This window comes from Cebidichthys violaceus, unplaced genomic scaffold (genome assembly GCF_023349555.1).
Source record: "Cebidichthys violaceus isolate CVI_PGR_0920_01 unplaced genomic scaffold, fCebVio1.0.p SCAF_44, whole genome shotgun sequence".
In the NCBI taxonomy this organism is placed as follows: domain Eukaryota; kingdom Metazoa; phylum Chordata; class Actinopteri; order Perciformes; family Stichaeidae; genus Cebidichthys; species Cebidichthys violaceus.
This window is the reverse complement of record NW_027176639.1, coordinates 177,947-229,648: the sequence shown is the minus strand read 5'-3', so window position 1 is coordinate 229,648 and position 51,702 is coordinate 177,947. Positions and strand designations below refer to the sequence as shown.

Genomic DNA, 51,702 nt, shown 5'->3' with positions numbered 1-51,702 from the left:
AAATGTGTATTATTTTCATATAAGTCCTCCCGTCGTACCTGAGGATCCGTAAAGAGAAACACCACATCCTTGCCCTCTTGTAGAGCCTCCTCAAGTCTTCATGGAAACTGTCATAGCTGTAGCCTCGGCTCAGTTGGACCAGTTAAGATTCCTTCAATGTAAGGAATGGACTGAATCTAATTGAATGGATAATTATTCAGTTTAATTCATCTTAAATGCATAATACACAGGAGCTTAGTGGAAAACACAAACGTACTGTATTGTCTTACGAGCTCAGAGATATACTGGCTTCTTCTTAATCACGCCTTCATGTAGACAACTGGCTCTGCCGTGAAGGTTAATCGTTCAAGTACTTGCCTCCGTACAGTGAGTTTTACTGGAGAATTCTACCAGAGGCCACACCGGAGAACTCAGACCGTATACAAGGCAGCTTAATTAAATGTCACTGTGCAGATGTGGATGATATTCGCTTGTCTTCAAAAACGTTACGCCCTTTGTTGAAGCTACCGATGTGCCCGCCGACCCCTGATCCCGTCACACATTGCCACACTGCCACTCCAATGCCCCCGCATTCATGCATCTTGCCGATGCGCAGCTTTAATTTCTGAGAACATCCACAACCATCGCTCCAAAAGAACGCAGGATTCGCAAACGAAAAATCTCTGAATTAAGTGTTTCTGAAAAAAATCTGCAGTATATGTCTTTACTTGTGGTTCATAAAGAACGTGTAAAATACCGTTAAACTATCTTGAAATAAAAACAAATGGGAGGAGTGGGTGTCAGCAAGCATCGCTAAGGGGGAAACTGTGTGTTCGAGTAATTCACACGAGCAAATGTTGAACAAGCGGCGCACAGAAAGCAGTCACAGAAGTCACTTCGGCTCGTCTTTGAGCCGTAATGATGCCTGCTGGGCGAAGGAAGAGGGGGAGGGATGGAGGAGAGAAGGCAGAGGGAGGGCGATGGTGCAGACGATTCGGGAGCACGGGGCTGAGACAGAGCTTATAAATGTTGCTAACGTGGCTCGAAGAGACAAATCATAGTAATGCCCTCGAGCTGTGGAGGTGCAAAGACTTAAAAAAAAAAACTCTCCGTATCTGTCGCTCTCTTTCAGCAACGCTCAGTTTGTGCAGTTGAGGAAAAGAGAGGTGTGAGCATACCTAATATTAAAATGCACCTTTGGTGATCGCTAATCGCTTGACGCCTTATAACTCTTCCTTACCTATTTCTTAAGTAGGTGCGGTAATAGATTTGGCTGTATCCCGTTATTTTAAGAACCAAATATCAAAAGAACACAACGCATATGCAGAGAGCTTTCCTCCACATCATTTATTTGTGTTAAATCCAACACCACTCATACTGCGCTACTGGCAGTGACACTGCCTTCACCGGAACAATTACCAGAAGCACTACGGCTGGGAAGTGAGCCCAGGTTTGATCTGGCAGCAGGCCAGTGGGTTTTCATACGCAGCCCAGATGCCCCTCAGTGCCGTCTAAATCACTATCAACAGCAGCACCGCGTCTGGGCTCTGGTGTGAACCCTTTGTGCCTCACTAGGATAGGATTGCCGGTGTTGCTCCATGAATCCTTACCTTCCCTGCTGCCAGTGAAGAGCACAGGACGTTTCTCCGTCTGTGGTGGGGGACCAGCATCTCTCAAGAAGGGGGCTGCTTATGTTGTCCTATGGCTCCAGACGCTTGTGGTTGAAGTTCATATACGCACTCCACAGGGTGTCACGCTTCGGGAGCTACGCGGCACACATAAATGCAGATTAATTGAAACACAAATTATCGTGTAATGACTCTACAACCTCCATTTAAGCACCTTGTTCTACTGTGTCTCTGTTATGTGCCGTTTTGGACGTAGCCCTGCGGCATGTGAACTAGTGTTTGTCTGCTCCATTTGTTTCCCTGAATGCTGCCGTCACTGACGTGTGAGCATGTGTGTGTGTGCGTGCGCGCCTTTTTAGTTTTACACCAAGCTGACAGCTGGGAGTTCATCTCACGGTAAACACACAAAACAGTTCTCTGACACACCACCGCAAAAAACATCATCATCATCATCGGCTCCTTATGCACAGAGAGGTGAGCAGGACGTGGAAGCGTGTGAGATGTTCCAGATGATACTCAGCAGCCTTCACAAATCGTTCACTTACATGCTAACCCCACCTTCAGCTAAGTGAGTCATGGTCCTCCTACCCTCAATCATCTGCCACTACTACCAACCAAGACAAACCTCTCAAACAATTAACTTTCCATTTCCTGTTAGGCTAAAGAACTCATAACATCAGCCCCCCCCCCCCACCTTCCTCCATTACGTTATAATAAAGTGCCTGGAGAAGATGCCGCTGAACATTTTGTTAGGATCCTCTTTATGGATTTTTAGCAGCATTCAAAGGCATCTTATGATCCGTCTCAAGTGTAAGCTCTCTGCTCTGGACTACCGCAACACAGCTGCACACTTCAGCCAGTGGTGCGGAGACGACCGTCTTCACCTCAACGTCAGCGAGACAAAGACAATCACAGCGGGTCCCTCCTCAACTCGGCGTTCCATCGTCGTCGTCACCATCAATAACCAGACAGTGGAAATGATTGACAGTTTCAAAATGCCTCGGAGTGACACTCAACAGACTGAGCTTCGACCAGCACACTGACATCCAAAAAAAAGGGATGTTTGTCAGTCATTTGTTAACTATGTTGCCACCTCCACCTGTTGTTGTATCAGACCGTCGTTCATTCCAATGGACCGTACCGTTCCCCCTACTGGTCGACCTCAGGTCCTAAAACCAGCTCTGTTTAGCAGGGCCTGAATGGAACTGAGTGCGAACCGTTGTATGTATTGTTGACTGACATTTACGGTGCTGTGGAGATTAATTACCCCATGGGGACGATAAAGCTCGAAGCCTATTCTATATATACATAACGATCAATCCATAATTCTACAAAGCAAGGTAAGATACGCAACGGCCTTTTATAACCTAGCACCAGATGACAGTATGATGAGGTTTACCTTTCAGTACATTCCTTGTAAATCACTCAAGGCATCACTAAAATGTACAATATGGATGATTTTTCTCTGCTGATTGCATTATGTAATTATATGTATAAGCACTCATACACATCCACAATGCTTTATAACAACGATGATAACACATTTCATAATGGCTTATAAGATCAAGTATCATAATACTCACTAGCGTATTGTATTTCACACAGTTAAAATACATTATAATTATGCATTAAATGGGATTTTAAGTTACTGTAAGTGGCCATTGTTTGCTTTGAGTGAAGTAAAAATGAATTTGACGACGTTTTCAATGTCTTAACTTAAAGCAACTACGATCACTTAGGGCAACTTATAATCACATTATGAAAAGATTATAATGTATTATAACTATGGGAATTATAATACACTATGATCCTGGAAAGAAATGTCAGTGAGTGACCGGCATTTATGAAGCATTATGATACTTGACCTTATAAATTGCTTTATTATGAATATACCTGAACACACACACACACACACACACACACACACACACACACACAAATAGAAGAAGGGAAGAAGCTGTATGGTCATAAGTAGTCGTAACGGTATGGTTCTAATTATGTATACGCTTTATTTACTGTATTATTTGTGTGGTCCACTCTATGAAGTATTAGCGTGGTGTGGTTTGAGCAGATGCTGATTTTATCATCTGACCTTGCCCACAGCTTATTAAAGCGCAGAAATGTCCTCATTTGCACTAATAGCCCAGGTCCTGAGTGGCACCATGGACAGAAATGAAACAGACTACAGTGACAGTTAAATCTAGTGTTTAATGTACCGTTTGAAGGTCTGGCCCCATCTCTTGCCCCGCAGCAGTGCCTCCAACAGGGAGCACAGAGCGGTCACTTTACTGACGTCCGCCCGGCGAATTGCCGGGGGTACAATACTTCAGAAGGAACCGAAGGAACCCGTCTCCACGTACTGCTCACACAGCTCCAGCAGGTACGTTCTCACTGGGCCTGGGAGCTATAGAGACAGCATGGAGTGAAGAGAAGTTGGGAAAACGTTTGCTCACTTCCTTGCCAAAAGTTGGATGAGAAAACCATTACCACTGTCATATCTGTCTGCTAAATAAAGCCAGGACACAGTTAGCTGAGCTTAGAATAAAAGACTGTAAGCAAAGGGGGGGGGGGCACATCCCGCCTTCCGGCACCTCTAAAGCTCACTGGCCTTCCTTACCTCCGAGCAGAGTGAGGCTAGCGTTTACGCAAAGCTAAACTAAATGTCTGGCAGTGGATTGAAATGTAAAGGCCAGACATGAGAGCGGTAATAATCTCCTCATCTATCAGCAAGAAATGGGATGAGCTGACTTCAACGATGTGTCGGACTATTCCTTGAGCAGGTGCTGAATAAAAGTGTTAGACAGAGAAGACAGCCAATGTCCTCCCTGTCCCCCAAGAGACACAGACTCCCTCTGGTAGAATATCTAAGAGGAAATCAATACGAAACTAATTAAAAACTCTAATAAACTCTAACAAATCCACAAATGTGTTTGTGTAATCAAAGCTAATCGCAAAATGCACAAACACAAAAGAAAGGTCACTTCCACCAAAATATGTTGCTTTTTAAAAAACAACGACTGAAACATCTTAATGAAGAGGTTTAAATACTGAAAGGTGGGAGATACATGTGGAGAGAGAATAGGAAAAGGCAGAATGACAGATTTTCAGATAAATCCAGTGTCAACAAACAGACTTAGTCTCAGTCAATTACACATTGGAACACACAGAGAGAGAGAGAGAGAGAGAGCGAGAAAGAGAGAGAGAGAGAGAGAGAGAGAGAGAGAGAGAGAGAGAGAGAGAGAGAGAGAGAGAGAGAGAGAGAGAGAGAGAGAGATGCACAACGAGAACGAGAGTGAGAGCTCCAGGTTCAGGGAGAGATGATCCGCTCTCACTGTGGTGTTAAGTCATCCTGAAAGGCTCAGGGCTGAATGTTGCAAGTTATTAACTTTGATGCGATGCGCCGTCGTGAACTTTAACGCCGGAGCTTAAGTTCGTCTCCTTGTAATTCCCGATGAAGCGCTTCACCATTCATATACCAGCGTCAGGGACACACAGTCACGGTCTCACAACACAACATTACAATAAGCATGCTTTTAGCCACTACCAAAAGACATTTTGCAATTTCAAATAGCTATAAAGATGACAGAGATACAACATGTACAACCTTGACTCCTAGACCGCTGATCCGTGAGGAAATCCACTTGAGCTCATTTGGGTCCATATATACCATCCCACAGCGGCTGACAGTGGCTGGAGATGCTACGGCTAAAGTCCTGGACCTGAAAAACACAGTTAAAGAAAGATAATAATAATAAGATAATCCAGGACCACAACATTCTGTGGAAGCATGTATGTATTCACTAAAGCAGAAAGCGTCAAAGCTGTTTATTCTTGGACCTGTCTTTGACACTATAACAATAGAAAAGTGCTTATTGAATGGACAGAACGGATGAATAATGGATGAACGTAGAGAGAGAAGTAAAGAAGCTGTTATCTTCTTTAGGGCATAACGGCTGTTTACTCGTTTGTTTCGACATCTCGATCACAAGGCAGAACGATCCTCAGTTCACATGTTGTTCCGTTACAAACTACAGTGATTAACTAGTCAGTTTCAGTAAAAAAAAAAAATGCTTTTTTATTATTCAAACAAATGATCTTATAGTCATTAATGGATATAGACTCATCACAAATATACAAGGGAACAGAATTAGAAGCATTAGAGTAGGAGGTGAATGAATGTGTGCCGAGTGAGGAACACGTACGCTCACTGAAGTAATATGGAAGCAAAGACACACAATGAATCACAAGCTAATTACAGTTCCCTGAGCTCCAGCTAATAACCAACCGGCGGATTTAGAACGACTTCTTTCACTACAAGTGGTCGAGAACATCCATTCAAATCTAGTGGAAACGAGGTTCTTTGTGCATCTTGCAGCCGAATCGGGAGCTCCTCAGTTCTACGACAGCAAACCTGGAGTGCACCGGTTGATTTGCAGCCTTTAATTGTGCAAACAGACAAACATTTTGACGCTACCGAGTCAAAAAGAGTCGTTTTCACTCTGAGTAATCGCCACTACAGTATCTGATCATTTAAGGCTTTTGCATTTGATGAAATATGTTCTGAATATATGACAGCAAAAAGCATGCCCACTCGCTGAGGACGACTGTCCAAGGTTCCCACTTTTGTTCTAGAGATCATGTTTCCGGGACATTTTCGGTGATGATCTAGCTTGTATGACAGACATACAATGATATGTTCCTCTCTGCGGGAGTCAGATTGAAAAGACGTGCAGTCTATGTGCTTTAACATGTCTATGAAATCAACTGTCAAATGCTTTTTAAAACCATTTTCCAGGACATTTGAGGTATTTCTCTCGTTTTTTTCAATGTGTTTTCTATGACTGATGCGTGGACTCCCTGACTTTGTCTCTGCAGTGGACTAAAATACGACGTGTGTTGTTCAGCAACATGTCCATCTGACCTCAACAATCTCTGCATAGAGCGCATCTAAGCACGAGCGTCAAAGTCACGGTGGTCCTTCTGGGACGAGCCTGAAAAGGTGAACGCTTTGTGTTTGTGTCTATGTGAGTGCACATGTGTGTCAGCGTGATGCTCTCTGACCCAGCCATGACCGGGACGGACTCGACGGCTCTCACGCCAAAGTCGTAGTGGTCCTGCTGGGACAGCTGCTCCGAGCGCAGACTTGTACATCTGGGGGTCATTTTTTCCTCGCTTAGGATCGTACTGGACTCAAATCCCTCTGAGACCAGAACCACCTGGAGGGAGGGACAGAAACGAGGGAATGATAAACGATACGACGTGAAAACAAGCAAGCGAATACAATGACGCACACGCAGAGAGACCGTTACCTCAGCACTGAGGGCGCTTTGAATAATTACTTTACTGTATTTCTAAGAAGAGATTATATTTTTCGTCTTCTTTACGTTAAGCTTTTATGACCAGAAGGCAGCGATGGGAACACAATGTATGTTTACAGGCGTCAGTAAATTCCACGACACTTGTAACGTTGTGTTACTTGCACCGCACTTCCACGGGTGACACAAGAAACACTATTCAAAGTTATTAATATCTGATGAACAGCAGAATTAAATGTTAAAGTTAAATGTCCCTCAGCCTCAGAGGAGCAGAGCTGAAACAAAGCACGAACACATGAAACCCGGCTGATCCTAGCCCGGCTAAATCAAAGCCCTCTCCAGCGCCAACGTGTTATTAGCTCACAAATAACAAAGTGCAGCAGACACACACACACACACACACACACACAGAGAGAGAGAACGGCTCTCCGGCCGTCTTGACACCGTGTGCTTTTAGCTGCACTGCAAGACAGAGTACTGTTTAATATTAGACTGAAATGTACAATGTGTCTCACGGTCCTAATCTGAAGTCTGGGGGTTTATAAAAATACAGATATAGTTGTATATGTAATTAAAGGTTATTACTAATATATGCAATACCCTTTTTTATACATATGAAACACTGAATGTGCCTTTTACCAGGTTGTTAATGCAATAAAAACACACCTTAATAACACATGTTAGGTTGTAATCAGCCAGATGCAGTACGATACATGCAACTGTCACCCACTGTTGGGGCAGGCAGACATTAGAGAATCATTTTAAGAACATAAGAGGAAAGGGTTGAATCTGGCTTTACACACAAGGCTCTGTACAGAGTGTCTGCAATTTAACTGGCGCTGGCACTCTACTGCTTTTGCAATAGTGCCATCTAATGGCACCACTTAGCAGGTACAGTCAGAGTGAGATTAAGCCTTCCTGAGCTAATTTAAGACGTAAAGGAACAAATAAATTCAGAACTAAAGACGGGAAACAGAGCGAGTAATAGAAAGGATGTGGGTTACAGATGAACACGGTTCATGGCTGACCTTGTAGTCAAGTCCATCAGATCAGTTGAAGACCACGCACTGTATCGCCGGGGTCTTAGCCAAGTCCTTGGTGGTCTCCGTTTTGCCCCGTACCTGCTGGTCCGGCTGCTGCTCCTCCAAGGTCTAATTGCCCTGCGGCTGGTGGAGGCTTGTGTAACTGAGGATAAGATATGTGTTCCCAGTTTGACCTCCCTGCAGCAGCATTCAACAACAATGCATGAAAAAGGTTTCTGTGATATGCAGCCGTTAAATGAATGTTGGGACAGAATAAGTCACGTGTGTCTCAGTGTCAAAGTGTATTAATGTGTTACCGTGAGTGCTGTGAGTCTAGGACAGGGTTATAAGTAAGTTACAGGAAAAAAATCATAACAATTCTAATGGTTAGGAAAAGAAAATATCTGTAAAAGTGAAGTTTATTGGTAACTCTGCGTCACAATGATTTCATATTTTTGCAACACAAACCTAAGGAGAGCTATACTCTAAGAACTACAGCACATAAATGTCTATTACTTAAAAGCACTGATCCATTTCATGTGTGCGTGTGCGTCTGCGTGTGTGTACCTGCGATGGATGTCCAGCCACCAGCCACTCCTGGTCGTCAGCAACGGCAGCCTTGCTGTGAATCCTGTGTCAATTAGCACAGCCTTTCATTTGCCTACTGTGATCGTTGGACCGCAACGCTGACGACTAATAACCCCGAGTGGTCGTGACTGACAAGCCGTAAGTCCATGGATGGACAGGGGGCCCAAAGTGCAAAAACTCACTCAAAGAGCAACGTACCAACCAAGAAGAGAATCAAAATGACCACAAAGAAAACACAAAAGACTACAAGGAGACTGACAACAACTACAAAGAGAGGCCAAACAGCTGCAAAGAGACACTCCTAATCAGCCGATGAGGACGTCTGATATAGCGGGCAGCTCTGCAATCAGAGCAAGCTAAATTTCTACTGCACTTAAAGAATTATTCAACATCCTTCCTACAGAATCCAACCCAATTATATCACGACCACTGCTGTGGTATAATTTGCAAGGTAAGCTGGTCTTCATCTGGGTACTAAGAAAAATGTGCAGAGTGCAGAGCAGAGAAAAAGGGACTGAAACAAGATAATAACTGATTATAGAACAGCACATGATGACCAAAGGTGTTAAGGTTGCTCAAAACCTGACCTTCTCTCCCTCAGGGGAAACCATGCTCACGATGTCTTTGCTGTAGTCTGTTCTCCTGTTTCCCAACATCCAGCACGGTTCCTGTATTGGTCCCAGAAGATTCGGGGCAGCAAAGCAAACTCTAGTCGCGCAACGGCATCAAAAACACCTCCTAAAGGTGGGGGCTGCACTGCCTGGGGGTTTTCTTTGTTTGGCCAAGATCTTTAGCAGCTCGTCCAAAGATAAGAAGTAGAACCTGCGAGGGTAGAGAGGCTTATCGGAGCATTTAACACGACACACACCAGGATCCAGATCATAGTGTTTATCCCAGGTAACCTGAGAGAACATGCAGAGAATCACACTATATATATATATATATATATTATAGTCATGTTTAAAATTGGTCTGTTTGGTTTGTTCACAGGGAACCATAAGCAGGAAAGGGAAGCAAAAACATAGGATGATAAAAAAGAAAGAATATGGAGTATGATGTAAAAGCGGCGTTCTAGTATGTAACAAACCAAGTATGTGTGTATACCTGTGGACGATTACTCTCTTGGACTCCAGGTAGTCTTCCAGACTTCTTCTGTATCTCATCCAAAAGAGTGCTGTTGTGTTGAAAAGTCTCCAACAGATCTGCATGGCATAAAACAGAGTGAACATGCAATTCTGTGAATCAGTCTGCCCTACCGCATATCCATGTCTTCTTGTCTTGTTTTTCCATCGCTGCTTTATGGAAACCTACCAGGCTGTATGGAGGCTTGAAGGGCATTCGGCCTCAGTTTGAGGTTTGTTGCCATGATCTCCTTCCAAGATTTGTCCACCTTGAAAAAAAACCCATCATGGACTGAGCAGGCAGCTGCCTCTTGATGTCTGGGGCCAAGAAGATGCTCTCCAGATAAAGCCAGTTCCTTTGGCATGTGAGCCGCTCATCCTGGCAAAGACGGGAGGAGAGGAGAGGAGAGCGAGAAGAAAGAACTAGAGGGGCAGAGGGCCGTTAAAACAATGTGAGCAGAAGAGTTTAAGAGCTAAAGGCCAATTATGATATGTAGTAGTAATACTGTCAGCATTGCCTTACATAAACCAGAATATAGCACTCATTAAATATTATCAAAGCAAAATATATTTTTGCAAGAAACTTTGTCTTCTCGTTTGCAGCCACTAGGGAGCGCTGCTGTGTAACATTTGAGACCAAAGAGAAGCCGAGAGAAGAGTCACCTGGAGCCAAACGAAAGATCACTACGTTCCATTCTTTTAAAAAAAAAACGTTACCAGCGTTTGGTTGAAGAGGGTCAGCTTTCTCAGCAAAATGATGGGAGCTACGTAGCGAGAAGATGCCAACCCAGCCTAGATCGATGATGCTGTCATCCAGGAGTTACCTTCACAGTAAAACAGCCATGAAGACTTTAGAGTCCCCGTGAGACAGCACAGTGTCCCACCACACGTCCTTCACCTACAGGGCTCATTGAGAGGGCAGAGGGCACAAGTTAAGAGTATCACATCTGAATAGTGGACCAGTCCAGACCACAGCTGCACGGTAGCAGCAAGGATCAATAGAAAACAAAAGCTGGTGATTGATTTTAATTGGATATTATGAATGGCAGCTTCTCCCATATCCACTTACTCCAAATCGCACCAGGTTGCAACCAACAGCTCATAACATGCCACCAGGCACTAGCCATAAAACCCTCAAAAGTTACGATAACACACCACACTGCACTTAGTGTCACGAGCGTTAATTATAAAAAAAAAAATAAAAAATATGGATTGAGCTTTAGATCACAGGTGTCAAACTCAAGGCCGCGACGTCATTTTGTGTGGCCCGCGGATCCGCCAGCAGAAGAGACGAGCAGGTACTCGTCTTCTTCATTAGGTTGCCGGGAAGGCGGAGCCTTATACTGGAGCACCAGGCCCAGGTGCTGTGTGGGCATCAAACTCTCATGCTTAAAAGCAAATGATATTCAGCAGACAGGACACTTCTATTGCGTATACATATTCATGTAGTTGGAAGGTAGTTTCCTTTCCACTCACCTTTTGTAGAATTGGTCTTCACTGATGCTCCTCCTGAAGCCTGACCTGACACCTACAAGTCAAGGGTTGAGTTAGTCCTGTTTATCCAGGCCAGATAAGATACACAGACAAGATGTCAAGTACAAGCATAGTATATTAACCCTTTTACCAACAAAGTTACTACAAGGAACTTTTAACTGGTTATTAAATCAATTTAATACGGATGCCTCTACATGACGATACAAGCAAACGAGACCATCAGCAAGACTACTGGCTATTTCTGTACAGTTATTCTTGATGCCCGTCATCGGGTCTGATTCCTCGCAAAAATCAAACAAACTGATTTGCGCCACGCAGATCCACCACAAAGTCCTTCAGCAAAGCCTCCAGCTGGACCTCTGGCAGCGACCAGCCCGCCGCAGACAGACCCAGACCCAGCAGCGGCTCCGCCTCCGACGCCACGCCGCTGCAAATCCAGTGCGGGACGGGAGAACCACAACCAGGACTGTGCGGACCCCTTCTAAAAAAAGGAGTCTCAGAAACACTACCGCTTTTTTTTTTCCCCACGGGAAACCGCCAAAGTGAACAAGAAATGAAAGTTCCTTGTAATAGTTTTAATAGTCAGCAACAGCTGTGGTCCCAAAACTAAAGCAAGAGGAGGTCACTGTGCGGCCTTTAAGCACGCGTTACGTCCGGTAGCTTCAGGTCATCGGGGAAGACGTTGAGCTTCTCCAAAGCGGCCACGGTGAGCTCCTTCCTATTCGGGGAGATCCCCAGAGTCCTCCAGCGCTCCGGCTTCATGCTTGGGTTACATAGATCAGAGATCACAGGCAGCTGAAGGAAAACATGTGCATGTTATTTAGATAGAGTCAAGAACCAATTCAATTACTGCAGCATATATATGATTTACTATGACATCATTTCTAAAAGATTAGTGTGATAACATTTTTGTTATTTATGCCACACACACACACACACACACACACACACACACACACACACACACACACACACACACACACACACACACACACACACACACACACACACACCGGTCACAACAAAACACTTTGTCCGACCCACCCTCTGTTTCATGACTTCCACCTTCTCCTTAACAATCGGCACTACGTTGTTGCTTGACAGGCCCTTTTCCAGCTGGTTGATGCGTTTGCTGTATTCTGTGACCTGTGAGCTAATCTGCTCCAGGTCCAGCTGCTCAAGTGTGCTCTGTGGATGGGTGAATACGGAAGGACACGGTCAAACTTTGAAAGCGAGGCAGAGCTGTGAGATACGGCGCGTTGAGTGGAAACTCACCCGCCTCCATCCATCTGACAAAGAGTCCCACTTCTCTAGCGAGTCCCACAGCAGCTGTTTCAGCCTAAACTCTGCAATTAGCTGCTCCAGGGTGTCAAAGTTGGCGACCTCCGCCTTTATTCACCAGAAGGTAGAGGGTGGAAGCCGGGTAAAGTGGCTTGTTTGTCGGTAAAGTTAAAATAAAATCACCGTTTCTGCTTTGGACCCAGTTTTTTAAAAACAAAATAAAATAGTTTCGACTTGACTTGGGACATGTTTTTCTTGCTAGAATAATTTTGAATGAAGGATCTTGAAAATTACAGCACCTTCAATATCTTCTGGTAGGAGATGTAGGCGTGGGCCTGGGCCTGCAGTTCGTCTATGGACATTTGGATGCCTTCCAGCAGCAGATGCACTCGGGAGGAATCTGCATTGATGTCAAGAAGTTGTGGATCCTACGCATGAGAAACCACAAGGCAAAATAAATCAACAACAATATTGACGCACCGTGAGTAAACCAAACTATGGTTAACAGAAAAATGGTTCAAACGTATCCACGTACCAGTGACGTGTGCCTGACTCCTATGACCTCACGCTTCAGCTCCTTAATGTCCTTCTGCAGGGATCTGCGCAGCCTGTCAACGACGGAGCCCCTCTCTGCCAACGCATCACTGATGCTGAAGTACAAGTCGATAATGGAGGGTTGCAAGGTGGCAAAAAGAAGCCGATCCTCAGTCGGCACGGTGACGGAGTACGTGTCAATCAGACCGTACATCTGACATAATGTCGCCTCCTCAGCTTCAATCGCCGGAAGCTGGTGAACGGGAGAAAAAGAAATAATAGGAGAATAACGGTAGAATAAAGTCAAATAGGAGAAGAGGTGACAAGAGGGGACAGAAGAGGAGACAGGATACTTGGTTGAAGAGTACATAATGTAGAATGGACTTTCTTGATTTTGCTAAAAACACTAGAAGCTGCTTTTAATGTTAAATGCGTGTCTTACCCTCTCCCGAATCTCATCCAGGAATGTGAGGGAGTTGGCTAACTCTGCTGTGGTGGAGGGACCGGACTCCAGTTCAAACATAGCTTCACAAACCTCGGCAACGACAGCATCTAGCTTCATCCTAGCCTGCCGAGTAAGCGTCTCGTGGATGACCTGGAGCGGGGATTCAGAGCAGAACAGCGATTCCTACACGCCTTCGAGGTTTCTGCAGTAGCGCTATTTGAATATCCCTGGACCGCGATTACGTCTTCATTGATTTCATCGACACAGAACGGCCTCACCGCCCCTCTGTTTCAATCACGTGTTCATCACATTCGTCGTATGCGTTTGCACGTTGCTAGTCCTCACCTGCCGACAGCGGAGCGAGGAAGACGCTAGCCTTTCTTTGAGCAGTGTTTTGTCCACAAGCAACAGGCCCAGCTGTCTTTTCTGCTGGATGGCTGCGGCCTCCTTAAGCTGGCGTTGGTACAACTCCAGTGCGTTTCCCAAAAAGGACACATCTGTGAGACAAAGCAGTCAACATCCAACGCTTTAAAAGAACTGTGCTATTTCGCATGCATACAATTTGTGTATGTTTGCTTGCTGAATGCTTGTAGTTTTTTTTTTTTATTGCTGTGACCAAGTCACGTCTGATTTAGAAGATACACATCGACATAAATGTGTCCACGTTCACATCACATGGGAAATGTGTAACACATTTGTCCTTTGCTGGGACAGATTAGACACCGTGACAATAATTTATAATCTAGAGTAAATCTTTGGAAACTACTTCCTGCCTCCATCACAAAACTCCTCTGCCATCATCCTCTCTTCCTTTTTTTAAACAGTCTCTGCAGAAATACGACACTCTGTATCACCGAATAAGATGGACGTATACCATAGAAACACTTCTATCTTTAGACATACAGTGACCAACGTGTTATCTGTCAATATGTTACGCTATAACAAGAACAGTTTTCCATATAGATCACCATTTACATAATGGAAAAAGGAAAGATTTGAAACATGCACAACTAAAAGATGCAAGGTCCCTAAATGAAAGAAAGCCAACTGCAATGGACTGGTACAGTAGGGTTTCCTCTTCTAAAAGCACTGCTTATGAATGCAATACGCGTTTGTAATCTTGCTTCTGCAAGTTGGCAAAAATATGCACAACACATTTTCTTGTGCATATTTATTTACTTGTATTTAGACTTCACCACAGGCACAGACCCGAGACGTTTAGTGCGGGTCCTACGCTCTGCTTCATGAAGGAGGACCCAGCTCTTTGTGTTGGATGTGGGATCTGTAACAAAAACAATGTTTGTGTGGATGTAAAGTGCATCACCGTGATCCTTTTGCCGCTTTGCATCCAGACTCTCGTTCTCTTTGTAGAACAGACGGAAACGCTCGAATGTGTGGAAGTACACTTTTGCTGTGTCGAAGGCAAATTGGAATGTTTCCTGAGGGGAAAAAAAAACAAGTCAGGCCTGTACACACACACACACACACACACACACACACACACACACACACACAGTACTGTACAGACAAAGTGCAACCGCAAGAGATAGAAACCTACGCAAAGTATAAACTGACCTTGATTTTATGGATGATACTCGGAAGTTGGTCATCATTCTCTACGACTGATTCCAGCCAGGACCTATCTTCATATTTGTATTCAACGTTCTAAAAGGTAACAATCGCGATTACAAGGGTAAAATCTAGCAATACCTATGTTTTTGACATATTAACCACATATATATATATCCAGAACAACGCTGAATATACACATCAGGGCTGTCAGGTTGAGATTCAGATTTTTTTTTTTTACTACCTCATAGTCTCCAGGGTCTATCAATGAAATTAAATCAGGATCTGCTTGAAGTGAATTCACTGACATCACTGTTTTCACAAACGACCCAACGATCTCTGCAAAAGCCTCCTGCAGGAAGTCAAAGAGATACTGTAGTAGGGTATCAAATGGGTAATAAATGGGTAATAAATGGCGTAAAACGTAACAGTTCGGAAAACTAACCTGAAAGTTCTCCTCAGAGGGTTTGTAGGTCAAAGCATTCAGGTCCAGCGTCAGCTCAGAGATGAACATAGGTGGACCGCAGCACGTTTCTGACTGAGACACACACACACACACACCAACCAACACCAAAACTGAACACTGGTCCGTACGTGCTTGAAAACCCATTTGATGGATATAGTAATGACCACGGTTTCACTGTCAACAATCCAATAATAACACTGAAACAACACCCTACCTTCTGCCTCGTCTCTTCTTCAGGGGGGTCGACCTCAGCGCTCAGGCTCCAGCTCTGAATGATGGCACGGCTGGGCGTTCCAGAAACCTGCTCTTGGAGCACAGCCAGTAGTTTGGCCACTGCATTTGCAACTACGACGCGCAAAGTGTTTGCAACCAGATAGTCAACCAGGCGGATGAAGCTGGGCAGGTGGGGGGCAGAGAAGGGTTTAACTGGGGGGTTAATGTGAATGGATGTGTCACAGGCCTTTTTCACAGCAAAGAATAGAGAATAACCGGTGTTACTAATAACATTACCAACTGCTCTGTTTGATGGATTTAGTGCCTGAGTAACTGGAATTCAGCCATTATTCATTTAATTTTATGTCTGGTGCACAAATAGATACAGAAAACAAAGAGATTAAAGATAATGACTTACTTTTTGGTCCGTGCAACAAGCATCCCTTCCTTATAACACGCTGTGAAACACAAAAGCACACCATCACCCGATGAACATTATGGTCTAGACATGCACTCTCCAGTGTCTCCAAATGCTCAGAGAACACGCACTCGTCTCAGCTCGAAGTTCCGTCAAGTAGTTTCGGCTTGCACAAACCGTCACCTCCTTCACCAGGTCTCGAAACTTCCTCAAGTCGTTCGACACCTGATGATGATGATGATGATGATGAACAAATGCGGGCCAATGAGCGGCTGAGGGAGCGCACTTCAAAACGTCTGTACCAATGTATGTGTAGATGTAGAACGTCACCTCTTGAAGGTGTCTTAACTGGATGTCCTGGAACTCCCGCAGCGTGTAAGTGTGTTCTTTCTCCATGTGACACAAGTCGGCGTCACTGATTTGACAACACATTTTCCTGATGTCCATCAGTGCAGGATTTAGAGACTGTATTACAAATACAAATGTTAATTAAGCAATACAATGTAAAGCTGTGCTCAGTGAACATATTTACATATTCAAGATCATAAACACAGATTAAGAGAAAATCCAGACCTCACTTGAAACACACTGTCCTATACCTGATTCACAATAAACAGGCTGCTTTGGAGGGACCTCCTGGCCGTGTGAAACTTCTTGGCGCGAATGTTGGTGCGCCAGACATAGAACGGTTTCAGCTTTTTGAAGTTTGCAAAGAAGCGGATGCGGATCAGCTTGGAGTGGTAGCGTTCCTCCTCTTTCAATCGCTCGCTGGTTATGGAGTCAACCTCCTCCATGTTCACCAGTAACAAGCATCTCTTGAGAGAAGCGGGCACATTGGGGGGAATAGGGGTTGACACCACATTCTGGGACATCTGAGAAGAGACACGATGAAATATTAATTTTCTTCCCGCACAGAGTTTACTCAAAGTCAATGAGCAATTAATTGGGGCTTAAACAAAGGCTTTGTCAAGCTTCTGCCTGAAGAGCCTCATTTATGCGAGACCGTTTTGACATAACGCTACATTTTGTCACCAGTTATTGAGACCGATAGGTGGAAAGTTGAATTGTTCAAGCAAAGCTTACTCTCTTTTTTAAACATGCCCGTCACTGACCTTGGTCCTGGATTTCAGAGATGGTAGGTGGACAGGCAATTTGTTACACGACCTGTGTGGCTGCTCTGTTTGTGGGGATGAAGGCAGCGGAGTGTCCCAGCCTGGAAAACACATCCGCTCACGCTCTTTTAACTGGTGGATGCCGAGTTGTTTCCATCTTCTTTTCGGCACAGCCTAGACAAAGGAGAAGAAAGTGACATCTGCAAAAGTCCAATATCTACATACTGTGAATACTTCTTTGACTGAGCTAAGGATGATAGACTCTCTATTAATAAATGGGGAGTAATACATTGAGTGTGCAGGAGACCATATTGTCAGCTTGATCGTATTTTGCCACGTCTCACCTGTGTGTCTTGAACAACTGGGGGTCTTGGTAAGACGGCGGTGGAGCTCGGTGGTTCAGGGAGCTGCAGCCGTTCTGGGACAATATGTCAATCGCAAATTTAAGTTTACCACCGACACTGAATGTGGCAGCGGCCGCTAGCAGTGGCTCTTCCTGTGGCAATAAACTCAGCTGCCATGACTTGCCACTGCAGTTGCCACGGTTTGGGGAGGGGGGGGTGGGCGCCATGGCAGTTTTAAGCCTTCATTTTTGATATCTTGACAATATGTGACAACATATTAGGATCACTGAGAGTTTAAATGTTGGTAGTTGTAATTGGTTTAACCGTATTGATTAAACTAAGCTAATATAAGCTAACGTCAGTTGGCACTTGTTGAAGCAGACTGCTTGACAGTTTGTCGTTGCCATGGCAATAAGTGCCAACTGACGTTAGCTTAGTATTATATTAGCTTATTAGCTTAAACTAAGCTAATATAAGCTAACGTCAGTTGGCACTTGAGTGCTTCAACAAGTGCCAACTGACGTTAGCCTGTATTAGCTTAGTATTATATTAGCTTAAACTAAGCTAATATAAGCTACCGTCAATTGGCACTTGTGTGCTTCAACAAGTGCCAACTCACGTTAGCCTATATTTACTTAGTTTAATCAAAATAATTTGCTATCATAGTAACATTCGGCATTTTTTTTTTTTTAACTAAAACAGTTACAACTAAGAACCGTCATACTCTCAAGGACCTTAATGTATTGTCGAATATTGTCAAATAACAAAAACATAAAGGCTTAAAACCGGAAACTGCCGGGGCGCCTCTCCCAACGGCCGTGGGAAAGTCGTTTCAGCTGAGCTTGCCACAGGAAGTGTCAGTGCTATAGCTTGCTGCCGCTGCCACAGTTTACACAATAAAACACGTAAGACATAACGAACACATTTTCATAAAACCTAAAGCGTCCTGTATATTAGGTGGTTCCTACCTCTGGAGCCCCGTCTTTCACCAGACCTCGGAGGCGTGGGGTCTGAGGCCATGGCATGTGTCCTCACAGGCCCTGAGACGGTGGAGGGACAGCAGGACGGAAGAGTAAAACGTTATTTTATCAGACAACTTGTTTTATTTTCACAACTAACTTCATATGTAACGTTAAGTTAGTTAACGTCATATTTTGTCTTATACTTAACCAGCCCTAGAAATAAAGAGTCGTTTGTCACCGATCTAAAATAACTTGAAAACTCAATAAAAACAGCGTATTCTAGTAAAAGGCCTTGGAATTTTTAACTGTTGTTAAAGATAACGTTAACTAACCTAACGTTAAAAAGGTAACGTTAAGTTAGTCAAACATGCCTAAAAATAGTAAAAACAAACACATGCCTACCGTATCAAATAGTATTCAGCTCTGACGAAATGTTGTTATGGCTTCTATAAGTAATCTGGATAAAACTAACGTTATGTAAGTTGTAACGTTAACTAATGCTACGTAACGTTTTGCTGACCTGGAGCTGATGTTTACCATATCCTAGCAACGTAATTAACTTCCGTTAAGCAATGCATGTATGCAGCTTGACACGTGCGAAGAAGCATTTAACTCTCAGACAACAAACACATGTTATGATTGATATGATCAGGGACCCCGGACATGGGGTGTAATATGTTTAACCCCTCAAAATAAAAAGTCATGTCATAGAGGGACCCTAAGCATTGGATTTCCATTTCACCATATTTCTGTGAACACAACAAAGACCAGGGTGTATTTGGAGGTATTTATTTGTTTGTTTTACATACTACACATCGGACACATTCAATCCATGGCACGTAACACCAGAACACAAATAACCAGATCACGGACAACACCATCGTTGTCTCATGTCTTTGGCCACATGTTGATATCATATTAACAAAAACAACACTGTGCTCTGAACACACATTCTGTTGTTCCTATAGCACAGTGACAGTCGCTGTTATAAAGTCTCTGGATCAACCATGGCTGCTTTCCTTCGCTGTGACGCCAACAGCTGTTAAAATAAAACAAAAAAAATAAATAAAAACATAAAGCATAATAAATGAATGATGTCAGTATTAAATGAGGTAAGAAACTGGAAAAATACACAACTCTCCATGTCAGAGTCAAGCGCACCTGTTGTGTAGCAGTAGTTGCCTTTTGTTCCGCTTGTGTCAGTCGTCTCTGAAGACGACTCGTCTTCTCTTGATACTCTACTAGCTGCCTCTCATACTGCACACACGCACGCGCACACACACACACACACACACACACACACACACACACACACACACACACACACACACACACATTAGTTACATGGAATCAAACCATAATTATTTCTGTGAGTCAAACAAATAAAATGCACTACGTTAAAGGTTATTGTTTCTTTGTGCAATGAAGTGTCAAGGAACATATGGTGTGATTATCTCTAACCATTATCATAGAATACTGTCTTTAGACCATTTCATCTCCCTTTCACACCAGCAACTCTTGTACTGAAAATCAAGCTGCATGTTTTTGTGTGTGTGTGTGTGTGTGTGTGTGTGTGTGTGTGTGTGTGTGCGTTACACAAACCTCAGCCACAGTGTTGTGGTACGTTTCGAGCTGCATCTCCAGCTCGTGTGAACGATGCTTCTGCCGATTCAGCTCTGCTCTGAAACGGACGTAAAAAGAGTTTTATCACAGGAGATGAAACATTAATAACGCTTTTTAGAAAGCATTTATAATTTTTTTTGTTTGTTTGTTTAATGTTTTAACATGTACAATATCTCCAATACATCTCAGTGTCGTACAAACTACGGACATCTTTGTTGCTTTGTCTTTTGTCCAGTGCTACCCTTAGGCGGTATCAGAAGAAAGTATTGAATTGCACTTTTTGTAGAAAATATTGATGCACATTTAAACATATTTGGATCAGAACAGTGTTGTCTGTCAGAAATCCACTAGTTTCCATTCGACTGGCTATCGTTGCTTTTATTTGACCAGAAATCTTTCGCTCAGCCTGCCAGCTGCTTCTGTGCACCACACCGCTTCACATTCGTCTACACAAGGAGAACACACCGGGCTGACAGGTATATTCTTAGAGCAGGCCTATTATATTCCCTTTCTCTTTTTTTTTTAGGGATTTTACGGGCAACATTTTAGTCCCGAAGCACATTTCTCAGTGCATGTTTTGTATCCTTCTTTCCCTTCTTTAGTAACGTTAAATCTACCTTCACAGGTTCTTACTTGAGGCCGGCGATTTTGCTCTCGAAGGCCTGCACCAGGTTCTTAGCCTCGTCTTTCCAGCGCTGGCTGCTTTTTTGCTGTGCCGTGAGGAGGCGCGTCAGATCAGCTCTGGAGCTTTGGCTGCTTTCCTCCAGCTCCTGCACGCGTGCGTCTAGCCCCTGCTCCTTCAGGTTGTACTCCTGCTCCATCTGCGAGAGCTAGAGGGAGCGCAGCACAGTCAAAGTGGTGGTGGTGGTGGTGGTGTGTGTGTGTGTGTGTGTGTGTGTGTGTGTGTGTGTGTGTGTGTGTGTGTGTGTGTGTGTGTGTGTGTGTGTGTGTGTGTGTGTGTGTGTGTGGGGGGGGGGGGGGGGTGCATAAGCTCGCCTGGCTGGTCCGACATCGCCCGTGTAAGTAAGCATGACTTGTTATATTGCAACATTTATTATATCATCAGTGTTTTAATCATAGTATACATCTAAACTGATGTTTTTAGGTGGACTGGTACGCCTGTCTGTTTCTGAGTGCTGATGGCCGTCTACTGTAGGTAGTAATACACTGACCGAGTACAAATACCACATACAGCCTCACTTCAAAACACCCAAACTATCTCTTTTTAAAAAGGGCACTCCACTGATCCCACACTAAACAATTAGTTTAATTGTGGCGAGTACTGCTGTAATGGTCGTTTGATGTCATCGGGGGAGTTTTACGCGTCTTCGGCGTTATCTCAGCTCGCTGCTTTGAGACGACAAATTCCCACCAGAAAGGCTGATTACAAACTGAAAGGTGGGGAGTTATGGAAGATGTGGGCATTGACGGGCAGGTATGGTCCAACTGAAGACGTTAATACAAGTTAATGAGTTGAATTAATGGGATTGTAGGATCCAGGGGCTTCGTGGTTTATGCTCAAATACCAGCAACGTTTATGCTAAAAGTGTAAGATTGATAGTTATCGGTGTGAACGTTGAACCCTGCGTAGTATTTACAGATTGTGTGGTAATCCTCGTGAATACCATGCTTTTAAATACAGACTTGTGTAGATGTAGAACGTCAGCACCTCGTTGAACTGCTTGATTACAGTGCAGTGTGTGTGTGTGTGTGTGTGTGTGTGTGTGTGTCTGGCTCAAGCGGCTGCTTTGCACTACCCCCGCTCCGCTACATGCGAGCGCTCCATTTCCTTCCCCTTTCCATCCATCGTCAGGTTACCTGTTGTTTGGCCTTCTTTTGGACCAGCGAGGTCGCCTTGCGCAGCTCATCCATCTCCCTGCGGAGCTGGTGGTTCTCCTGCTGCAGCTGGAGCCGCTCCTCGCTCACGCCGACGCAGTCGTCCCGGGCCGCGGCCAGAGAGCCCTGCAGCCGCCGCACCTCCTCCTGGCACCGCAACAGCTCCTCGCTGTAGCTACGCGAGCACGGACGGATGGAGAAAAAGGAAAAAGTGAGAGAGAGGGGGAGATATCCATCACTATTGGCAGTCACGTAGGGAACCTCCCCCTGCTGTTGTGAGGATGTGAGAAGGAATGGAGTAAAGGTGGGAGTGCTGACAAGAAATATGTTGAGTTTGAACTGAAGAGCAAACATACAATGCAAAGCTACACTTACTCCATCTCCATCTTTTTCAGTTTGCTCTGTGTGCTTTGCAGAGTGAGGCTCATGTCTTCCTTCATCCTGTCTGCATTTAGACACCTCTGGTGGAGGACATCCATCTTCCTGAACTCTGGCTCCGCCCTGCCCTCCTTATAAACCTAAAACACGCAATCAAAACACCGTCAGAACCCGGGAGTTTAGTTTGGCGTTCCTCGTTTCCTCGTGGTTTCACCGATACCTTCTCCAGCTCCTCCTCTACAGCTTTCCTCTCTCGCAGGGACTTTGCAATCCGAGACTCTTTATCTGCACACTCCTACAGAGAGAGGAGAGAACAACGAGCAGACAGCTGGAGTCTGAAACAAAGGACTGAATGTAACGTGGATGTAAAGGGATTTGTCTTTAACGAGCCAAGTTCTTACCAGCTGCAGCGCAGACAGCTCCTCGGCCATACGGTGGATTTGAACGTTGCACTGCTTACGCACATTATCCACCTGTTAAAGATAGAGTCACACAGTTCCAAAAATGGGCATGACTACTGGGATCGCTTTGCAAATTATATCCGATAAGACAGTAACTTTTATTAGATGAAAAAAAAAAAAAAAAAGGTACTTGAGTTGGGGACTTAACTCATAAAGTTAAGTCAAAACAGAAGCGTGGAAAGTTACCATATTCAGACCTTCTCATTGACGTTCAAACGATTAAAATCACCTGAACCAGTCAAACGCACCGAGGCTGTGAGGATTCTCTTGTGTGAACCAGAATATTTAGGAATGAGCTTTTCCGTCGCGTCAACCAAGCGTTTGCCTTTAGCGCCAAAAATCTTCGGGCGCTGAAAATCGATCTCGTGGCTTGCTTGTTCAATCTGAATAAAAAAAATAAATAAATAAATAAAAAAAAAGGTGCAGTGTGTAGGATTCGGGAACGTCCAGCGGTGAGGTTGCAACCGGCTGAAACTCGCGTGCCAAGTGAGTAGGAGAAGTACGGTGGCCTGCGAGAAAACTCAAAAAATGCAACCGGCCTTCTCTAGAGCCAGCGTTTGGCTCGTCAGTTCAGGGCTACAAAGTAGGAAAACGGCAGCTGGCTCCGTGAAGAGGCACCGCTCCATATGGAGATATATATAAACGGCTCGTTCTAAGCTAACGGAGACACCATCATTCTGTGCGTGTCCTTGACACCTACTTAACGTATGTTGACTGCATTTGAATTCCTCATAAAAGCATTTTGAAGAGGAAGTCCTCGACGCCTTCATTCGCTACTTCTTCTTCTTCTTCCTCCTCCTCGGGCATTGTTGACATATTGCTGCGTTTCTTGGCGCGTCACATTCACCAGCTGTCCATCAGCGGAACAGCAGGAAACCATCTGCAGCATGCGTCTCTTTCGCTCACAATGCAACAAGCAGCCGTGTGTTTGGCACAACACAACAGTACCGCTGCTGCATTTACACTGCATGGTGAGGCCAACAGGTCAACTCTCTTTTTTTTCTTCTTTTTTTTTGGTTTTCTATTAGCAAAAGTTGTGGATAGCGTCTGGTCAATGTTCCAAGCAAGCTGAATAATTGATAAGGCCGGAAACACCTTTATTTTGGGAAACTCAATAAACGGTCAACGGCCTCTAATTTACAGAAAAGTCAAACGCATCGACAGTCACTCTCTTAAAATAACATCATTTGTTGAAGTCCAGCCAGAGACTAAGATGACAGCCGGTGCTGCAGTCATACTAGGCTTCATTGACAGGATTAAACAGTTTAAGGGCTTGATGAGGAAGACCCGATAACTGAGCATCAATCACCGCGTCCCTGACTGAGGTCAGGCAGGGGGAGAGAGCAGCGCTTAGTGCATCAGTGCAGCTGGAGGTTTTTGGGCTAATTATGAAATCAGAAATTCTGGGGCGGCTGTAGTTTTTTTTTTTTTTTTTAAGAGATATTAATTTCTTTGATAATTTAAAGTGTAGAGTTGGCACTAAAATATCTTTGACACCATCCGCTGCTTTTAATAATGATGCAATACATTTGGTAGGTTTAAAAAAAAAAAAAAAAAAAAAAAAGAGGAGATTTTAGTCGTACAAAGAGCAAATTAAATTCAAGGGCGTTCGATACTAAAATCATTTGCCTGTTCCAGACAGCTGACGGTATTTCATGGAGTTTCGGTACTATTTCAACGTCTACACAGACAGACGGTGACTCCGCACCTCTTTTCTGGTGCGGACTGCGGCGTCCTGGATCAGCTGTTTGATGGCCTCCTTTGTCTTCTCAAGCTCCTGTGTCTTCTGTTTCTCTCTTAACAGGGCCTGAAGGGAGAGGGTACAGAGACACAGTGGGCATGGAAGTGATGTGGACACAGAGGATTGATTGTCAAAGGATCTTGCAGCTTTACAGATTGAGGGGGAAGGCTTGTTCTGGGGGAAAAAGATTTCTAAAAAAAAAAAAAAAAAAAAAAAAGCGGGGGAAGGGATAGAGATTGAAAGGAGGAGGTAGACAATGGCTGCAGTCACCTGGTCCTTCTGCAACGCAGCCTCCTCGGCCACCTGAACGCTCTCTCGGACTTTGGCCAGAGCCTCGTATTTCTCCTCTTCTAGGGTGGTGCAATGCGCCTGGAGTTCCCCCACCTTTCTTTCCCACACAGTTTGATCTCTGCGAACTGCCTCGGCCTCGTGAGATGCAGCTTTTAGTCTGGCAGAGGAGGAGAAAAAAAAACAAAACACAGAGTGAGTACCACCAGCAGCAGCAGCAGCAGCAGCAGCAGCAGCAGCAGGGGAAAAGACGGGGGAGCTGCTCTGTGGCGCTGTCATTTTGATGTGAAACCCCACGACTTCCCAAATATTCTGACATCTTCACTGCTTCCAGGAGCTCAGCAACGGTTTGTTTTTGGGCTACTGCTATATATTTCAAGTCAAATGGGGGAAAAAACACAGAAGGTGGTGAGATCATGTCTAGTGAACCATTTGTAAAATATGCTGAAACTCTCAACGCTTTAGGAAGATTTTATACAATTTCCTCACCTCGTCGGAAATTTACATTTCACAATGGTTCAACAGCTGCAGACGAAGGAGAGGCTCACCTGGCCTCTAGCTGACTCAAGGCCGCCTGGAGCTGCTGGAGTCGTCTGTCTGCCGCGTCCTCTCGGCCCTGAGCCTCTGCCACGTCTTCCTCCTAAACACACACACACACACACACACACACACACACACACACACACACACACACACACATTCATCTTTTTGTCCAATATCCCGAATAATGACAATTGGTGGCCACTACAGCCCGAAGTGAAAACCCAACATCTGTTATTTTGATTAAGAAACTTCTGTTTCAAAGCGTATTCGGTCTTAAAAGGGGGAACTATAGCTATGTTATTCCTATAGGGTCCAAGACTCTCTCCAAAATCCTCAAACTAGAGTGTGAAAACTCAAATGTGTCGTGTCATTAAGTAGATCAAAGAGCTCCGGGAAAGATGTTGTAGACGACACTGAAAGCACCGCTCCGAGTTTGTGGTTACATGTTCTCTTAGTACCGATTGAGCTCTTCTAGGCCATGGAAATAACATTTAGGTGTTCACCTTTGTGTTTCTTCACGACCTGTCCTCCCTCCCATTTTTTGCGCACAAACTATTTTCTTCTGCAGTATATTTTTTTTTTATTCTGTACATTTAGTTTTTATTTTATCTTCTCTCACCCGTCTCTGCACCTGGTCCTGGATATTTTGCAGCAGTTTGTTCATCTCATCCACTCTGGCCGTGGCGGTCCTCAGCTCAGCCTTGGCCTGCCTGCAGCGGGAGGACAGAGAGCGAACAAAGAGCGGAACAACTTAGAAACCCGACTGCCATCTTGCATTCACAGAATATACAGTACACGTTATTACAAAAAGATGTTGGTGTTGGAGACGCATTCACCTTCTTCTGGGATTAAGCAAAAGGAGACGCAGCGTGTTAACTTGTGATCATTGGAGGTGTTCACGCGTGGATTTAATTACCTTTGAACAGAGCCTTGTTGTGTTTCCGGGGTTTATCGGGGTTCTGGCTGTAGCTTTATCTTAAACTGCATACATGAGAGTGCTATCAATCTCCATTCCTATTCCTGCACACTCCTAAACTCCTAAACTACTCCTGTAACTTGGAAGTGAAGGTCTTTTCCAAATCAGAAAATATAATGCACATTCCACTATTTTGGAACATATGTTCAACCTGTAGTTCCCAGCATGGGGTTAAACCACACATGACACTACTTTGTACCCATTTTCCTACAGTTATTATTTCCACCAAAGGGGTCAAAGTTACCTCACGGAGCACATTCACGGCGCAACATAGCTGGCAGCAGTCGCTTTCAATATCTGATGCATTTAGTCACCTGAGCTGGCCGTGGAGCTGCTCCATCTCCGTGCTCTGCTCCGTCACCGTCTTCAGAAACTGCTGGTTAGTCTGTGTGCGGCAAGAGAGACAAGACTGCCATTTGTGTGGCATGACTCTCACCAAACTTTCACCAACAAAAAAAAAAACCCAAACATCTCTCTTCAAACTTTTTTGGTGCTTTTCGAGCAAACCCAGAGGAGATGCATGGCTGCAAATCAATCGCTCCCACATACAGCGAATAAAAACCGGCTGCCTGTATGAGGAGTCAGAGACGGGACAGCCCAGGGTTAGCCCTCTCATTAAAAATGCATCAGAGCGATATAGTATTACCCTCTCCTCACACACTGCATGCTGTCCTCACACAAAGGCTTGCATGTGCATGTGTGTTCATGGGTTTGTGATGTATGTAAATAAATAGATGCACAACATGCTGTACACCTCCAATAACTGTCTAAATAGAGCCTAAACAGCGACTCTGACTGTATTTATATGTGACTGTGGGAGAGGGAGAGGGGGAGGGAGAGAGAGAGAGAGAGACACTAGTGCATAACAGTGTGTGCTGGTAGTTAGAAGATTACCAAGCGAGTGGACGGTCCATTATACAACACAACAGCTCTGGTTAAACTACCAGAGTGATTTGGGAAAAAAAAAACGATTCACTTAGTTACGAGATTAATTATTAGAGCGGGGTTAATTTCGAAGCGGTGTGCAGCATTTTCGATCCCATGGCTAATTAGGAGGCCATAATTTAACAAGCTTTTAATTAACCATCGCTTACCGATTCCAGTTGCTGATTGGCCACTTGAAGTTTGTGTGTGTGCTGCTGGAACTGAACAAGCTGATCCTGTGACAGGAAACAAAAAGAGGCACTCGATAAAAAGTTAACTGCATTGTAATTACTTCATGCTTATATCGAGCATTAACCGAGGCAAAAGCTGCTCTAATTAACCTCATTTGCATGATAATGGCTCCACCTAGTGGAGGAAGGCCTGCGGCGTTTATGCGGAAAACACTGAACCTGAAGCTGCCGTCTGTGAGTGTCGTGGCTCTGTCCGTCAGAGACGGTCCTCCGGTGGTTCTGCTGGAGGAGGTCCAGCTCCTGGGCCGTCGTCTGCCACAGCTCCATAGCCTGCAACCGCTCCTAAACAATTACACGCAAAAGATATGCCTGCTCGTTTACACACACACACACACACACACACACACACACACTCAGAGGCATTAATGCGTGTCAGAAAATAATTGGCCACTTACTACGAGCTGCATCCATGTCCGTGCATTCAGGGACTGACACTGACAGTATTGAAAACGGCGAAAAGTCTGTAGAAGAGAACTGCTCCGAACATTTTTTTTTTTTTTTATGTTGTATCTTGTCAGCGAGCGGTTCACCACTAAATTAAAGGGCCGTGCAGTGTGGAGCCACTGGGACCGACTGCTGCTGTTGGCAGTTAACAACTCCGATGCACGAGTCGACTACTCAATAAACCATTATGTCTTGTTTTTTTTTTTTGTTGCTACGCATTTAAAAAACACAGAAGAAACAACATGTAAATATGACAGTTTTAAGTGTCTCCATCCGCTTCCAGTTGTTGTGCCGAGCGAGATTAACGTGTTCATTCAAAGCAAGACTGTCACTTTTGGAAAGAGGTAATATCACATTCTTGGTCTTAGAAATGAAAAGTCGAATTTCAATGCATTTAGTTTTACAGCCTTACTTTGTCTGGGTGTGACCAAACATAAGGTCAATACGTCTGAATTACCCACACGGTCGGGTCGCCCTGCTGACCTGTTCACACAGCTGGACCTGTTCCTGCAGGTTTCTGATGACCGCCTCCTCCGCCAGCACGCCGCCCTCCACCCCCGAAGCCACCGGCAGGGCCTGAAGCTGCTTCTCAACAGACTCCCTGAGCTCTGCATGCAGCCTGGCAAAAGGCAGGGGGGTTGATATTAAAAGATTCATGGAAAAAAAACGAATGACATAAGAGATAGTTCACAACCTTAACTACAGCCGACCAAGAGCGCTTTATTTGGCTGCAACGTGACGAAGAAAGAAGTAACTAAACCAGCATTATTACTTCTACTATCTCACTGTTTGCACATTTTTGGTGGGACATAAAAATAGAGTCACTAAACTGTACAATAATTATAGATAGTCAACCGATTAATATCTTACATTCTGACAGAAAAGCTTGGTCGACTGCCGCGATAAACGATCGACTCGCTACACTTTAAAACCGGCGGAACTTTGTCTACCTTTCGTTCTCCTCGACGACCCTCTCCAGCTTCCCTTTGACGTCTAACATCAGCCCCTGTTGATACAAACAAGTAGACGGTATCTGTATCTGTTCAACCAACAACATGATCTGTATTCAGACAGCAGAGTTGACCACGTCCTCACCCTGTGCTCTACATCTCTGCTACGTTCTATGAGTCGTCTGAACGAACAAGCTAAAGACTGAATGTTCCATGTACGAGAACACTGCTTCTCAAACCAGATGAAGGCGATCTGTTGATGGATAATTGGAAACCAATGACTTTACTAAAGACGGCCTCTGAAATTCTCCCGCTAATCTTTGCCAGATGCTTCAGAAAAAGCGTAATATCAAGCTTATTCAGGAACTAATAGATTACTCTGAATATGCAGAATCAGATGCTTTAACTTTTTGGGGATTTTTATAAGGCGGAGCATCAGTGAAGAAGGCAGTAGCTGCGTCGTGGCGTTTCCAAATACCACCAAAGAATTCTCAGGTTGCAGATCAATCTGCCCAAGTTCTCTGTTTCTCTTCCTCATAGTTGTTGAATTGCTCTCAGTTCATATTTTACATTGCTATCATTTTCAAGGTATAAGAATTTCTGAGGACGATCAGAATAATAACTCAGCCGGCTGATGACACAGTCTTTTTTTTTTTTTTTTTTAAAGAACAAGCAGACAATCAGCAGGAGTCCTTCTCCCTCGCATCAGACTGAAGTGCTCCAAACAAAGTCTTTTGTCAGAACAGGAATGTGGAAACTTCAATATGTGATAAACCAGTTTAAAAAGTAGTAAATACCTTGGAAATATTTTTTTTATAAAGTTTTAATGAATGCAGGAATTTGATTTCAAACTCAAAAATACCAAAATAAATATTTAATATGTGTCTTCAAAGGGATTTGTCCTTGTTAGGCAGAGTAAAACAGGTTCTCTCTCTCTCTCTCTCTCTCTCTCTCTCTCTCTCTCTCTCTCTCTCTCTCTCTCTCTCTCTCTCTCTCTCTCTCTCTCTCTCTTATAAAGAAAATCCTTCTGTAAAGAAATTAATATGCCTAGCTGGTGAAATGAAAAAATTATTTATACAACTAGCTGGTGAAATGAACCTGTTTGCCGCCATAATACAGTCCATTTCTGAACGGTTTTGAAGGAAAATAACTGATGCACGGCTGCATCAATCGTGGCACGTTTACCCCCAAAATAATAAGGGCCAACTCTGAGGAGAAGAAATAGCCGTTTCCATCTCCATATTTGTGCTTTCCTGAAATTTTAGACAATAAAAATAGACATGACTCTTTAAAACAAACACTGATCAAGAGGTCACCCGGTTCCAAAATGTATAGTTTTGATCTTTCGACTAATCACTAAGCACATTTCAAGAGCTATACTTACTCATCCTATTACCGTAGTCTACATCAACAGTATATTTAGAATAGTCCCACAGATGAAGTACCACTATTCAATATGTTTGCACAATATTTAACTTCACTGTACGAACTGTTTTACGTCACCTGGTATTTCTGCAGCTGCTCAGTCATTTCCTCCATGTGCCGATCATACTCCGCTATCAGAGGAGCCATTATACTGCAACACAGACGGATGATCAGTTTGCGTAACACAAGGGTACTTGCTATCCAGCGCGCACACGTGCATAAGACGGAACGTGAATATGTTGACCGTCGTACAAGAAAGACTCTGAATTATTGCTGCTGACCTTCTGTCCGAGAGCCAGGGAGACGGAGACTCCGTCCGTCCCGCTTCCTCGGCCTGATGAGCAGAGAGTTAGCATCACGGAGTGTCCAGTTCTACTTCTACAGAATCCTCATTCATCAAAATTCCCATAAATAATGAGCCAACACTTCAGCACACTTTGTATAACAGACGTCTCCGTACCCGAGATGGTGCCGGCTGAGTGCGGTGTCCATACTGATACTGGCTGAGAGCAGAATTTAGTCTGTGGACTGAAAAAAACACACACACACACACACACACACACACACACACACACACACACACACACGTTGGTCTACTATTCTGATTGCAGAACAACAGAGAGTAGAAAAAGAACATAACAGACATTTAAATCTGGAGTCGAGTATCTGGCTATTCAACGACAGACCCGGCAAACGGTGAGCGCGTTTGCTGGCAGTTATGCCCAGTTAATTACAGTTCAGAGTTATTCAAATTATATATATTTTTTAAATTAGACAGAGGCCACGAATGAGTGACAAGTATGCGTATGTAAGAAGACAGCAAAGATGGTAGATGGACAGAGACCTATTGCATTTTGGGTAAGTTAGGACCGGATGTCAGGATGAATAAATTAACATTTAGTCCTAATTCAAGGCAGAAGTCTCAAAGCATTTCATCAAAACATTATTGTATTGTAATGTTAAATTAAGCTCTTTTCCCCCGATAATCACGATATGAATTCCCCATGATAAACTTATTAAGTGTTTTTATCACAATGCACAATAACATCCTATATCTAACCTTTCCTCCTGGTTCAGGCACTCATAAGCAACTTGACATTAATCTAACATCAACTAAAAACCACATGATCTACAAGTTAGTGCGCGTGTTAGTAGACGTCACACATTAACGACAGAGAAGTCGTGGCTTATTTTGTATTTACGCTCCATTCGAACAGGGCTGATCCTCCCCCTGAACGAGGGTTTAGAGACGGCTTTGGGCTGGACCGGTTCTGAAGGAGCCGACAACCTGCTCGTGTGCGTCCTCCCCTCACTTGTCCTTACCTTGATCACGTAGAAACTCAACTTCTGCTTCCATGGTGAAGACGCTGTCTGGATGCGATCAAAGCAGTTCGCATTGGCACGTTAACAACGACGTGGTGTAACGTTATACCCTTAACGTGATCTGGTAAACTTACCATTAACGTTATTTTAGGATCAGAATCAGACGCGCTAATTCACAAAGCTGGTAAATATCAGGTAGCTTGCATTCACGTTAACGTTACCTTGTTAGCATTAGCTGTGGGGAAGCTAATCAATCTCAGCTAACGCTAAGCTTGAAACAAAAACAACTTGCTAACTTAACCGCGCGGTCTGTTAAACAAATATCTAACTTAAAAACAAAACTGAAGCGAAGAAAGTTGCCACTTGCCGGTTATAGTGGGAACGTCACAAAACCTACGAGTGTTTACGTTACTATGCGGTTGCGCCGTCCGTTTTTGAAGGAAACAAATAGCAGCCAATGGCAAAGGAGATGTGCACCGCAGAAATAGGTCCGTCCGTACGACAGGAAGGCGAAACAGTTCCGCGCTGTGTCGGGAAGCTTCAGTCGGATATATTTTTGAAGGATGTGTAAACTCAAGAAATCCGATCTTTTAGTTCCTGTTTGAGTATTTGTTGGAGTAGAAATAAATGTTGTTTTCAACAGTTTGTTGGTTTGTTAAGAATTGAAAGGTCTAATCTGACACTACAAGGACACCATGTAAGTTGTTGTTTTTTTTCTTCCATATCAGGAAGTCAACTTTACTATCTTGACAAGTTATTGAGTAACAGAACTGCATTTCTCAATAACCTAATTTGATAATAAACTGCTGAAAGAGGCGAGCTGGGTGTATATTAAAGACACGAGGAGCCCAGCTGGAGCCCAGTTGACACTACTGGTGTTCTGACAACATGGGGGTAGTTCATGCTCTGCAGTGTGTGACACTTATCCACATTCTGCTCTGCTGTGAATCTCTGTAAGCTGTCTAATGTGTTTCTCCACCATGTGATTATGTCACATAGCAGATTCTCATTCTGATTTAATTTTGTCTTTCAGTCCTTTTAAGAAAATGCAGTTTTCCATCCAGCACACTTGGGATAGCGATCCTGTGACTCATGACCCCATCCGGATCGAGTTCTCTCCTGGGCAAGGCGGGCTGAAGATAGAGATGTTCGGTCCCTTCTTCAACGACCCGGCGGCCCCCGCAAGTCCGCCGAGTCAGCCCTTTCCTGGACTCTGGAATTATGAAGGTGGGTGAGAAGGTAGGAAGCTCAGGTGATGCTGTATGCATGCATGCATGCATGCATGCATGGTCGTGCACTGCACCGCTGCCTGGACATGCAAATACATGTGCAGCAAGAGCTTTTAAGGATTTACTGAAAAAAAAAAACATGAAGAATGGGCATAAATGAAGTGATTGCAAAAAAGTATTCTAGAAATCTCTTTTATTCATTTATTAATATTTGAAGAGGAATTGGCACAAATACAGTTCATTTGATAACTTCATTACCAAAAGGTTTTTTAATAGTATAACATATAATATTTAAGTCCTTTGAGTGCATTGCTTAGCAATGAGATAGTTCAACATGTTTTAACTGTTTATTCGCTTTCTTGTTAGATTTAGACTTAGTTTAGTATCAAACTCTCAGCAAGGAAGCAAGTGAGCATATCTCACAACATGTTTAATCCTTTTTACTAATTCATAATAACAACATATATTTAAAAAAAATCACCCTCCAGCCTGTGTCGTGTTGGTAAACTGAAGTTTATAAACTTTACAAAGGTTGCATTTATGGTCTGTTGTAATAGGTTGGATTATATTGTACAGGTGTTGCTGTTGAGGTTCCCACCCCCCCAATAATGTTGTTATTGCAGTCATGATTTAGTCAGTATGATGCAATTTTAGGCAAGTCTCAAAGGTGTTATACAATTCTGATTATAGTCCAATGAGGTTTGAGAGACTACCTCTGTTTATGAGGCCATAATAGTGATTGTATTATCATTATTATGGTGACACAACAATTAAACCCTGTAATGAGGCTGAGTAATAACAATCCTATCTAATTGACCTGAAGTAAGTTCGATTTCCGGTTAATGAGCCCCACATATTTGACCTCATTAATGTTACTTAATAGATTGGAACCCCATTATAATGTCGGGGGATAATGAGCACGCTGTTAGCCGGTGTGCCTGTCTTCATATCTGTGTATGTTATCTGTTATTTTAACATAGCATTGTTAAGTTATACCTCAAAATATATGACTCAAATAATTCCATTATTGTTCAACGGTCTGTCTTCTTCATCGCCTCAGTCGTGGAGTCCTTCTTCCTGGACAGTACCACGGAAAATTACCTGGAAGTGGAGTTTTGTCCGTAAGTAAACTGTTGTGACATCCATGTGACCGTGTGTTTATAGACAATCTTAAATCAAACTGCGTTTTCAATTTTTTTTTAGGCATGGACAGCACCTGATTTTATTGCTCTCAGGAGTTGGCCAAGCGTTCCTGGTAGGCAGACGTCTGGGGAGTTATTGACCGCGGGGGGGGGGGGGGGGGGGGGGGGGCAGCGGCTCTTTGAGTTAGCTCTTTAAGCGCTTCTTATTGTTGTCTCGTCGCCTTCTTTCTCCAGCAACAACTGCCCATGGTGTTTAACGCCACGATCAAGGGGGACAGGTGGATGGGTGAGGCTCTGCTCCCCTGGTCGTACTTGCCTCCCAACGTCAACAAGATGAACTCCTACGCCATTCACGGCTCGGGAGAGAAGCGCACATACGAGGCTCTCTACCCCGTCCCCAAGGAGGAGCTAGTGGAAGGCCAACAACCCAACTTGTGAGTATGCTGACTCCTACGAGTCCAGTTGTACTCATTATTTATTAACAGACATTATTTATCTTTATGTGGGAAATCGTTGGACTGCCCCTTTTTGATTTTTTTTTAATTATATTTTGCAGCCGGACCAAAATAAGTTTGGATGCCAAAGTATTAACAGGCCGACTTTCACTTTTTAGATTAGTCGACTACTATCAAACCACTGGCTGTGTAATTACACTCAAAATTAGATACGCAGTATATGTGTGTATGAATGCGCAAGTGTGTATGTGAGAGTTTTTGCGCATTCCTATATTAAATTCTCCCTCTATCTCTTAGCCACCGCCTGGAGTATTTCCAAAATTTCCGCCTGCAAAGCATCATGGGAGAAGGTTGGATCCAGCCAGAGTCTGATCTGTGGATAGGAAAGCCCTGAGCTTTTCAAAAACACTCCCTTGTCTCTCTCTCTCTCCCCCTCTGTCTTTCTCTACACACACACACACACACGCGCACACACACACGCACACACCACAGTGGCCGGGCAATAGTACAAACACTCATTGACGGGAAACAAAGGGCAATCAATCTTTATTAGTTAATGATGCCAAACGACATGACAAGAAATATGTTATCAGCTTGTCAGAGCGTCTTAGCCTTCACACACACACACACACACACACACACACACACTTCTCCATCCACAAAGTTACACACACACACACACACACACATCACAAGGTATTGGACGTCACCTTAATTTGCCTCGGCAGAGTGTGACCTACAGCGGTTATACGGTGGATGGTGGCACCGCTCGCTTTGACGTTGTGCTCCCGTGTTGCCTGAGCGTTTCGCTTCAGTGAGGTCGACCAACAGCGGCGTGATTCCTTTTGCCTCGTCTGTTAAGAGACACACGCGCCACCAATCGCACGCGCAACATGACACATCTGTCTCTTCAGAGATGTGCGTTCTAAAGCTTTTCAATTAGTGTACCGTGTATACATATTGATTACATATTGGTGATGAAGTATATTGTCAATTACCTTTCTCTGCAACTGTTTGTGACTCAATGTCACTTTAATTGTTTTTCTGACGCGGGATTAAGGACAACTGAATTATTGTAGTCGTCATTATGTATTAGGTACATATGAAATTTAACCTCTGCATTTGTTGATTATGTTTCATTGTCTCTCCATTAAATGAATGCACCTTCACTTTGATTTGTGATTTGTTGCTTTCTTGTCACATTATTATTATTATTATTATTATTAGCTGGTTAGCACTGATGCATCAACGTGTTAATAACGTCTGGGTGTAGCTCCCTAGTTAGACATGAGAGTGGAATCCATCCTGTCATTTAACTCTCTGCAAGACATTCGAATCGGCTCATTTCCCAGAACGTCAAACTGTTCCTTTAACTTGACCACTGTGGAATACGTGTCCTCTCATTATATCAAATCATGCATGATTTGGACTCTTAATGACAAATCAAATTAAATCAGAGGAAAGCTGCGTGGAATATTAAATTGACTCATCCCGACACTCTGCAGTTCATCCCCCCCCCCCCCCCCCCCATAGAGCAAATATCAAAGTCCTCCTCACTTACTTTTTCCACCTACTTTTGGAGTAGAGTTGAGATCACAGGCCCTCTGATCCTCGACACACACACACACACACACACACACACACGTCATGATTGATGACTCACAAATCTCTTGTCTTCTCTCCGTGACCCCGCACGTCTCCCCCCCCCCCTTTGCCCCTGCTAAACCACCTCGTCGAGCCTGTGTATTTATCAGAAGCTCCTCTTGGATCGCTGGCTGGCAAACCGCCTCCCCCTTGACCAGGAGCCGGGGAACTGATCGATTTTCATATTTGATGCGTTGCTCCTCGCAGTGGCAGCCCAAAAGCCCACAGTGAGCCCTATCGCTTTTAATTGGCATTCTCGCCTTTGAAATGCGCGCCGTGATTAGGCCTACAGAGCCCACTGCTTAAGCCCCCCCCCTCCTTACGATCGCCTGCGGTGCCTTCGCCACCGCACTGCACACACACTGTATTCACATGCACACACGCGCTCGTGGAGTTGGCACATTGTATTTCACCAGTCTCACTATTAATAAAAATGTTGACCTAAAAAAAACAGGTTTCCGGACGCATTAAGAGTAAAACAGGATCGTCACGAAACGCTTTGATGACTACACATGACTCTACCCACCCACCTGTGTGCAGTCGGAGGATGTGTGTCCCCACTAAGGTTTAAACCCAGCTCCCTCTAATTAGTGTGAAAAGATGAGAGGGGAGAGCAGAACAGGTAGCTTGCCTCTCCTCTACCGCCAAAGCCCCGGCAGACGAGCAGACACAAGAGCCGTCTTATCCCCCCCTTCAGAAAAAGAGAGACCAGCCTGCTCTGAAACATTCAACGCCAGCTTAAGGGTGATTCTGCGTGTCAGAAACTTTCTGGTGATCACCCTAGACCTAGTTTTTTTTTTCTCTCTCTCTCTCTCTCTCTCTCTCTCTCTCTCCAAGAGACGCGGGTCTCATTTCCTCCGAGTTTAAAGAGTGTTTTGAGGGTATGAAATGAGAATAAAATCGCGATGAAAAATGGAACGGGAGGGATAAAGGAGTGATCTCGGGAACATGAGAAGAGGGAGGGATTGAAAAAGCGAAAACGGTAATGACTTTTTGTTTTAAGGATTCTGGGCTAGAGATGCAAATGAAAGATTCATACTGGAGCTAATAAGATACTGGGACGATTCGAAGCCTTTGCGGGGCCAGACAACTGTATCGGATTGTACGGAGAGATAGAACTTATCAACACTGTGCAGCGCGCAATCCTAATATGGCTGCCTTCCAATGTACCGCATCGCACAAACAGAAGCAAACTCTGATCAGTGTTCACGTGGGACTTTATCTTACCTAATCAGGAAATAAATAAACTGAAGGCAACCTTATCAACAATCAATTTTCCACCGCGAACAAAGGCAAAAAACCAGTCATAAAAATATGGAAACACACCAAACAGCTGTGTTGTGTCAGTATTCCACGAAGGTTAAAGTGAATAGGCTTACAATAAAGCCCCAATGGAAGGGAAGAGGACACTCCAGTGTTTCCCTCGACCAACTGAATGTCTATTTATTGTCCAACAAGTCCATCATTATGGAGAGGGCTGCAGGGGTGAAGGATGGGAAGAGTGGTGCTACGAACAAAGATCTGGACTTTAATGCTTATGCAGTGTATGTGTGTGTGTGTGTGTGTGTGTGTGTGTGTGTGTGTGCATGAAGGCGTGATGATACAGCTAATTGCAGTTGAAGCTGTGTACGACGATGGCGCGGGCAGAATGTGGGATGAAGCTGTTAAGAGGCCGGGGAGAGGAAAAGAGAGACGCAGAGCCGAGCGAATGCCAGCGACATTAATAAGGGCCGGACGAGTTCTAGTTCTCAGAAACCACTGCAGTGAGCAGGAGACGAGAGAGGGAGGGAGGGAGAGAGAAGGAGGGGAAAGGAGAGCAGAGTGGGGTTTCATTACAGACGAATGCTTGACAAGCGTTCGCGAGGAAGGGTCTCATCCACACGCCGACGGACGTGCAAAGAATGTTCAGGTCAACACGAAGACAAATCACACACAGAAAGTACAATCTACTCCGAGCAGATACGTACAGAAATTGCCTTTGTGTTCATGAGTCGCTGCTCATTAATATTTTACAGTAAGAAATAACAGCTATTACTTCTGCTTTATGCACACACGTGGAAACACACTCCCATCAAAACACTGTTGCTCAATTTATTTGTCTCAAAAGGGAACGGGATTCATACGTTATCATCGCATACACATTAAAAACAAATGATATCAGTGAGAGCGTGAAAGAAAGTAAATTAAGCTTTCTTTGTTATCAACACAGAGAATAAATCATGAGCGTTTGCCTAATTGATTCCATTACATTCCCACCTGCCTGCCGACTCTCTCGTCCATCCGTGCATTGTTTATCTTCATTTTAAGCGAGATGGATGAAAGAGGTTGTTATTGGATGTGAAGCCCGCTGAATTCCGTCCTTTTTTTTTTTTTTTTTTTTAGCGAGCGCATTAATTGCCAATTACACGTGACACCGGAATCATTACGGAACATTTGTTGTCGTACAATAAACTCACAAAGAAGCGAACTCTCTCGACGCAGAAGTTTATTCGTTTGGGAGGTAAGAAATGGTGATATTCCTTTTGTTTTTAATAGCAAACGGACCGCTTTACGCTTGAAGGTAATTTATGTGCAGCTTGATATTACTGGCCGTAAGTGAGCAAGTTCACTAACTCTTAATTGGGAAATAAATCACACTGTTGCCATAGTAACAAACACTTAAACGTGGTAATGGCAAAATGAGAGCATGCTGATAGTGTCTCAGCACATTGGTGTGTGTGTGTGTGTGTGTGTCTGTGTGTGTGTGTGTGTGTGTGTGTGTGTGTGTGTGTGTGTGTGTGTGTGTCCACTCATGCGTGTGTTTTCACCCCCTCCAGCTCATTACTAGAGAGCCTTGTTAATGCAGCTGCTGCTACGTACCGTACATGGCATGCCGTTTCATTCCATTAGGTCTCGTTCTGTCCGCGCCGCTCTTACAGAAGGAGCTGCGGGCCTGCGCCTTTAAAAACACTGACAAACTGTTGAAATAACAATACAGTTAATCACATATCGTGAACGGAAAAAGAAAAAAATAAGTAATAATCACACCATTAGGTGTCACAGTCTACAAATCATTTCTTCCACTTAGTCCATTATCATTATTTACCCCTCCCCTCCCTTCCCTTCCCTTCCCTTTCAACATTCTTTTCAACTTTTTAAAATCTTTTCCACTTTCATTCATTTCTCCTCCTCCCCTATGCTCCTTCTCCTGGGCCCTGTCCTCTACTCTCCAGTCCCCTTCAGCTCCGCGAAATGGATGGAGGCAGAAAGGGCATTAGCGTAGATGAATGGGTAGACTGCCAAACACAATCTGGCCCACTTCAGTAGACAATTTAATATGGACTCGCCCACAGTGCGGTTACCCTGCCAGGGCGCCGCACTAAATCTCACTTTGAATTGCTATGATGGATACAGATGTGACACATCAAAACGTGTGTGTGAGTGTGTGTGTGTGTGTGTGTGTGTGTGTGTGTGTGTGTGTATACGTGCTGGTATGTGTGCATTCCGGTGTTTGAGTAGGCATGATGGATACAACAGACGATCAACAGACGGGTGAGCTGTGAGAGGCAGGAGCGATAATTACAGTATTTATCTGGGTTAGGCTGGGTGTCATGGCTGCCCGCGTTGCATCACCAACAGATAAAAGGCTGAAGTCAGCTCCGATGCTTTCCATCAATTCAACACCTGTAACTCACTTTTTAAAAGAGAGCAGACCAAGCGTGACAGAGATGAAGTATATAATTAAAGTGAACGTATTCGAATGCAGAACGTCGACTGTTGTGGCCTTATGGTGATAATGGGATTTGATTTCACTAGAATATAGATCTATGAGGAGAATGGTGTAAATTAACAGGAGATCAACCAAGATGAAAACTGAATTTATTCTGCTTTGAAAATGTGCCAACATTGACAAATTATAATTCATCTCTGACACATTTTCAGCCTGCAAGCACACTTAAATTGGCCGTGGAAAATGTAGTGTTTTCTAATTTTTGCCCTTATTCTTACAATTTACCAGCACCGTGCGGAGACGCCACCCGATGCACCAGATGGTTTGTTACCCATTACCCATCGAAGCCGTCCTTGATAAACTGTTTGGAAAAAGAGCAGGCACTTTAACAAATACTTGGCAGGTAATTGGATGAGTTATGTGTCCGTCACCAATGAGAGACACGTCATATGTGGCTAACTTCAACCAATCAGAGCCGCAAGTCGGGAAGTCGAACTCTTACCGAAATCAGTCAGGAGAAGAGAAGAGTGAAAACTACTTTTCCAACGACAGAATTCCTCTTTTGCTCTTCTTACGATGAAGAAATATGCGATTTTCAGCATCTACGCTAACCTCTTTAGCGGGCCGCCATTGTTGTTTTGAACAAACACTCCACTTTGAACTTCACACACACCTAAACCGCGCCCATAGCTGCCAAAAGCGCCTCACAGAACCACGAGTGGTTCGGACACAGATGGATTTTCACGCGAAAAAAACCTCCAGCTGCTTTGCGAGGTAAGCGTAGACACGCCTCCGGGACAAGACCGGGTCTCAGCAGCTCCCAAATTATTTAGAAGGGCTACAGAAGGACCAGCATGCGGTCCGATCCATCTGCCCCCCCCCACCCCCCCCCCCCCCCATCATAACTTTCCTCAAATTAGAAGAAGATTTTACCACAAATAGCAATGCATGCTGGGATGTAAACCCTTGTCACATTGCCACTGGGCAGAATTATCCATTTTATGAGGAAATTATCCAAAATATAACGTAGCTACTGCGGCTTTGACAACTGCTACTCACGCTTCAACTAACAAACTGTCCTGGTGTTAATTATGTTTGATAATGAAATTGTTATTGGTTTAATCAGCCGCTGCCAAAGAAACAGGCAACACTAAGTGGCTTTGGTGTGAATAACCACTGCCACCCTGTCCTCTAACAGCGTCTTATTAGCCAAGATAAGGGACAAATCAATGGTTTGAAAGTCACTGGATGATCAGTGCACGGCCATTTATCTCCTCTGACTCGATTCATTCTGTTGCTCTCGCTAAGCAGATCAATCAGTGCAACTGAAGAAAGTGCATTTCTAAGTGACAACTTTACTAAGATGCCCTAATTGCCTCTTATTACTGGAAAAATACCATTTTCAGAATGACCATATGTTACCCGGATGCCCTTAAATGTTCAGCAGTTGTGAATAGAAACAACTCTGTTGTGCTTCTCCACAGCAGGGTGATACGTTGTCACATGAACTTTGACCTACTGTAGCGGTCAGGGCAGACAATTGATGTCCTGTGAGACTATAGGGACCAAACCAAGGTTCCCTCTTTTGTTCCATTGGATCCGTTTGATCCGGTTAGTTTTGGTCTAACGAGCACACGAAAGAACTCTAGGTGACATACTTACATCCTGTCGTCATCGTCTACGTGAGCGGCGTTTCCCATTACGCGCATTTTATTAGTTTATAAACGGGCCCTCCGGAAATAATTGAAAAGTTTCAGAATCTTTGTGTTTTGTTTCTTTCAAATGACTCTTTATATTTAGTCTCCTCCTTTCCCCCATGTGCCATCACGGCTCATTTGGTTGTATGGCGTCTGCTTTTCCACTTTAATTCCCGCTTTAGTTTCCAGACCGTGGTCGGGAAGCGCAGGGCAGGGGACACCGGGTAATCTGCCTCCAGGGGCCCAACATTGATGCTCACTCCGGGGGCCAAACCTCGTTCACTTTACCCAGCAGATGAGGAGCAAGACACCAGGATTCATGAGACATGCTTAGACAAACTGAAACACCGTGTATCTACTGCCACTTGACAATTTCACTACTTACTTCTCCTCTGCTCCAATCGGTAACATCTGTCTCTCTCTCTCTCTCTCTCTCTCTCTCTCTCTCTCTCTCTCTCTCTCTCTCTCTCCCTCTCTCTTCCGCTTTTAGTCGGACTAGGTTTGGCTTTTTTTTGTGCTGTTCCGTGAGTAAGCCCTAGTCCCAAGTCGACGTTACCGCCAGCATAATACCTCAACTAATTCATTCGATGCTCTACCCGCAGTGGTTATTTCAATATGCTTATTTGGAAATTTACGCCCTGTTAACAATTCTTAGTAAATCTATTAATACCGTTAATCTGCGCTGTAAAATCCTGCATTCAAATGTTTATTTCAAGTGAAGAGTGGAGAGCGGCAATATCAACACAATGCATTTCAATGCACTTAACTCTGTTCAAGGTGGAGCTTTCAATTCTGTTCTGATGCTGGATAGTTTAATGACTAAAAATGCATCATGTTTGAATTTCAGGTAAGTGTAGCGCTGCAAAGCTTTCATCTGCGGCAGAATTAGAAATACACAGTGAGTTGCGTGTTTTATTACGTGCTTTGGGGGTCTTTTGTAAGTTATTTCAGTGCAGAAAAAGGTAGAATAGTAACATAATCCAATACTTTTTCATATCTAAAGTCTGCCCCTCTTGTTTTCTCTGAATCGGAGCGTATTCCACGGTTGGCTCAGGCCAAGCCTTCAGCCCCCGGTCTGTTATGAACAAGGACTGCGCTAGTATAACGGTATAAATAAATATGCTTATTCCGCTTACATGAGATAGCAATCTCAATATGTACAGTGACTATGAAGGCGTGCAGAGCTAATTATGACTGACTGGTGCTATCATGTTCCTAAGTTAGCTCACCAGCTGTACAATAGTTCCCCGGTAACCCTGAGAGCAGTCACTGCGTCTCCAAACATGTTCTGGTGTGACCGGGGCGTCACGCTAATGAAAGGCCACAGAGCCGCATGAATGCAAGAGAGAGAGAGAGAGAGAGAGAGAGGATTAACTCCAGACTAGAGTTTATTAACTAGAGACTCTGCAATGCATCCCTCTCCTGTATCTGGGGCACAAAGTGACAGTAGAGATTGGCCCCATATGACGTACACCACGGAAGGAATTCCATTATGCATTCACATCACCCGCTTCTTATTACATATCCGTACGCTTCGCATGGTGGTGGCACGTCGGACATGTTCTCTCCTGGGCAGACTTAAGACAGCGGAGCTAGCGTAACAGACTTTTCTCTTCCATCGAGCCCACATCCACCATCAGGACGACGGAACATTCCAGAAAGAGAGAAAAAAAACAAAAACAAAGAGAAAAGTGACAGATAATTGTAAAAGAAGACCTCCTTACGACGGAGGCTCTCCAGCACCACGGGAAGTGGAGTCGCTGTAAATGACAGTACCTCGCACTGCAACCATGGCAACTACAACAGCTATTAAAATGCACCATCACCAAGTCTAAGTTATGGATTGAAAGCTGTAGAATAAAAGGCTTCCTCACCTGTATATCACCTGCTCAGTTAAGTTACACTGGGTCATTGAGATGGATGGTAGAACACACTGCATAGCGTACACTGCGATTATTATACCGTACTGGACTCTGAACATACAGCGCTTCCATCATGTTGACATTGTGTCCTTTTCGCTTCCACTGTTGACCTCAAGCAGAAATGTGAATTCTAGCGCTGTTTGCAGCTTGTAGGTGGTAAACTGAGAACAGTGAGTACTCCCCTGACAAAGACGCGTTGTGTAAGTAGAAGGTCATAATGTGGAGGGTTAATATCCAGCCTTGGATTTACAGCTTTTGAAGGGATTATAAGCAAGTTTCATCACATGAAAGTAGTGCCTCCTGGAGGGTTGGCATCTTTGATACGAAGATGTGATCCGAATTTGATTGGAGGAGTACAAGCAAAGTGCAGCGAAAGGATGACAGGATATACAAAGAGGTGGTGGAGAATAGTATAAAGTTAGGAGAGTTGAAGTGGGTAAGAGGAAAAGCTAAATCAAACAGCACAGAAAGGGAGAAAATAGGAAACAGATAAAAGGCGAAAACCAGAAAACTTGTCAAAGACAAAGTAATTGCGCGGGAGAGAGAGAGAAATAGAGGGCAAGCTTGAAGAGAAAGAGCAGGAGATGGAGAATGTAAATGCAAAAAGTCAAATCCGGGATTCTACTGGGACTCGGCAAAAGAGGGGAGAGGTTTACAAACGGGAACTCAAACGGTCGGAGAACAGGCCGATAGAGATGTGTGTTATTTCATTATTTTCCATCACTGCTGATGTTTGCCGGCTGGCAAACAGTCAAACTGCTGATCAGAAGCGGCTCGGTGATGAGCGAAGGAGATACAACATCTCCACTTTCACAGATAAGACAAAACCAGAATATCTTTTATTTCACCCTCTTCGTGTTACTTATCTCCTTCTCCAACTCTTTTTCTTCTCTTGCATCCCTCTCTCTCTCTCTCTCTTCTTCCCATCTCTGCATCCTCCCCTCTCTTCTTATCACGCTGATAAGGTTTCTATCTAGCTGCCAAGCAGAGACTGATAATGTTCTGACATCTAACGGCAATTAACTAAAGCTCTGTGTCTCCCCTCAGACGAAAAAAGAAAAGTTGTTTGTCTGCATTTTGCCTCCGCCGTCCTTTTCTTCTCACTCTGAGCCACCTTCTGAATATTTGATCAGAGCGGTGGAACACTTTTGAACCTCCCGTCACAGAAGCAGGAGAAGATGGCGTCTCTCGGGTTCCTTCTGTTGAGAGAGTCAGACTTGGGCAGCGCCCGGCTGATCACAGTTCAAAAAGTAAAATGCATTTCATTTCGTTAGCGCGAGTGTGCACGCACGCGGTTCACTGCGTGAGTGAGTGAATGAGGATAAACTGTCACAGCTGCTCTGCCTGCCCCCCCCCCCCCTGCATTACATGGGTAACGTGTCAGCGGCTGGTAATAGCTCATTCGCCGCTCTGAATTAAAACACAATCAGCTAATGGGAGTACAGGGAGGGAGGCGGGATCTAACAGGATTTATGAGAAAATGAAAAGTGATTGGATGTGAAGATTGAATTAGCAGAAAGCAGTCTGGTGTCAGACTCTATGAAGGTGACTGACTGGACAAGTGAGCGGCCGACTCTCAGTGGACCGAAACCCATCCAAAACCTGTCTGTCAAATTAGTGCGCTAGGTAGGCCCCTCCCAACAGTTGCCAGCTATTAATTATGCTATAGTTTGAATGGCCTTACATGCCCTTTCTCTGCTCTTCATGTGAGTGGAAGTCACCTGTTCATACGTGACTTTAAGACTCAACGATAAGCCAGTTTTAAAGGGGACCTATGATGCTCATTTTCAGGCTACTGAGCATGTACGTTTTTGCAGAGGCAGCAGGCTCTAATGAGCCTGCATGAGTCATATATTTGCTGATCTAGGCAGTCAACAAAAAAACCAAAAACGACTGGGTTTTCTTACTTCACCCACACGTATGTGCACATTACATGCATCGAAAAAGTGAGTTCTCGTAATATGTTCCCTTTTATCTTCCTTATGCAACTTTTGAAATAACAAATAACAAAAAAATCCTGCTCCTATAGCCACCACACTGTCCGTGTGCTGGAAATGCGATGGTGAAATGTACACGGCATTGCTGCTTGGCTATAGGGTACAAAGTCCACAAATGAAATTTTGCCGAGATATCTACGACCTGTACATATTTGGTTGGCAGTAGCTTTAATCAAAAAAAAAGTTTAATCTAGAAGTTATTGAGGAGACACCAATTTCTCAACTGACAGTAACCAAAAAAGTTTATAATGCAACGCTGCCACACGACGCATTGCTTTTTTTTGTTTTTTTTTGAGTAAGGTGCGATAAAAGGAGACTTTTAAAACACTTTCTCAAGGCCATTAAAAGAAACTCAAAGATACTACGGCGCTCGATCCCGCAACCTTCATTATTTACCTGACGACGGAGATGATTAATGCCTTTGTCTTCTGGGTAAATATTCTATTTCTGTCCTTGAGAGAGGTGCTTTTTTTCTTAGGCCATGTTTTTGAGAACACACGTCTGGGTTAGAAGCTACACCAGAAAGTGACTTACGGCATAAAATACTTCCTTCAAGTCATTTCTCCATTTTTATCCGTCCATCTTTGCCACTGAGCCCTCATCTGTCCCTCAAGACGTCTTAAAAACGTCATCGCCTCGACCGTCATCACTCACACCGCCCTGAGAGAGGACATAATGCTGCTGGACGCTGCAGCACCATGTCTCATCCGTACGATAGCAACAGCGAGAGCGTCTCTCTGTTCTTGTACATCTTTTCCCGTTTCCCCTCTTTCTGCTATCATTAAAGTCCTCGAAGTGTCCTGGAGGCCATGTGGACACAGCCATCGCTGGGCAGCCATGATGGGATTGCCTACCTGGCGAGCAGAGCTCCACGGCAAACTAAAGAGCATTAAAACCCTCCCTTACCCCACCACGCCACCTCCCTGTCCCCCCTTCCTCCTCCTCCTCCTCCTCCTCCTCCTCCTCCTCTTTTCCTCTGTCGCTTTCAATTCTCGGTTTCTCTTCGGGACTCTCGTCTCTTTCTCCTCGCGTCTCTCAAAAAGTGACTTATACCGATGAGATATTCTCTTTCTCTCCGCTGCACTTTTTGTTCCTTCCTCCCCCCCCCCCGTCCTCTTATGTGTAATTACTGTGGTGGATACAGTTATGTAGGAAGGAGGAGGGAAATACATTGAAGGGGAAAGGAGGAGGAGGCAAAGAAGGACAAAATAAAAAGGAGGCATGTGAAGAAGAGGATAGGTTGTAGAACAGAGGAAAAATAAGGATGAGTGGTGGGAAAGAGGAATAAGGGGAGTAAGCAGGGGGGGGGGGGGGGGGGGGGGGATCTAATCGTACTGTGGGAAGTGTGGTAATATATCACCTGCCACAGTTAATAAAATGTCACGATGCCATGGCTTTGGACAGGAAATAAAGGTTAACTGGTACTTCATATAAATGTACTTCAAGAAGCACAGGTGGAGGAGATAAAGACTGCACACACACACACACACACACACACACATATACAGTACACATACTATAATACACACATACAAACATGCAGGCTTGTAGGTAAAGACGACAGATGAGAAACCGAGAAACGCTAACGGACAGTTCAAGCACAATCAAAGACATGGATGCAAATGTATATGCGAGCGCGTAGGCAGCAACACAGAGTGTAACACACACACACATGCACGCTCCTGCACATGCAGTACACACACACACACACACACACACACACACACACACACTCAGTTACATGAACCCTTTGATGGTAGTTGTAATCACATGTGGTGGAAAATCTAATTTTCACAAAATGAGGTTTTTTTTTCTCTTCGCATTGTGCATTCTCGCCATCGCTCCTTCCTCCTCTAGCTTCTTTATCTACTCGCTCGCTCTTTTTCTGTTTTTCATGCCTTCTGTTGTCTCCCTCTGCTCCTCTCTCTCCCTTTCTTTCTTCTCTCCTCTCTCTATGCATATCCACCCTTCATTCTCAACCTCCCATCTCACCCTCACCCTCCACCTCCTCTCCTCCCTGTGGTCGGCTCATCCCTCTCTCCTACTCCTTCTTTTGCCCCAAGGATATCTTCCCTCCTACACGGCCTCGCCTCATTCCTCTCTCTCTCTCCATTTATTTATATCAATGAGCAAATGTCATCCTTTTATCTTCCTCCAGATGAACAGACTCTGCCGTTGGAAGAGGATAGAAGAAGAGAGGAGAGGAACACAGAGGAACACAGTTTCTCTCAGTGCATAAATTCAAACTGTACCAAGCAGTGGGGATATTATATAAACTCTCCCTTGTAAGAGGAAATAATTCAATGTGTTTTGGCTGACTGGTAAAGGGATTGTTTTTGCCTCAAACACTCCAAACGAATATTAATACTGGATTTGAGAAATCAAGACTTTATTCCAGCATTTACACGATGGACTGTTTTGAACAAAGATAAACCTTTTTACAGCATCACATTCACCTCAGGCTCATGCTTTGGCCCTCAATTCACCGAAAAGGAAAAATAAACAACAAAAAAAGGGAATATGGTGTTTGGAAAATACCAGTTGTTTCAAGTTCATGGTTTTGTATGTTTTAAGATCACAATCCACAAATTACAGAGTCATCATTCTGCAATTATGAAGGCATTATAAAGTCATTTTGCGGCGTATTAACGGCAACAGATGCAACGGTGTGGCTGTTTTTTTTTTAAATTAGGGGATACATGGAGATGTACAGTAATGTGTATCTTAGGGAATAATTTAGCGTTACGACTCACTTTTGAGTTATGGTAACTCATTCACTGTGAGACAAAACAAACAGGCTCATTGGATAATGTTTTATAATGGAGTGGGTGACTAAGTGGAGAGCAGGGCCGCCTTTCAATCAGAGGGTCGGCGGTTCGATCCCCGGTTCCAGCTAGTCTCATGTCAACGTGTCCTTGAGCAAGACACTTAACCCCAAAATTGCTCCCGTAGCTGCGTCTACGATAGATACTGAATTGTAAGTCGCTTTGGATACAAGCGTCTGCTAAATGACTGTAATGTAATGTAATGTAATGGAGTTACACATGCAGTACTGACATTGAACACAGGGTAGAGTATCAATGTAGTTAAGAGCACATAGGTGTGTACAGGCAAGTGCCTGGTGATGACGATCAGGTGTGTGTTCGACCGTGTGGTGTTCATATCCAATTTGTTTAATGTTTAAAGATTTGCTATATTTGTAATCTGTTGTAATTGTATGGGTCTATAATTGTATAGGTCTGCATATGTGTGCACCTACAATGTCATATGATATCACAATCATATATACGTCATATGATATGAGGTGTGTTATGTCATATTGTATGTCTTGGAGTAGGTCTGAGTATGTGTCGGTAAGTCGTATGTATATGTTGAAAAATCCAATAAGAAGAGCCATAATGAAGCCAATTCAAATTTGTCACATAGAAACAGTATGTAAATATGCACGTTAGGACTTTGCACATTGTACGTTTTTCTAAAAAAAAAAAAAATGTGATAGCTTCAGTCAAGTGAGTAGAGATTGTGCATGTTACTAGTACAGCACCGAGCCCAAAAATATATGTGAAGCCTGACATAAGCTGGCATCCTCCTATCATCAGATTTCAGTCCCGGCGGAGTTCGACTGATGGTGGCTTAGTTTCGCTCCTCTCTCTCTCAGGATGTTGAAGGGAGGCGGTCATATTGGTTATAGTGGAAGAGCGTCGGGAGTCTGTCTGCTCCCCAAGGGGCCCCCGGCATATTCATTATTGATGGACTCTTTGTTTCTAGCATCATTACAGCAGAACAAAAAAACAAACAAAAAAAAAAAAAGCTGGTAAATGGACGGGCCCAGACCGGAAGAAAGCAACACATGCGATGGCAGAGTGCTGATGCCCAGCTAAATCCAAACCCCGGTACACTAAAGCGTGTCTCTTACCAATAACTAACTACAGGAGATGCTGACGAAGCAGTTTCCAGCTGTGTTGCTGGTGTGTTTTTTTTTTTTTTCCAGGAGTATTATTTAATGTTTGGCTAAATTGCACAATGTCTAGTCTAAAAGCAATACGTATGATGGGTTCATGGACTCTAACTAAGCTAAACTGTGACCAGTTCAAAGCACATAATGGAGGCCAACTTCTTTACGTACGTGTAGTGCTGTATGATATTGGCTAATTAAACACTTTGTGCTGCATAATATATGCTACGCTTCCCTTTAGTATGTCATCATAGTCCATTGTGTCCCATTGGGATCAAAATCGCTTTTTTACATGAGAGACCCGGCCAAGATGGCAGCCGTGCAGAATCTCGACACAATGAGATATAGAACTTGATGTACGACAGCTGTTTAACACAATGTCCTATCATGTCCTATTGTGACCATATCATGACACTATAGTATGTCCCTCATAACAACAATGTTGTTGCCAGTGTTTCACTGTGACCTAATTATTTAATTTGCCATTTATTTGCCATTTTTTAAATATGAATTTCATATAACAACATCATTTGTTGACTTTTCTGTGCCACAGGAAAGTCATTAAAGGCAGCGTTCACGCCTAATGCTACCGATTACTAATGGCCGACATATTTAGCATTATGTTATGTTAACAGGTAAGTTATTGAGAACATTAGTTGTCATATATACAGAAACACATACAACCATAAATGCAAACAAGTCCAACTAATATTGGAAATATTTCTCTTGGAGTGTCAGGGACTCACAAACCGTACGATCGTGATTTCCTGGGTGTATATTTGACATTACATAACCGTATAAACAACACATCCCTCTGCTTTAACAGTACCCTCCTCTAAAACAGAAATCAATTGAAATGTTCCAACTTCTCTCAAACCAATGAGACGCCTTTACCCTCCTTCACTCCGTCCAATTAAGCGTCATGATTTACCGTTTAAATGTGTGTCGTCGCTCTTTGCGGGTACACTGCAACGCATCTCCACTGGTTCAAACCACCGAGCTTCATCACTTCAAATAAGTCTTAACATGTTCACAAACAACACCACTTAATCTGACAGTGAGGCGAGATCGTTCACGATGTTTGAAGAAGAATCACACGTTGCCTTCTTGATACAGATGCTGTCTCTCTGCAAAGCTACTGACGCATATTTCTAAAGAAAGAAATTCCTGCAATACTTCCTTTAGCAAGGAATGAGAATCCCTCTGATGGGAATATTTCCAGTTTATTTCAGGGCCTTGCTTCAGGGGTCCGCGTACGAGAGGCCGACTTGGTCAGGAGAGCCGATGTCTGACACGTGTCTTTCGCTCTCACGCCACGGCTGACTCATCGTCTGTGGCTCTGATGCTCGGAAAAACAACAAACCTCACACATCGGGAGACAGAGACACACCGGTGATAATGGAATAACAAGCTCTGCTTGGAGCGTCATCGCATTAGACTCGGACAAATGCGGGGTGAGCCGGAGCACCTTTAGTTTTCCATTAATGGAGGAAGGCTGGAATCAACAGTCTGTGTCGGAGGATGGGAGGGGGGGGACGAGACACAGGGTGAGAAAAAAGGATGATGGTGTTATTGGTTAACTGCTGGGACTGTGATTAAATCCTCCTCGTCGAGCTTCTTCCTTTTCATTCTCAACACATCCTCTCTGACGGTCGGGTCAGTCTTTGCACATACGCTTTCTCTTTCTCCGTCTATATATCTCGAGACGCCGTCATCCGTCTCAACGAACATTTAACCTCTTTCTCTGCCTTTCGCTCCTTCACTCTCTCTGTCTTTTGTTTTCGTCGGCTCTACAGCTGAGTCTCAGTCACGTCGTCTCTTGAGGATCACATTAAGGCTTCCTCGCAGAGCCCCCGCCACATTCTACCGAAACCCCACGCCGCTGCTGACTCTGTCAACTACTCTGTGTGTGTGTGTGTGTGTGTGTGTGTGTGTGTGTGTGTGTGTGTGTGTGTGTGTGTGTGTGTATACGTGTTGAAAAAAAAAATAATAGATCCAAATCCCGGAGTACAGATTAGACAGTTATGTCTTTACTGAATAACAAGGATGGGACGGGGGCCCTATATAAAGATCGTCTGCGATTTTAAAAAAGACTTCTCAAGCTGAGAAAATCAATATTAGTGATGATCGTCGTTAGAGTCTCTTCAACAGCGAGCACAGCGCCGTGTGTGTAGATTCAATACTCTGTCAAATTGTGTAGAAAGAGAAAATTATTCATAATGCCATGTGGAATAAGTGATCTCTCTCAAATGTGTCAGTTTTTTTTTTTTTTTTAACGTTTTTTAAATAAATGAAAAG

General features: G+C 44.0%; 3 protein-coding genes across 5 annotated transcripts; 1 reads left to right on the top strand and 2 right to left on the bottom strand.

Annotated features, from left to right (window-relative positions):
* Positions 1–11,348: 11,348 nt before the first annotated feature.
* On the bottom strand, positions 11,349–18,963 carry LOC137886508 (dynein axonemal heavy chain 6-like). Of its 2 annotated transcripts, XM_068728990.1 has the most exons (20): positions 18,894–18,963; positions 18,498–18,569; positions 17,530–17,603; positions 17,186–17,359; positions 16,673–16,945; positions 16,404–16,538; positions 16,205–16,298; positions 16,074–16,113; positions 15,657–15,837; positions 15,422–15,514; positions 15,221–15,328; positions 14,983–15,072; positions 14,732–14,846; positions 13,753–13,904; positions 13,405–13,557; positions 12,964–13,215; positions 12,728–12,856; positions 12,423–12,536; positions 12,192–12,335; positions 11,349–11,942 (listed from the first exon to the last, which is right to left on the bottom strand). In XM_068728990.1, exons 2-20 carry the CDS (start codon positions 18,547–18,549, stop codon positions 11,784–11,786), a joined length of 2,532 nt encoding a protein of 843 aa, XP_068585091.1. In that variant the 5' UTR covers positions 18,550–18,569; positions 18,894–18,963; the 3' UTR covers positions 11,349–11,783. The 2 variants fall into 2 exon arrangements, 1 of the variants encoding a protein (XP_068585091.1); XR_011104980.1 differs by lacking the exons at positions 11,349–11,942; positions 12,192–12,335 and having other exon boundaries at positions 12,449–12,536; positions 12,728–12,828.
* Positions 18,964–19,264: 301 nt separating this feature from the next.
* On the bottom strand, positions 19,265–32,109 carry sclt1 (sodium channel and clathrin linker 1). The gene is made up of 21 exons (XM_068729058.1): positions 31,655–32,109; positions 30,792–30,859; positions 30,613–30,665; positions 30,410–30,482; positions 28,907–28,962; positions 28,440–28,575; positions 27,672–27,794; positions 27,432–27,497; positions 26,652–26,722; positions 25,981–26,071; positions 25,367–25,458; positions 24,801–24,978; positions 24,498–24,596; positions 22,730–22,801; positions 22,549–22,623; positions 22,326–22,468; positions 21,933–22,125; positions 20,748–20,944; positions 20,094–20,172; positions 19,653–19,748; positions 19,265–19,530 (listed from the first exon to the last, which is right to left on the bottom strand). Exons 1-21 carry the CDS (start codon positions 31,686–31,688, stop codon positions 19,477–19,479), a joined length of 2,049 nt encoding a protein of 682 aa, XP_068585159.1. The 5' UTR covers positions 31,689–32,109; the 3' UTR covers positions 19,265–19,476.
* Positions 32,110–32,190: 81 nt separating this feature from the next.
* On the top strand, positions 32,191–35,649 carry cunh4orf33 (chromosome unknown C4orf33 homolog). Of its 2 annotated transcripts, none has more exons than XM_068729076.1 (6): positions 32,191–32,351; positions 32,688–32,881; positions 33,944–34,004; positions 34,087–34,138; positions 34,260–34,459; positions 34,778–35,649. In XM_068729076.1, the coding sequence occupies exons 2-6, from the start codon at positions 32,701–32,703 to the stop codon at positions 34,872–34,874; spliced, it is 591 nt and encodes a 196-aa protein (XP_068585177.1). In that variant the 5' UTR covers positions 32,191–32,351; positions 32,688–32,700; the 3' UTR covers positions 34,875–35,649. The 2 variants fall into 2 exon arrangements, with proteins under 2 accessions (XP_068585177.1, XP_068585176.1); XM_068729075.1 differs by lacking the exon at positions 32,191–32,351 and adding an exon at positions 32,499–32,607.
* The last annotated feature ends 16,053 nt before the right edge of the window (positions 35,650–51,702 follow it).

Excerpts from the sequence above, each read along its gene's own strand:
- LOC137886508 (XM_068728990.1), bottom strand. The coding sequence starts at position 18,549 with ATGGCCTCAGACCCCACGCCTCCGAGGTCTGGTGAAAGACGGGGCTCC. Across the intron at positions 15,838-16,073 it reads CTTGTTGCACGGACCAAAAA|CTTCATCCGCCTGGTTGACT; the intron begins GTAAGTCATTAT and ends CCACCTGCCCAG. Across the intron at positions 15,329-15,421 it reads CCTCTGAGGAGAACTTTCAG|GAGGCTTTTGCAGAGATCGT; the intron begins GTTAGTTTTCCG and ends GACTTCCTGCAG.
- sclt1 (XM_068729058.1), bottom strand. The coding sequence starts at position 31,688 with ATGGAAGCAGAAGTTGAGTTTCTACGTGATCAAG. Across the intron at positions 24,597-24,800 it reads CTGCGTTGCAGAAGGACCAG|GCCCTGTTAAGAGAGAAACA; the intron begins GTGACTGCAGCC and ends CTCTCCCTTCAG. Across the intron at positions 22,802-24,497 it reads CAGTCCGCACCAGAAAAGAG|GTGGATAATGTGCGTAAGCA; the intron begins GTGCGGAGTCAC and ends TATCTTTAACAG.
- cunh4orf33 (XM_068729075.1), top strand. The coding sequence starts at position 32,543 with ATGGGGGTAGTTCATGCTCTGCAGTGTGTGACACTTATCCACATTCTG. Across the intron at positions 32,608-32,687 it reads CTGCTCTGCTGTGAATCTCT|TCCTTTTAAGAAAATGCAGT; the intron begins GTAAGCTGTCTA and ends TTTGTCTTTCAG. Across the intron at positions 34,460-34,777 it reads GAAGGCCAACAACCCAACTT|CCACCGCCTGGAGTATTTCC; the intron begins GTGAGTATGCTG and ends TCTATCTCTTAG.